The sequence below is a fragment of the Bos javanicus genome, chromosome X (assembly GCF_032452875.1).
Source record: "Bos javanicus breed banteng chromosome X, ARS-OSU_banteng_1.0, whole genome shotgun sequence".
Taxonomy (NCBI): domain Eukaryota; kingdom Metazoa; phylum Chordata; class Mammalia; order Artiodactyla; family Bovidae; genus Bos; species Bos javanicus.
The window spans coordinates 106,091,372-106,163,460 of NC_083897.1; the positions used below are offsets into that span (position 1 = coordinate 106,091,372).

The 72,089-nt window shown below is 46.7% G+C and overlaps 1 long non-coding RNA gene across 1 annotated transcript; it reads left to right on the plus strand.

Annotated features, from left to right (window-relative positions):
• Positions 1–40,430: 40,430 nt before the first annotated feature.
• Positions 40,431–45,986, plus strand: LOC133243480 (uncharacterized). The gene is made up of 2 exons (XR_009735093.1): positions 40,431–42,248; positions 43,151–45,986. It is a non-coding gene; the product is annotated as an uncharacterized LOC133243480 (long non-coding RNA).
• The last annotated feature ends 26,103 nt before the right edge of the window (positions 45,987–72,089 follow it).

The window sequence follows — 72,089 nt, forward strand, 5'->3', positions numbered from 1 at the left end:
ATTCCTGCCTACAGTAGTAGATATAATGGTCATCTGAGTTAAATTCACCCATTCCAGTCCATTTTAGCTTGCTGATTCCTAGAATGTCGACATTCACTCTTGCCATCTCTTGTTTGACCACTTCCAATTTGCCTTGATTCATGGACCTGACATTCCAGGTTCCTATGCAATATTGCTCTTTACAGCATCGGACCTTGCTTCTATCACCAGTCACATCCACAGCTGGGTATTCTTTTTGCTTTGGCTCCATCCCTTCATTCTTTCTGGAGTTATTTCTCCACTGATCTCCAGTAGCGTATTGGGCACCTACTGACCTGGGGAGTTTCTCTTTCAGTATCCTATCATTTTGCCTTTTCATACTGTTCATGGGGTTCTCAAGGCAAGAATACTGAAGTGGTTTGCCATTCCCTTCTCCAGTGGACCGCATTCTGTCAGATCTCTCCACCATGACCCGCCCGTCTTGGGTTGCCCGACGGGCATGGCTTAGTTTCATTAAGTTAGACAAGGCTGTGGTCCTAGTGTGATTAGATTGACTAGTTTTCTGTGAGTATGGTTTCAGTGTGTTTGCCTTCTGATGCCCTCTTGCCACACCTACCGTCTTACTTGGGTTTCTCTTACCTTTGGCATGGGGTATCTCTTCACGGCTACTCCAGCAAAGCGCAGCCTTTGCTCCTTACCTTGGACGAGGGGTATCTCCTCACCACCACCCTTCCTGACCTTCAACATGGGCTAGCTCCTCTATGCCCTCCTGCGCCTGCGCAGCCTCATCTGTATAATGAAGATAATAAAGGTCCCAACCTCCTAAGGTTGTTGTGAGGATTAAATAAGGTAATGCATATATGTATATATATATATTTCACAAGATAATCACTCAGTGTCAGTTACCCCTCCCTCCCTCCCTTTTCAAAACTCTCATTGCACTTATGAGCTCAATGCAATACATTGGGCTGTGGGAGAAATCATAGATAATTTGAGTTAAATTAGGTGGCAGATTAAAAAATTTTTTTAAATTAGGTGAGAAAATGGCTTCCCCAATAGCTCAGCGGGTGAAGAATCTGCAAAGGAGAGGCGGGTTCAATCTCTGGGTTGGGAAGGTCCCCTGGAGGAGGAATTGGCAGCCCACTCCAGTATTCTTGCTGGAAAAGTCCCATGGACGTAGAAGCCTGGTGGGCTACAGTTCATGGGGTCTCAAAGAATCAGACACGACTGAGCGACTAAGCACAGGCACGAGGTGGCAGAAGAGAGAGAGTAGATGGCTAGTGCAAAAAGCTACTAGGCCTTTCAGCTGCGAGAATCTAATATAGGGCACTGGTTACACAGGTGATAGGATTGTTGAGAGGCCCTTGGGTGGAAGGCTAAACGGAAGACATGCTATTATTGGAACCCAGAAATGAGGTTGGTATGGCATGTGGGGTTGTGAAGGCAGGGACCTTGGAGCCACAGAAAAGAACCAAGGCTGCTGCTGGGGAGGCCACAGGAAGCAGAGTGAGAGGGGAAGAAACGCCCTGGCTTCTCCCTTCCTCCTGCCCTCTTATGTTCTGCCAGGGCAAGGGAGCCCATGAACTGTGATTCCCTGCAGTACAGGGCAGGTCAGAACAGGGGCAGGAAGCAAACTGGCATTTGATCAGTGCAAGGGCCAGGCCTTCTCCAGCCCTGCTGCCATGGTGACACTGGGTGACAGAGGTCTTTCCAAATCTCATCAAACTGAGTTCAGCCCCAGCAAAGGGTTACAGGTTTCTGTTGATCTCGGACTCCCCAAGAGTGGCTTCCAGCCTGTAGGAATGCTGGATGGCCATCTCCACTCCCCTAGAAATGCCACCTTTGTCACCAATGTGTCTGCAGTTGTGGCCCCAGGCCACAGTGTATGGTGGCTCCACTAATTGTCCCTTTAAATCCCTGATTCTTGGGAACCTGGAGGAAAAGTGGAGTCTGCACAAGGGGGAAGGAGGAGGGGGAAGGCAGACTTAAGCCTTTCTGAGGATCCACCTTGAAACATTTCAGGTGAGAGGAGTTGATTCTAAACACATGTCCAGATGGGGCTCTGCACGGTTCTTCTATACTGTCTTACGTATCTTGAGAACATAAATCAAATTATACTTCTGTGGGGCTTGTGGGAAAATTCTAGACGGACAACAGGCCTGTTTCAGATCAGGCCTTACTTACTGGAAATCTTGCTTATCAGAAAAGTCCTTGGAAAGCTGGGTTAATTTGGAAATTGGGGTTAATTTGTTTGGAGCCAAAACCAAAAGTCGAGTGGTGGTTCTTTCTGCGCTTTGAGCACAGGCATTTTCTTTAGCACACATCTGGTTTTGGCACTGTAGGTTTTCCTGGTTTATTGCTTTAGCTTGGTGGAAAGGTCCAGGAGTTTCTGAAAGAAGGTTTTTTTCAATTTTTAAGTTGTTTTAAATTTTATTTATTTATGGCTGCGCTGGGTCTTCATTGCTGCTCCAGCTTTCTCCGGGGAAAGTGGGGACTACTCTCTAATTGCAGCTCATGGGCTTCTCCTTGCTGTGGCTGCTCCCACTGAGAAGCACAGGCTCAATAGTTGTGGTGCATGAGCCCAGGTGCCCCGTAGCATGTGGGGTCTTCCCAGCCCAGGGATCGAACCTGTGTCCCCTGCCTTGGCAGACGGATTCTCAACCTCTGGGCTGAAAGGGAAGTCCAGCATTGTAATTTGATGGTCCTCTTGGGAACCCGTAGGACGCCTGGCCAGAGCAAACTTCTCTTTCTCCTCCAAGGCGGGGACACAACAGGGCCAAGTTAGTGCACTGATGCATTCTCTTTTGTCCCTGGTAGTCACCAATGCTTTCATCTTACCCAGACTTCATGTAGGATAGATGCTAATTGACAGAAGGGACCGGAGGCATTTGGAACCAAGAACAGGTGATTTAAATTTCAGAACCACTGTGGCAGGTCCCAGGCCCCACCCTGCAGGACATTCCTTTGCTCCCAGGACCTCCAGAGGAAGAGGAAGGGCCACTGGAAGTGTTCAGTTGTGGGTTGAAGGAACCCGCTAGGAGAGAGAAGTTCGCCAAGGAAATGACTACATAAACAACTTTCCAGGGGGCCTATTTAAAATGCTCAGGGGAATAAATTGTTTTAAAGCGTTTAAAAAACACCATTTACATACAATTAATATGTTGATTGCACAGCATTCTTATTAATTCATTATAGCAAGGATTTCCACATAGCAAAACAGCTTTCCAGTACTCAGTTCGTGATATAGCATGGGCTGGGAAATTATATATATAATCGCTATATATAACAGCTATATATAATTACACACATGCACACATATAAATGTCTAAATATGTAGAGTCTATAGTAACTCAAATCTCGTTTCTCAGCATCCATACCCTACCTTACCCAAACATACCTTCTGCCACACAGGGTGGAACGAAGGAGATTTTCTTGTACATCCTTACAAGCCCAGAGCTCTTGTTTGTTATCATAGTAAAGGGCCATGTGAAGCATCTGAAAGATTCACTGTGTGAGAAATGTAGATGCTATGGTTTAACAGAAACCCCACTTTTACTGAGCAGGAGAGATGAGTCTACCACAAAGAGAAGGTGGCAGTTAGTGGGGACCTGGAGTAGATCATTGGATACTAATGACAGATATCTGGGAACCTTTCATTATAGGGGTCACCAGGAAATGTGATCTTGACCTTGAAGCCTCTAGAGAATAAAGGAATGTTTTGGTTTTTCATTGCAGGTGTAACTCATGACCCCAGAGCTTGTTGGCTGGGAACAAAAATAATTTGATTATTTTTCACGATTCTTTGGGTTGACTAAGGCTCAGCTGGGTGGATCTTCTGCTGGTCTTGCTTGTGGTTAAAGTCAGTTGGTGGGTGAGGCTGAAATGTGATGGCTTCATGCCCACATCTTGTTCTCTCAGACGGGGTGATCAAGAGGTTGAGGCCTTTCTCTCTATGTAACTAACTTGGAATTCTTTGTGTGGTGGCTGGATTCCAAGATTGAGTGATCCAAGAGAACCTGCTTATCCTCTCTGCCTGCATCATTCTTGCTAAGGTCCCATTGGCCAAAGCAAGTCTCACAGAGTGAGAGGGGACTAGACCAGAGGGTGAAAGTACAGTTTACTGGGAGCTACCACTGCCTCTCTATCACAAGGGGACTGCTCTTTCTGTCCTCTTGTTGTCATGTAGTCACTAAGCTGTGTCTGACTCTTCACGACCCCATGGACTGTAGCCTGCCAGGCTCCTGTGTCCATGGGATTTCCTAGGCAAGAATACTGGAGTGGGTTGCAATTTCCTCTTCCAGGGAATCTTGCTGACCCAGGGATCAAACCCGAGTCTCCTGCTTGGCAGGCGGATTCTTTACCACTGTGCCACTTGGGAACCCTTTCTGTGCTCTTAGAGGTTGTTATTTTGTATTCCCTATTCTTTCTTCCCTTCTTGCCTCCAGCTGCCCGCTCTTCCCATCATAGGCACATGTAGGGTGGGCAGAGGCAGCACAGTAGTCAGTGGTGATGGCAGTGGTGTGGCGATCCCTCACCCTCCACCACCCCAGTCAGCATCTCAGTATCTTGGACAAGCAGTCCTTATTTCTGAACTTATCCTGCCCCCACCCCGAATATGAAGGTTTATATAATATACAGATTGAGCAGGCAGGATGTTGATTTTTTTTTTAAGATTCTGAGTTGTTTTAATATTTCACTGAACCACTGCAGAAAGTCCTTCATTATGGGATGGAAATGCTTGGAAAATGGCCTTCTAATTAATGTGAAATGAGAGAGTGCCCCTCAGAGCAAGGGAGACTTGGCAGCTGTGAGGGTGATGTCAGCAGGCCAGCACTTCCTGGGTGGGGTGATTAGATGGGGCCCCATCCCAGCATATATTTGCCTCATGGAGCCCATTCAGCATAAATCCTGCCATGGGGCCAGGCTGGAGACAGCAAATTGAGAACCTTCCACAGCTCACTGAGTTACCGCTTCCCAGAAATTGCTGAAGCCATTGATCTCGATCTTTTTAAATCATTAAATGATTTTAGCATTCAGGCACGCAGCAGGTCTGTGCTTGGTGACCTGCAGGAAGTGGGAGTGGCTTCAACAGCAGATCCTGGCGTGCAGCTTTGGCTGGGCACAGGCTCAGTCACGTGGTGGCATGACAGTGACCTTTACACCAGTGTGCAAGACTGCTTCTAAATAAGACACAAAATCACTCACTCAGCCAGCCCTCCCTCTGTCCTCTGAGAGTCTCAGTAGAGCAGTGTGTTTATGAGAAACCTTAAAAGCCACTTGCATCCTGCCCTGGGAGCATCCCCTCCTCCCCTGTTACCCCCTGCCCCCAGAGACAGTTACTGGGATGCGTACATCTCTCTTCTGGGGTGTCTGCCTCATTGGACGAAGCCTTGGCAGAGCCATCATGGAGTAAAGGGGATTAAGAACCTTGCTTCAAGCTTGAACCATTGGGTGGAAGTAATAACAACAGTAATATTATCTCATACTTATTGAGCCCTTACTGTGTGCCAGCCCTATGCCCCACCCCACCACATTTGAACCTGACAGTAAACCTATGAAGTAGGTACTACTCTGGTTTCCCTTGTATAGACAAACAACAATAAGGAACATGGCCCAGAGCTCCCTATTTTAAAGAGAGTTGCTGCCCCCCTGGCTTCGTGGTTTACTTCTGGGCATCTTATGATATTCGATGTAATCAGTAATGACTGAGTGCCTAAATAAAGCCAGTGCTGGAGGAAGACAGGCCCTAAAGCACAGAGAAAGATTGTAAAGCTTGAGGGCTTTACAGTCCAGGTGGGGCAGGAAAGCCAAGCTGTTTTCAGGGCAGTTCCGAACAGTTAGCCACACTGAAGGCAGCATTTTCCACATGTGACTACTGGAGGTGGTAGGGTCCAGTGGAAGATCGTGGGTGCTGCTGTCCCATCAGACTGGGGTTCAAATCTCAACTCTGCTATGTGGTTTGGGGGAACTTAACCCTTTGAGCCTCAGTTTCCTCTTCTGTAAAATAGGCATGGCAGCACCAACTTAGAAGTAGCAGAAAGAGTGAAGAGTCTGCTGTAAAGTAGTCTCCCAGCTATTTTCTTAGCAAATGTGGTCATTAGGCGAAGAGCATGAGAGGTGGTGGGTATAAAGTAGAAAAGGATCTGGAGGGGAACAAGGAGGCAGATGAGGTCAAATGGATTGTATGCATCACAGGTGAGTTTGTGCCTGGTTGTGTAACACACACACACACACAAACACACACACACATTGGACCAGAAGATGGTTACCTCAGTCTTCGACAAGGGCCCTGTGTTCCATGCCTGAGGGTTCGGGACTTGGGTTCACTTATCCCAAGCCACTGGTTTTCTGCTTAACTGGAGAGGAGAGAATATTTAAGCACCAGGGTGGTTGAATTCTCTGGTGGCTCAGTCGGTAAAGAATGTACCTGCAATGCAGGAGACCCGGATTCAATCCCAGGGGTTGGGAAGATCCCCTGGAGAAGGAAATGACAACCTACTCCAGTATTCTTGCCTGGGAAATCCCATGGATAGAGGAGCCTGGTGGGCTATATAGTCCCATGGGGTTGCGAAAGAGTCAGACACGACTTAATGACAAAACCACTACCACAAAGCCTGGGTGCTGCTAGTGGTAAAGAACCCACCTGCCAATGCAGGAGACATAAGAGACTCGGGTTTGATCTCTGGGTCAGGAAGATCCCCTGGAAGGGGAAGTGGCCACCCACTCCAGTATTCTTGCCTGGAGAGTCGCATGGACAGAGGAGCCTGGCAGACTACAGTCCATAAGGTTGCAAAGAGTCAGACATGACTAAAGCGACTTAGCACGTATCCTGTACAAAGCCTGGGCACGCATTCATCACAAGGTGCCTCTTTACACTGAAGCAGGGCTGTGGCAGGGTTTTGGAGTTAACGCTTAAGGTGGTGGATTGAAGGAAGGTTAGAAAGCTGGGGGCAGGGGTGACCCTCAAGGGTTTGGGTCAGTGGTGATTGCCCTTTATGTAGTACTTCAATATTTTAACACTTGATTTGACTTTACCATTGTGTTTAAAAATCAATTCTGAGCTTAAAGGTTACTTTCTGTTTCAGCAGCATTGTCACAGTGCTTGTGTGCAAGACGCGGGAGTTGGGTAGGATGGGGCAGGGTGGGGTGCTGGTGTAGAAAGAGCTATCACTGTAACCACAGTCTCCTGCTTCAGAGTTGGGGAAGCAAATTCCAGCCGCATTAGTGGAATAAAAAATTCAACACTCAAGCCCATGGGCTTCCCTGGTGGCTCAGACAGTAAAGAATCTGCCCTCAATGCGGGAAACTTGGGTTCGCTCCCTGCGTTGGGAAGATCCCCTGGAGAAGGAATTGGCAACCCACTCCAGTATTCTTGCCTGGGAAATCCCATGGGCAGAGGCGCCTGGAAGGCTACAGTCCATGGGGTTGCAAAAGAGTTGGGCACAACTGATCAACTAAAACAACAGCAAGCCCGTCTGCCTAGATAATCAGAATCCACCTCTCCTAGACCCTGTCTCGTGGTCCTATATGCCTGCCTTGTTTCCCAGCCCGGAGTCTCTTTTGTGCTGGACGGCTGATAACTTGCCCCTGAAGGTGGTGCCTCCCAGGTGCCTCTGGGAGCAGCTGGGGTCTGGGCAGTCTCAGGACATCGCGGAGTGTTGCCGCCTTCATTGGGGACACTGGAGAATGCAGCTTTGGGTGAGAGCTTCATGTCTGGCATTGGTGGCTGACCGCCACCAGCAGCACAGTCTGGCCCAGCCCACAGGGCAAGGCATGAGGGTGATGGGTTCCTCCCAGGGCTTCTTTGGGCCACACCTGGTCAGAAACCATGGACCTAAAGATCTTCACATTTTTCTCCCAGAGCCACTTGGTCAGGAGCATGCCTGCACCCAGTGAGCCCTCCTGGAGCAGGAGGGTGAGGTTGGCCTAGCTGCACCCCCAGGGACCCAAGACGACTATGCTGTGGCTTTGTCACAGGGGGTCTCCAATGCTGGCCTGAAGACTTGATATTTATGTGAGAAGGAATTAGGAATCAATCTCTTTGGGATGGAAATGACAGAAACCCAAATCAAACCAACTGGAGCAAAACATAGAATGGACTGGTGCAGGGAAGGGAAATTTCCAGCCCATAACTTCAGACATAGGGACTCAAACAATAATTTTAAGTCTCTGGCATTCCATTTCTTAGTCAGCTTTAAGCCACATGGTGGGCAAGATGGCTGCTCCCTTAGTGGAAACAGAGTCCTTATTTCTGGGAGTAACGCCCAACAAAGGCTCTGATTGGCCAAGCTAGTGTCAAATGCCCAGTGACTGTGCCTGGGTATGGGGGTACACTGATTGGATGACCTGGACTGGGTCCTAGTCTGGTGGGTGGGGGGTGAAGCTGGAGAGAGTGGAGGCGGGCTCAGACCTTTTATTGGAACTGGTTGCCCACAAGAAAGGATTCCCAGGTGGCTCAGTGGTAAAGAATCCACCTGTCAATGCAAGAGACACAAGAGACAAGGGTTTGATTCCCTGGGTTGGGAAGAGCCCCTGGAGAAGGAAATGGCAACCCACTCCAGCATTCTTGCCTGGAAAATTCCATGAGCAGAGGAGCCTGGTGGGCTACAACCATGAGGTTGCAAAGAGTCGGACACACTGAGCACGCATGCATGCCCACAAGAAAGATTCTGTTTCTAGAAGATGAGGGTACTGGGCAGACAAAGCCACAGTTTCCCATTGAGCTTTCTTAACTATTGGCGGAAATGGTGTTATGAAGGCAGCTCCAGGAGCTTCTTCCAAAAGCAAACTTGCCTGTTTGCCTTCCAGGCTGCCCCATGGAGGTGCCTGGGGCAGCTGCCAAGAGGGCCTGACTCCCCCCTCCCCACTGCCGCCCCCACTGTGTCCAGCTGCATGCATTTAGCGAGGCTATTTGGACCAGGAACAAGGGCTCTCCTTTCACTGTCTGTGGCATTCAGGATGGCCTCGTGCTCAGCCAAAGGGCTGCTCCTTGTCCAGATGTCCGGAGGGGCTGGTTTCATGTGTCTGACAAGGCCGCCTTTCTGGACAGGAGGATCTGAAGCAGGGACATGTCTGCAGCCTGGGCATGGGGTGATAAATGCCCCCTCTGGAATGCAGAGATGAATTCTTGGGGGAAAAAAAGGCTTTCATGGTTATTGCAAAGACCCCATACAAGGGGGTTTCTCATCTCTAACTTCAGGATGCGGGGCAGAGGAGAGGTGTTGGGGAAATAGGGAGTGGGGGTGGAGACAGACACTTGACTGTGAACCTCTGGGGACAGCCCACCAGCAACAGCTTCTTTTCCTCTTGAGCAGCCCCTGGGGCCACGGGTTCCAGCCTGAGCCCTGCCTCCTGCCTGAGTGTAGTTGCTGTCTGTTAACCAGCCTGGGAGAATGGGGTTGTGTTTGCCTTGCCTCCTGCCCAACCCCCAACCCCCTGCCCCCCGGGCAGTGGGGGAAGCTGCCCCACACAAATGGCTTTGTACAGCAAGGGACAAAACGGCTGTTCATTCCTCATCCTTGCCTGGGGACAAAAAGCTGAGTGTGGCCCGGTTTGCTCTGGTCTAGGAAAGATGGAGCTGGTGGGGACAGAGAGAAAAGGCTGGCAGCCCAGGGACGAGGCAAGGATGTACATTGGTGGTGACCACGTGGAGGGACCACGTGACCCACATCCATATAGGAAGGGAGGCGTTCCTTTAGTGCCCCTTTGACCTGCTGGCACAAGAATGGGTCACCCATGGTGGTGACTGATACCTACATCTGTGGCAGTTTCCTTGTTAGGTCTGATCGCCTGGCTCCCCAGGGCCTCTGGCCTTTACACATCTCAGGAAGCTTTCCTTTCTTCACAGTCTTTATAGAGTCAGTGCACTGTGGTAGTTAGGCACGGGCTTGAGGATTAGACAGACCTGGTTTCAAAATCGTGTCACAGTCCTAGCTGTGACCTTTGGCTTGTCACTTGGCTTCTCTAAGCCTCAGTTTTCCCATATGTAAAATGGAAATAGCTATAGCATGTATAGGATTGTTTGTAGGATTGAATGACATGATCCATGTAGAGTGCTGAGCTTAGAGCCTAGTACATAGGAGGTGCTCAATAAACATTGGTAATTAATAAATAACATGGGTAGCTATGTCCATAGTGTTAATGTTGGGTGTGGGGGATGAGAACTCAGGAAGTCCCACTTTATCAATAAATTGTGTCCCAAAGTTAACTTGTAAGTCTGTAATTTGGACCTCAAAACATGGTTCCCATAGAAACAGTGCTAAGAAGAGTCGTGAGGCTCCTGGGTAACCCACAAAAGCCAATTCAACTGTTAGTGCACCAAAAATAGCTGAGTGGTGGCTATAAAACAGGGCAGAAAATTCTTTCATACTCTTCCCATTGAGAGATGGGGTCTGTGTCCTCTCCCCTTGAGTTGCATGGGCTTGTGATTGCCTTAGTCAAGAGTATGGCAGAAGTAACATCTCATGGCTCAGAGACTGGGTTGCAAAAGGCCATGCAGCTTCTGCCTTGTTTGCTGGAAGACTCGCTGTTGGAAGCCTGAGCCACCATGTAAGGTGGCTGGCTGCTCTGAGGCCACCATGTCGAGGGGCAGAGAGAGAGAGATGAGAGATGCCTGATGAACCCCCAGTCATTTGAATCATTCTTAACCATTCAAGTCTCACCAGCTGATACCTGGTTATCGTGGAGAAGAGACAAGCCACCCCAAGGTGCCCTGTCTGAATTCTTGATGGATGATATCTGTGAGCTTAATACAATGGCTGTTGTGGGGGTTTTTGCCACTATATTTTGGGGTAATTTGTTATACAGCAATAGCTGCTCAAAGCACTATGGGCCACTACTAACTGGCTCACAGTTGTTTAGGGCTTACTGTATGCCAGGTACCATGGATTAACTCATTCATTCTTCTGCTGTAAACTAATAGAAAGTAATCTTAGTCACTAAATACAAATACGACCATCAGTAACTTGAAATGGAGAAAGTTTCTTCTAGCTCAGTGCTGTGGCTTGAAGCCAAACAGGCATGAATTAGCTGGGTCTGAGGAGGCTCACGGAGACATCAGTGATGATGCATGGCACTTCCAGAAATGTCAAAGGTTGGTAGAGATTGATGACATTGATTGTTTTTTTTGTCTAATTTCACTTCAAAATGAATAGCCTTTCTTTTCCTCCATTTGATTGTGTCTGTTGCAGAATTTGGCCATCACATGGCTTTTTAGCTCAGATATGGAATGAAGGAAAAGCAAAAGAGATTTTTTTCCCTAGACAAGATTTGGAAGAGGGGAGTGGAAGAATAGGAGGAAGAGGGAGACAGAAGTAGCCTGCGACTCATTGACTGAGCAAAGCTGATGAAAGAGAGGTTTCAGGAGACATGAACTCTCCTTGGGTTGATGACGGAGATGGTGGGGGAGATATGACCAGATGTAGGGAGTTGTCCCCTTGTGATGGGTTGAGTCATTGGCTCCAGTTCATCCCCCCTGCCTGCATCCATGTCCTTGCCATGGCTTCATCGTGGGTAGATGTACATTTCCTCCCTTGACTTTGAGCTTTGCCATGTGACATGCTAGCCGAGGGGGTGGCATGGAAGGCACAGTGTTCTGGCCAGAGCCTAGGTTCCACGAGGCCTCATGAGTCTCTGCTTGTCCTCTTGGGCTTCTGCCATTGCCATGAAAAAAAGAGAGAAAAGCACACTGTGGCTTGTACCCATCCCAGGAGGAGGGGAGAGACTTGCAGAGATGAGGCCCCCAGCCAACCCATGAACTTGTGAGTAAGAAATCAATGCTCGTTGTTGGATGCTGCTATGATTTGGAGACTGTTATGCAGCAGTAGTTGGCTGATAGACCAATAACCCACCCACCCGATAAACTATCGGGTGCAAATGTGAGCGAGTAGGGGGCACTGAGTAGACCAGGAAGTAATTTTCCAGTTGATGGTTTTGCAGTCACCTAATGAGACTGACTCATTTCTGCTTATTGACTATGCCAAAGCCTTTGACTGTGTGGATCACAATAAACTGTGGAAAATTCTGAAAGAGATGGGAATACCAGACCACCTGACCTGCCTCTTGAAAAACCTATATGCAGGTCAGGAAGCAACAGTTAGAACTGGACATGGAACAACAGACTGGTTCCAAATAGGAAAAGGAGTACGTCAAGGCTGTATACTGTCATCCTGCTTATTTAACTTATATGCAGAATCCATCATGAGAAACGCTGGGCTGGAAGAAGCACAAGCTGGAATCAAGATTGCTGGGAGAAATATCAATAACCTCAGATATGCAGATGACACCACCCTTATGGCAGAAAGTGAAGAGGAACTAAAGAGCCTCTTGATGAAAGTGAAAGTGGAGAGTGAAAAAGTTGGCTTAAAGCTCAACATTCAGAAAACGAAGATCATGGCATCTGGTCCCATCACTTCATGGGAAATAGATGGGAAACAGTGGAAACAGTGGCAGACTTTATTTTGGGGGGCTTCAAAAATAATTGCAGATGGTGATTGCAGCCATGAAATTAAAAGATGCTTACTCCTTGGAAGAAAAGTTATGACCAACCTAGATAGCATATTGAAAAGCAGAGACATTACTTTGCCAACAAAGGTCTGTCTAGTCAAGGCTATGGTTTTTCCAGTGGTCATGTATGGATGTGAGAGTTGGACTGTGAAGAAAGCTGAGCACTGAAGAATTGATGCTTTTGAACTGTGGTGTTGGAGAAGACTCTTGAGAGTCCCTTGGACTGCAAGGAGATCCAACCAGTCCATTCTAAAGGAGATCAGTCCTGGGTGTTCATTGGAAGGACTGATGCTAAAGCTGAAACTCCAATACTTTGGCCACCTCATGTGAAGAGTTGACTCATTGGAAAAGACCCTGATGCTGGGAGGGATTGGGGGCAGGAGGAGAAGGGGACGACAGAGGATGAGATGGCTGGATGGCATCACCGACTCAATGGATGTGAGTTTGAATGAACTCTGGGAGTTGGTGATGGACAGGGAGGCCTGGCATGCTTTGATTCATGGGGTCGCAAAGAGTTGGACATGACTGAGCGACTGAACTGACTGAATGAGACTGAGTGATGTCTTCTAGAATTCACTTTCCTCTATATTTCTGGGTTAGGGTTGGGCACGGGAGAGATGTGCATGAGACTTGGAAGGTGGGAGTGAAGGAACAGCCACTTCCATGGCTGGTGTGGGATGGTGGCCCCTGCAGCGCCCACAGACCTCCTCCCCACCGCTCCTCCAAGCCCTGGGGCAGGCAGGTGCATGTGTGGCTTCCAGCTAGAGGCCACCTGCCTGGCCTGCAGGTCATTCTGTGCCTTTGAGGTTGGAGGTGGTGAGAGAGAGATGCAAGTCCCCGCTTGTCCTGGCAGGTTCAGCCTGCCCTTGGCCTCCCTCGCTTCACATCCATCTTACCTCCCTGACTGCTGGCTTCTGAGCCATCACCAGGCACAGGAGTGGTATCCAGGTAGAGACTGCTTAACCAGCTCCTTCCACTGCATCTAGGGGCTGATCACTATTGCAACTCCCCCTTCTCTAGTTGTTCAGAGGGATTCTGCTTCCCCATCAACTCAGGCTGATACAACCAGCTAGACAACGGTACACCGAAAATAATCGCAAGCCTGGGGTCCCTAACCACAAAGGTGCCACATACCTGCATTTAAGGAACTTCCATTCTTCCTGAGGGGGAAGACAGCTTCACCAGTCAGTCAGAGACTGGTGGGAGGTGTTAAGCTAGGTTGAAAGGTCCCACAGTGGGCTACCTCACCCTACACGCTATGGGCCATTCAGAGAAGGATAAGGCAGGTAAGGAAAATGACTGCTTGGAGCGGGGAGAAATTGGAGATGGATATTTGCCTATAGCATGCTTAGGAGAATTGATCTTTTCTAGATTTCCAGGCAAGGCTGTGTGTTCCAAAGATGTAAGAGGGCTGGGGATGGGAAAGCAGGAAGGAGAAAGAATGGCTGTTGCTGTCCCCTCCTTACCTGTAACCTAGATGGAAAATGTCTTTTTTCTCTTTCTACCCTCCGGTGGTTGGGGAACCTGCCCCACTGCCTGTGCCAGGGCTGGGCTGTGAACCAGGCAGTCAGCAAACACTGCTGATCTTGGCCTTCCCTCTTAGAGGGTTTTGCTTCTATTTTTTATGCTGTCAGTGTTCATGCTGCCTGCCTTTCAAATAGATGCACGTTCAGCTACAGCTAATTTGGAACTTGTTTCTCCAAAAGCATTTAGAATTGTTTTTGCCTAATGCATCAGATTTAAATCCTGGGGCTAATTAATACTGAGGCATGAGAAAGAAATGAGCAAAGTCGGATAAAACGCCTGGTGGAAATGAACTGGCATAACCTTCTCTTCGGCATGGCACTCAGAGCAGCCTCGATCTGCTGACAAGATAGGAGCTGGTGCCATGCCTGTCCCAGACATCACCTCCTGCCCAGGTGGGCAAGGGACTGGGAGAAATGAGGTGGTGGTGGTGTGTAAGTGTGTGCACACCTCTGGTATGTGTGTGTATGTGTTGTATGCATGTGCTGCGTTCGTTATGTGGGTTGTGTACCCCTGTTTGCGTGCATTAAGTAGGTCATATGTACGTGTGTATTATGTTTGTGTGTTGTGTGTTGTATACACTCCATGTTCACACTGTATGTGTGTTGTGGTATGTGTATGTCTGTGTGTGTGCCCATGTGCGAATGAGAGTTTTTATTTTTTATTTTTTTTAGCATTAACTCTCCCAAGCTCAAGGAGTTTGAAATGGGCTTTCAAATGTGATTTGTTATCTTTTACTTAGAAATTGGCATCTTTAGCTTCAAATCCATGGGATATTCTCACCACTTCAGGCGAAATCAAGATGAGTGGGGAGGAGGGCTGGAGTAGGGAGAAGCTTGTACCTTTTCAGTTCAGTTTAGTCGCTCAGTCGTGTCCGACTCTTTGTGACCCCATGAATCACAGCACGCCAGGCCTCCCTGTCCATCACCAACTCGCGGAGTTCACTCAGACTCACATCCATCAAGTCGGTGATGCCATCCAGCCATCTCATCCTCTGTTGTCCCCTTCTCCTCCTGCCCCCAGTCCCTCCCAGCATCAGGGTCTTTTCCAATGAGTCAACTCTTCACATGAGGTGGCCAAAGTATTGGAGTTTCAGCTTTAGCATCAGTCCTTCCAATGAACACCCAGGACTGATCTCCTTTAGAATGGACTGGTTGGATCTCCTTGCAGTCCAAGGGACTCTCAAGAGTCTTCTCCAACACCACAGTTCAAAAGCATCAATTCTTCGGTGCTCAGCTTTCTTCACAGTCCAACTCTCACATCCATACATGACTACTGGGAAAACCATAGCCTTGACTAGACAGACCTTTGTTGGCAAAGTAATGTCTCTGCTTTTCAATATGCTATCTAGGTTGGTCATAACTTTCCTTCCAAGGAATAAGCCTCTTTTAATTTCATGGCTGCAATCACTATCTGCAGTGATTTTGGAGCCCAGAAAAATAAAGTCTGAGACTGTTTCCACTGTTTCTCCATCTATTTACCATGAACTGATGGGACCAGATGCCATGATCTTCATTTTCTGAATGTTGAGCTTTAAGCCAACTTTTTCACTCTCCACTTTCACTTTCTCAAGAGGCTCTTTAGTTCCTCTTCACTTTCTGCCATAAGGGTGGTGTCATCTGCATATCTGAGGTTATTGTATTTCTCCTGGCAATCTTGATTCCAGCTTGTGCTTCTTCCAGCCCAGCATTTCTCATGATGTATTCTGCATATAAGTTAAATAAGCAGGGTGACAATATACAGCCTTGACATACTCCTTTTCCTATTTGGAACCAGTCTGTTGTTCCATGTCCAGTTCTAACTGTTGCTTCCTGACCTGCATATAGGTTTCTCAAGAGGCAAGTCAGGTGGTCTGGTATTCCCATCTCTTTCAGAATTTTCCACAGTTTATTGTGATCCACACAGTCAAAGGCTTTGGCATAGTCAATAAAGCAGAAATAGATGTTTTTCTGGAACTCTCTTGCTTTTTCCATGATCCAGCGGATGTTGGCAATTTGATCTCTGGTTCCTCTGCCTTTTCTAAAACCAGCTTGAACATCTGGAAGTTCACGGTTCATGTATTGCTGAAGCCTGGCTTGGAGAATTTTGAGCATTACTTTACTAGCGTGTGAGATGAGTGCAATTGTGCGGTAGTTTGAGCATTCTTTGGCATTGCCTTTCTTTGTGATTGGAATGAAAACTGACCTTTTTCAGTCCTGTGGCCACTGCTGAGTTTTCCAAATTTGCTGGCATATTGAGTGCAGCACTTTCACACCATCATCTTTTAGGATTTGAAATAGCTCCACTGGAATTCCATCACCTCCACTAGCTTTGTTTGTAGTGATGCTTTCTAAGGCCCACTTGACTTCACATTCCAGGGTGTCTGGCTCTAGGTGAGTGATCACATCATTGTGATTATCTGGGTCGTGAAGATCTTTTTTGTACAGTTCTTCTGTGTATTCTTGCCACCTCTTCTTAATATCTTCTGCTTCTGTTAAGTCCATACCATTTCTGTCCTTTATCGAGCCCATCTTTGCATGAAATGTTCCCTTGGTATCTCTAATTTTCTTGAAGAGGGTTCTCCAAAGACAGTCTCTTCCAGCTGGAATTGTCTGAATTGGGAGATGAGAGTTTGGAACCCCAAAGAAGAGAGGTGAGGAGTGGTTTGGAAGTGAAAGCATGGGCCAGGTGGTAAAGAAGAGAATGGGGCTCTAGTCCTGGCATCTGAAGTGAATCACAGGCTTGGGTCCACCACTCGCTAGAGGTGAGAAGCTCTTTCCTTGATTCACACAGGGAGAGGCTTACACTTCCCAGCCTGGAGCCTGGGTTCTCATAAAAGTTCTGTGTACTGAGTGGTATGGTGAGCTGTGGGCAGGAGGAGCCAGGAAACATACATACATGTAGACTCTGCCTTGACATTTAACAGCAGTGTGACCTTGGCCATGTTCCTTGTCTTCTCTGGACCTCAGTCTCTGTCTTAGCTTGAGTTTCCCCAGAAGAGACCTAGAAACAAAGATTCAAGGGCAAATAGTTTATTTGGAACTACTCACTGGTAGGTAAGTGGGGAGGTAAGGCCTAGAAGAGAAGGAAATCAGTAAAGGGAGAATTTTTAGATCAGTCATTCCTGTGGGCAGCTCAGTCCTGCTGGAACCTCTGGGAGGTGGTTTAGAACATGCTTCACTGATGGCCAGACTGAGGGGGAGGGAGCTGGGGTATTTATCCAGCAAGTGCTGTCAGTCATTGCTTGAGGGCTGCTGGTGGGTGGTGGTAGGCATTCCTTCCTTGTATTCCTGGTCTGCTGCAAGTATGGGCAGAGATGAGATCCCAGGAGTGGCAACACGGGCTGGACTCTGCCTAAATAGGAAAGCCAAAGAGTGCAGGGGGCCTGGCATTGACTACCACTACCTTTCCTTGCTGTGAAATATGGAACTTACACCATAGCATCTTTTTTTTCTTTAATATTTATTTATTTGGTTGTGCCAGGTCTTAGTTGCAGCATGTGGGATCTAGTTTCCTGACCAGGGATCGAACCTGGGCCTGCTGCATTGGGAGCCCAGAGTCATAGCTGCTGGACCACCAGGGAAGTCCCCATGGCATCTGTATAGTTCCTTTCCATCATGACACTCGGCAACCTATAAAAGAACAAGTCTTTATTCCTTTCTTCTTTATCAGTTGAGTGAATATGGGAGCATCTACTGTGGGCCAGATGCTGGTCTTCATGCTCAGGATATGTAGGAGGGCAGGCAGACAGGTAGGGGGACAAACTCAGTTCCAGCAGATGTTAGAAGCCAGGGGAAGGCCATGGCACATGGAACTCTGGCTAGAGGAGTCAAGAGCGAGCCAGGGACCCTTGTGGAAGGAGCAGGGATTTGTCAGGGAGACAAGGGGGAGAAAGACACTTTAGGAGTAAGTTCAGGGACGTGCCAGTATTGGGGAACCAAAAACAGTTTTGGGTGGCTGGAATATCTAAAGCAAGCCAGGAAGTATCAGGGACAAGGCTGGACTCCTAGATAGAACGTGTGGGACCTTGGGGCCAATGTCAAGGCTCCCTGTTAGATCCTGGAGGCGCTGCAGAGCGCTCCAAAATGTTTGCACTGGGGACTGTCAGGGTCAGATTTGCCTTCCGGAAAGGTCACGTGACTCACAAATGGAGCAAATGAGATGGGAGGTGGAGGGTTCCATCGGTAAGTGTCTCAGTCAACTGGGGCTGCCAGAACAAAATATCCCAGGCTGGGTGGCTGAAACAGCACACGTTTATTTTCTCACAGTTCTGGAGGCTGGAATTCCCAGATCAAGGTGCCGGCAGAATTGATTTATCCTGAGGCCTCTCTTCCTAGTTTATGGATGGCCACCTCCTCACTGGGTCCTCACAGGGCCTCTCCTTGCAGGAGAGAGAATGCATGTGCATGTGAGCTCCAGTCATCAGCTCTAGTAGTTCTTTCTTTCTTTTTTTTTTTTTTATAAGGACATCAGTTCTGTGGGATTAGGGCCTCACCCTTAGGACGTCGTTTAACCTTAACTGCCTCCTTGAAGGTCTCATCTCCAGACACATCCTGGAGATGAGACTTAGGGGTTGGGGCTTCAACATAAGAATTTGGGGGAGGGACAATTCAATGAGTAAGTCATTATTTCTAGGTGAGAAATGACGTGGGCCTGAGTTTTGGTATCAGCTGAGAATGGGGGAAAAAAGCAGGGAACTAGCAGTTAGGCATGAGTAGCGGAGAAGGCAATGGCACCCCACTCCAGTACTCTTGCCTGGGAAATCCCATGGACGGAGGAGCCTGGTGGGCTGCAGTCCATGGGGTCGCTAGGAGTCGGACATGACTGAGCGACTTCACTTTCACTTTTCACTTTCATGCATTGGAGAAGGAAATGGCAACCCACTCCAGTGTTCTTGCCTGGAGAATCCCAGGGACGGGGAGCCTGGTGGGCTACAGCTCCACTGTAGCGACTTCAGTCAGACACCACTGAAGCGACTTAGCATGCACATATATGCAATGGGGTAGGAAAAGCCTGGGCGAGGAAGGGGCTGGTGGGAGCTCAAGGCTTTTCTATGGCTACTGTAAATGTTGACCCCACACCCCTCTGCCCATCTCTGAGTTCACCTGCAGCAGCAGTGGGCAGGTCCTGCCTCTGGTACCCACACTGTTCGAGGTCTTTCTCTGGCACTGTGCGAGCTGCTCAGCCTAGGCAGTGGGCAGCCCAGAAGTTCCAGGAATTTAGTCACCCTGAGCAATTCTCAGCCAATGAGGACCGTTGGAAAAAACGTCAGCTTCCCCTTGCTTTGGTTGGAAAATTCCAAAGCGTGCTCTACACACTTCCTCAGAGGGCCTCCAGGGAGGGAGCCCCAGCGTCTACACCCTTTGCTGGCTCTTTCTTCCCTGTCTCTTGTCCCCATCTCCTCACTCCTCACCTACGTCCTTGTCTCAGAGTCTGCTTTGGGAGGAGCAAAACTAATAACAGCCTGTCACCAGATAATAAGAGCACTGGAATGCTGGGGACCACAGAAGGATGGGGTTTAGGAGGGAAGGTGGTGAGTTCAGGTGGGGCCATGTTCAGACTGATGGTGGGTCTGTGGAGCCCTCCAGTTGGCAGCTGGCGTGTGGGGCAAGAACCTGGAGCCAGATCTGGGCTGTCTGCCCCTTGAGGACCAAGAACACGAACCTGGTTTCCTGAAAACCACTCTGCTAGGTGACTCTGAACACAGCTGGCTTTCCTGAGGTTCCAGGATATGCTGGAGGGAGGGCATGGGGGCACCATTGTGGATTCCAGGCCAGTGACCCATCCAGCCATCATTTCCTGTCTCTGCCAGCCATCACCTCTGCTCTCTTCTCCTCCTGACTTCCTGTTCCTTCCTTATATACAGTGTTTTATTTACCTGATTTAGTAGTCTCCCGCTAAAGAGTACTCTTAGTCCCTTCTCTGCCACCATCAAGGTCTTTTCCTAAAACAAGACTCCTTCTTCTCAAAAAAGAACTCTGTTGCCAGGTGCTAAAATAATTATGTCACCCTGACACACCGAAGGGGGAGGGCTGAGGAAAAACAGCATGGGAGGAGAGTCACCCGGGGCTGCTTGGCAGTTGCAAAGCACCGTCACAGACATCATCTCACTTGAGGCCAGAGAGAGAGGAAATGGGCTAACGGGTCGTGTGAGGTGGAGTAACCCAGGAGAAGAATCTGAAACAAAGATTGTGGCGCGTGTGAAAGACAGGCTCCCAGGGGAGACCATGGAGGGCTGGGGGAGGCGGGTAGGGAGGGAAGGAAGCCAGGCAAGGTAGCATCTCGGGCCAAATCTTAGCTCAGCCTGATTCCACAGGGGAACTCTGGAGTATGAGTTATCCACCGAGTTTATTCCAACTAGAGGCAAGGGATCTAGGCTGTATGCTCCCATACCATTCAGTCTTAGACTAAGTATCTCTCTAAGGGAGCAGGAACTCCCAGCATTTCTAGTTCGCACAAGCTGCGGAATGCAACTCCAGAAGCTCTGAGCCAACCAGCTAAAGAAAATTATAGGTGTGAGCAGTTGGAACTGAGAACACAGGTTAGGTGCACAGACACGGTCAAAGGCATCTGAGGGATCTAAGCCAAGCATGGCCCTGATCCCTATCCTGATGGATCCATAGTCCCCCCCATGGATTAGTTTTCTATTACTCAAAAGAACTCTAATGCAGGATCTTGCCCTCCTATAGGTCTGAAATCCTTGCTTGATGTGACCGAATTTTCTCCCCTGAGCTAACCTGCAAGTGCCAGCAAGGGCTGTGGTTCTCCTCTAAGGCTTGAGGTCCTCTTCCACGTTCATGGAAAGTTGACAGAATTTATTTATTTGGGGCTGTAGGGCTGAGGCTCTATCTTCTTGTATGCTTCTGGCTGGAGACCATTCTTAGCTTCCAGAGGCCTCCAGTAGCTTCTGGCCACGTGACCCTTATAGGCAGTTTGAATGGATGTTTGCTTTCTTCTAGGCCATCTGGAGGGTGCCACTCTGCCTTCCTGTTCTGTGACCAGCCAGAGAAAATTCTGTTTCTTAAGGACTCATCAGGCCCAGCCAGGATGATCTCACCTTTGCCATGCAAGGTAGCATAATTACGGGAGTGATATTTCATCACATTCACAGGCTCTGCCCACACTCAAAAGGGAGGGGATCATACAAGGGCAAGAGTCACTGGTGGGTGTGTGCGTGCTAAGTCACTTCAGTTGTGTCTGATTATAAGCTGCCAGACCCAGCCCAATCCTCTGAGTTCCCTTACTACATTGTGTGTTGAAGGACATATTTTCCTTCATAACAGAGGACGGTCCACTTGATTTCAGGATGCAACTAACAAACCAGTGGCCAGACCAAAGAGCCAGTCAGACCTTAAAGGTACATCAGAGTCAGTGACCGCCCCTGCCCACCCAGATCCTCAGGACTGCTGGGTCTCCTGCTTTCCTGCTGCCATATTTGGTGATGGTGATGCTGTTTCCACAGTCTCGGACATTAGCTTTCGCTCACCCTCTGCCTCCCATTCTCAAGACCCTCCTGGCTCTGTCTAGAGCCACTGCATTTCCAACCCAGTGCTGGGAAGATGCAACATTTGAATTCTCTCATGGAGGTAACGTATCTCCACTGATTCTCCCCCTCCTCTTCCTGCCCCAGCCTGGCATCCATCACTCAGCTGGGTGGTCACTACCCAGAGCACAGCCTGGAGATGACCACTTCATGGAAAGGTTGACAGGACCTGTGTCTGAGAGGGATTAACCACCCAGCAATGAAAGAAAGGCCTATTATCAATTTCTATGTGGAGAAAATATTAAAAATACGTAAAAATAGCAATGCCAGGAGAACAATAAGGGCCACTTCGAACATGAATCTGGAATGTAAAAGGGTTCAATTCAGGCTTAGAATTCGCAGCACATAATGTCAGATAATGGCAAGACAGTCCTTCATTATTTCATTGAACACACAGTTATTCAACATCTACTATGAACACTGAGTCATAAGGCTCCCTGGAAAACTACAATTGATAGGTTTATAGGGCCACAGAAACAGAGTAGAAAGGAAATTATTAACAACGGCAATTTGGTTTGCTTCCAGATTACCAACTAAGTATTCCAGAAGGTTAGTTGTAACTTTGTAGTTAGGTCAGTGAGAATGACTCTAGTTAGAGCCTTGTTCCTAGCATCAGAAAACCGGAGTTTTGATCTCAGCTATGGCGCTCACTGCTTGCATAAGCTTGGGTAGGTCCTCTTTCCTTGTTGGCCCTTGGGTTTCTCATCTTGAGGATTTCTATGGTCCCTTCTAGCTCTGACATCTTCTGGATCAGGTATATTCCAAGTAGAAACTTATAAATTACCTCACCTTTCCTACTTACGTCATCCTATCCAAGAACTTGCAGATAAAGCCGTGATTAATTTTATGGCTGAAACAAGGCACATTTATTGGGTACAGAGGTTTAGTAAAGGCAATTAAAGTTAAGGTGACTGCTCCCTAAATGACCAGAAGCATATAAAAAAGGAAATTTTGTTAATGTTAAGAAAAAGAAATAGTTGGTGACTAGTGAGATAAAGGAAGTCATAATTGAAGGAACACCCTTGTAGCCACTGTGGATGATGCCAAGGATGATACTTATGTAGTTAAAAGACCTCAAAGATAGATTAAATAATAATCTAAGAACTGATTTTGTCTTGGATGCTTTATCAACAGTAATTTTAACTTTATCCCTGCAAAGGAGGTATTCATCATCCCCATTTTACAGATGGCAGAAACTGAGACTCATACAGAATTATTTTTCCCCAAGGACATCCAGCTGGAAATAACAAAGTTCATGTGTATTTTTTTCTCATACTCTGCACTGCCTCTCTTGTCAATGACTTAAGTATTATTAAAACATAAAAGCAAGAATACCGGCAGGGCAAATATTCCAGGGGTTTAAACTCACTGTATAGTGAAACTTAGGACAGTGGTGAGCCTGTACAATTTTAGTATTAATATGTGCAAAAGATGTAAACCAGTATATTTATCTGTCAGAGATACATAAGGAAAGAATATCAATATCACAGCCAGGAATCTCAGCAAATAGTGGATTTCATATTTGCTTATATAAATAAATTTCAGCCTCTAGTTCTGGCAGTACTAGGATAAAGATAACCTGAAAACCCATTTTCTACAGCTATCTAGAAAGAAACAAATATTTATTTGAATGAATAGATGTGCACATGGGAAGTTGACAGGGGCTGTGAATGAGAAAACTAGGGCTGAAAACTAGGGCAGCAGCTTGTGAATGATGATGTAACTGACTTAGGGTAGGAGTGAATGGGGAGAGACCGTCTCAGTATTCTAGGGCCATGGACGATTTAATGATCACCTGGGGGAAGGGGAAGGAACGGATGGCTTGGGTCCCGTGAGGCAAGAGTTGGATCTCAGATACGGGAAATTATTGAACCAGAGAATAATGTCAGATAATTACACAGGATGTAGCACAGAGTAATAAAAATATGAAAGGACAATGAAAAGATATGGAGGATAGGATGGAAAAAAGTCCCAAATGCAACTAATAGGAGTTTTAGAAGAAAGAACAGAGAGAAAGTGGAAGAAGCAATATTCAATGACATAATAGCTAGGAACTTTCCAGAATTGATAAAAGATGGATTCAGAATGCACAATAAATCCTCAGCAAAATAAAGTGAAACTGAACCACATTATCATAAAATTCTAAAGAGAAAGAGAGCATCTTAAAAGCAATCAAGAAGAGAGATAGATACCTACTAAGAAAGAATATCAAGACTGGCAGCAGATTTCTCACCAGCAGCAATAAAAACCAGAAGACAATGGAATAATATCTTCAAAATGGTGAGTGAAAGCAGTATCTGGAATTCCATACTCTGTTAAATTATCATTATTATTAATATTTTTTGGCCACCCCATGTGGCAGTAGCAATTTTACTGTCAGACAAACTAGAATTCAAGGCAATAAACATTAAAATACAAAAGGGGATAGTTTATACTAGGAAAAGGAATAGTAGTTCTAGACTATGTAACAATGATGAACATACATTTTTTTATTCATGTAGCAAAATGTATGAAGAAATGCATACAATATTTCAGGCATTGTTCTAGGTTTGAGGGATACAGTAGAGACCAAGACAGATAGAAATACTTATCTTCTTTAGAATTTACATTCCATGCAATTATCAACGTAACCTCAAGCATTTAAAGCAACAGTGAGCAGAACTGAAAAATAAAATAGAGAAACCAGGAAGTGTAGCTGGAGAGTTTAAGTTTTTTCTCTCTGAAAACTAATAAATAATGAAGACAAAAAATAAAGCTATTGAAGATTTGAAGCACACAATTAAAACACTTCAACTAATGCATATGAATAGAATTTAACACTCAACAAACAGATTACACACTCTTTTTGAGCACACACAGCACATTTACAAAATGTAACATACCAAAAAGGCAACCTAAATAAATTCCAAAGCCATGACATCAGCCCAGAGACCTCTATGAGAACTTTCAGCTGGCAAAGCAGGATAAGACTGAGCGACTTTTTGACCCTATTGTCTGCAATAGTCTGCTTTACCTAACCCCCCCACCCCCACCCCCAAATCAAAACAGCAATAACTGTGGCCTATAGCAATGAACTGGGCTGTCCCTATTTTTCCAAATAGGAGTATTTACTGTTGGCAGGCTCTGCCCCAGTCTCTCTTCAGCTCTGTTGTTACGCTTGTTCTGAGTTTCTTTTCAGGAGAAACAAAATGGTGCCTAGCCAACAAAGAGAAGCTTTGCTCCCCTGAGCCCTGAGCAGAACTTGTGCCCCTTCCTGGCTCTCATATTGGCTGCTTGGGGTGACAGGAGCGGTCCTGCCAGCAGTGAGGGCTCTCGTTTGCCTTGAGCTGGACCCTCCCACTTGAGAATAAGACCACTGGGTTTGTGAGTTGCTTCAGAGACCGCCTCTCAACTGCCAGGCCCTAGGAGGAAATTCTGCCATCAGCTACCAGAACTTCCCCAACAGAAATTCAAAGCCGTCAAGTCAGTGCATCTCAACTTTTGTTAGCAGGGATGCTGCCTTCAGAAAGCCTTCCTGGGTTTGGCAACTTCTTCAAGTGTCCACATCAAAATTCATCCTTGTTGATAAATATTTTTCCAACTAGGCAGAATTTTAGATCTAAAATATATCCCCCCCCCCCCATTTTCTTTCTTTTTTTTTTTTAAAGTGCTTTATTGAGGTATGCTTGACACACTGCTGCTGCTAAGTTGCTTCAGTCGTGTCCGACTCTGTGCAACCCCATAGAGGGCAGCCCACCAGGCTCCCCCGTCCCTGGGATTCTCCAGGCAAGAAGACTGGAGTGGGTTGCCATGTCCTTCTCCAATGCATGAAAGTGAAAAGTGAAATTGAAGTCGCCCAGTCGTGTCCAACTCTTAGCGACCCCATGGACTGCAGCCTACCAGGCTCCTCCATCCATGGGATTTTCCAGGCAAGAGTACTGGAGTGGGGTGCCATTGCCTTCTCCGTGCTTGACACACAGAAAGCTGTAAATATTTAATGTATACAACTTGATGTGTTTGGAGGTAAATAGACATGTGTGAGAATATCACCACCACCAATGTCATAAAAATATCCATCACCTCTAAGTTTCCTTCCACCTGCTTTTTTTTTCCTTTTGTGGTAAGAGCACTTAAGATCTACAGTCAGCATATTTTTAAGTATACAACACAATATCGCTAATCATAGGCCCTAGGTTCTCTGCTTTTCTTTATTTAAAAAAAATTTATTATAGTTGATTTACAATGTTGTGTTAGTTTCAGGTGTATAGCACAGTGATTCAGTTATGTTATATATTTATGTATATATCCTTTTTCAGACTCTTCCTTTATAGGTTATTACAAAATATTGAATATAGTTCCCTGTGCTATACAGTTGGTCCTTGTTGATTATCTGTTTTATATATAGCAGAGTGTACATGTCAATTTCAAACTCCTGATTTATCCCCCCTCCTCAGACATTTCTCCTTTGGTAACCTTAATTTTTTTTTTTCGATATCTGTGAGTCTGTTTCTGTCTTGTAAATAAGTTTGTCTCATTTTTAAAAAATTAGATTCACATATGAGTGATATCATGATATTTGTCTTCCTCTGTCTGACTTACTTCATCTCAGCTTTTCTTTAATTACAATGATTCTCTCCATCCCCACTCCCCAGACCTCCCTGGGACAGATATTTTCAGAACCAGGTCTGAGCAGTTCTTTTTCATTCACTCAATTTTAATTTAAAAAATTTCACAAATATATACTCATTTAAAAAAAATTCACATCAGTTAAAAAAAAAAGAAAAAAAAGTCCAAACTAAAGCCAAGGCAGACACACAGAACTTGTGAAATCTACAGGATGATCTCTGTACTTATTCCTGGATAGCAACCTTTCAGAAATAATTCTCAACTCTCACCCACATATTTAAAAAATAAATGAGTCTTTTGATTGGCATTTGGAGTATTGGAACCTGAACCCCGGCTTTATTTTTAAAGCCCGTTCCCATTTGTATTCACAGGCGAGCTTTGCTCTCTGGCTCTGTCCGTGCCTTTTGACATTTAGGTGTTACCCGAGGTAATAAGTGGCCCAGATTTTAGTCTCTGAAGTGGAGATGGGATACCTCCAATCTGCTCCCACCTTGTCCTGGGTTACCACTCAAGGGTTTTCACACGTACAGCTCTGTATTTAATGGTATGTAGTAGTTAATTTGGCTTCACGTTTGAAAACGCCTGTAAAAATGGTTGGTTGCTACAGAAGCTCTGTGTGAGCTTTCTTGTAAGAATGTACTTCGGTAAATGCGTCCATTCCCGCGGCTGCTGTGTTATTACCTGTGGCCAAAGCAACTGCATTTGTGACTCCCATCCTCCGTTGCAGACCCTCCGGGTGGACATAGGCAAAAATTTTCAAGGCCAATTTCTATGTAATTTTCTCCCCTTCTAATTTTTATTTTGAAAAATGTCAAACCTTCAGAAAAATAGAAGGAATAATACAATGAGCACCTGTATACCGTACTACCCTCTATCTTGACTCCTTATTATTTTGCTGTATTTGTTTTCCTATTGATCTACATACCTATCTTTTACCCCCTATCATCTGAAAGTAATTTAAAGGCATGGTACCACTTCATCTCTAAATATTTCAGCCCCTCTTTCCTAAGAACAAGGACATTCTCCTACATAACCACAAGACAATTTTTAACACCCAAGGAATGAATACTGATACAAACATATTATCTAATATATAGTACATATGCACATTTTGTCAATAGTCCCTCTACTATACTTTGTATCATGTTCTTTTCCTGATCCAGAATCCAATCTAGGATCAATATTGCATTTAGTCGTCATGTCTCTTTAGCTTCCTTTCATCTATTTCTCCAAGGAAGCTGGTTGCTTTTGATGGGGAAAATGGTATTTAGAAACCAAGGGCTAGGTGGGCTCAGTCTGAGTGATGCCTTTTAAACTGGGATGTGAATTGGCTGTGGAGGAGACAGTGGCAACTTCCACTCAATCAGAGCTGGCTCATGCCTTGCTGTCCCACCATCTGCCAGCTCAGGAGGGCATCCTGGGAGTCCTTGATGACGGCTGTGACAGTTGAGTTGGGAGTCTGACCCACAGGGATTGGAACCCCCCCACTTCCACCCCAGAAGTGTATGTAAAATCATTCTGCCCGTTTTCTGATCATTAGAATGAAAAATCACTGGACTAATTTCACTGAGTTGGGGAAGAGATTAAACAAGGCAACATGGCAAAATCCTCTGCGTGTTCTCACTCAGCATGGATTTCCAGAGCGTGTGTTCCACTGGGCTACGCACCGGAGATAAAATGGTGAATACAACTCGTGCACGAACCTGATTCTTACCAGGTTTCCCATTTAGTCCAGGTTACAGTCCTCCAGCTGGAGCCATAGACCCTCTATCTTATTTATTTTGGTATCCTCAAGGCCTAGCACAGTGCCTGGGAACACAGTAGGAGCTTAACATATGCGGGTTGGACTCTTTTGGCACTGACTTTAGAACCAGCCAACTCTGGGGATTTCTTGGACCCTTAATAGCATTCTAAAACTGAGTCCTTGGCAGGTGAAATCTGTAATGGATCTCTTCTGATGAGTGGTGGGGCTTATGGGGATTGAAAAGATATCCACAGGAGATTTTCAAAGAAACCACAAGTATAATCCCAGGTTCTGTTAATCAGTCAACTGGCAAATATTTTCCAAGGGCCTACTATGTTCAAGACACTGTCGAATTAGAAATGTAGAGAAGTGTAAGACTCAATTCCAATCTTCAAATGCTTAGTAAACACATATAGGACCTAGTGGCCCTCCAGAACAGAGAACTTTCCACGGGAGACGTCAGTGTGGGACCAAGGTGACTCTCAACTTGCCAATAGGCGAAAGGAATCCTTGTGATATCGCTGGGCCTTAGATGAGTGGGGATGAAAAGGATGGCAGTGCAGGTCATGGGGACCATCTGAGCACAGGTGTGGAGCTGGAACTATAACTAGGTCCAGTTGGGTTGGAATACAATAATCATTGGGTTGTGCTTCTTGCCCTGTTCAGAAAAGGGTACTTGGTCACTAGGATGAAGCCTGGGCAGCAAACTCTAGAACATCAAATCCTTGACTATCACGAAGTTTACAAAGGGATGCATCATCAAAGACAAAGAAGGCATGCAGTGTGGTGATGAAGACTGAAGATTCATCCTTTACCTGTGCGACCTTAGGCAAGTTATTTAACCTTTGTGAAGCTCAGCTTCCTCTCTTGTTAAGTATGTGTGCTCAGTCGCTTCAGTTGTGTCTGACTTTTTGCAATCCTATGGACTGTAGCCCGCCAGGCTCCTCTGTCCTTGGGATTCTCCAGGCAAGAATACCCGAGTGGGTTACCATGCCCTCCTCCTCCAGGTCTCCTGTGGCTCCTGCACTGCAGGCAGATTCTTTACTGCTGAGCCACTAGAGAAGTCTGTTAGGGGCTAAGTCTACCTGAGAAGCTGCAGGGTGGTTTGAGTGACATACCTGAGACAGTACCCGACTTAGAGAATACGGAATACATGTTGGGCAGCGTTATTCCCCCTCCCAAACTTTCCAAAGGCCTCAGTCCATCTAATTAGAGATGCTGGAGTTGAGGGACCTCACCCAGCCTCTCGTCCACACCCCTCACTTCCCCAGGAGGCTGCCGAGCTCAGCCAGGACTAGACCTCGGGCTTCGTCACCGGCGGCTCCTCTGTGCCTGAGAGCAGATGGTAAGGAGAGCAGACAAAGCCAGGCAGGAGAAGCAGCAACTTGCTCTTGAGCGGGCTGGCAGCCCCCCTCTCCCCTCCCAGCCTCACCCTGGGCTGGGAGCGCGTGCTGGGAAGAGGATTAAATCAATGCCAATTCACATCTCTCCAGAAGCTGGCTCCCTGATCCGAACTAATAAGCAAATCATTAGAGAATTAGGGCTGGGGAGGGCTCAACGCAGTGCTCCTTAACTCCAGGCTGTAAGACAAGCGTAAAAGCCCCAGCCCCCTTCCTTAGCGACCTCAAACTGCTCACATCGAGATCTTCTGTGTGAAAGCACCAATCAAGCTCTCCCTCTGCTCCAACCTGGCCAAACCCGACTCTTTGGGGACCACCGAGGACAGCCAGCACCTTTCTTTTGCTCTGAATGCGGGTTACCAGACCCTGTGCCGCAAAACCTCCCCTCTCCCACCACTGCTGTCTCTGGGTCTCCAGGTCTTCAGGGCCCGGCCTGCTAAGATGTGCTCCCCGCTCCCCCGCCCTGGGCACGAACTTGGCCCCCTTGCTTATTTCCCGGCGAAAGCCCATTATCTCTCATTTACATCTAAACTAGCTTTTCATACTATTTTAAAGACTGCTCCTCCCCTTCTGTAATCTCCCTGCGAATGAATTAAAAGTTGATTCTTGAAACGCACAAATCTTGGGGGCAGTTTCTTTTTCCTTCTTATTTAAATCATATGCTGTTTTGGACTAACCCTTTTATTTCCTCCCAATTATGATTTCTGGTGTGTTTTCCAGAGCTTTACAACATGGCATCTGATTATACACAAAGCTTCAGAATAAAGCCCTGTTTTTCCCTTCATTAACGACACAAAGGATGGCTGTGTGATCCACACAGCACTTTGTGATTTAATGCAGCTTTAGAGTCTAAATCGCACCCGGCTTGGGCAAAGCAGATTTGGGAGTGAATCAACGCATTTTCTTGCTGCCAGGAGCTCCCTTGCAGATTCCAGCAAATTCTTTCACCACACGGAATTAGCATTTGATTAAGCTCTGCAGACACGTTCAAACTTTTACCACGGAGCGCCGGCAGGGCTGCGGTAATCTCCTGAGGTGGGGTGGGGTGGGGGGGGCACCGAGAGCCACCGCCGCTACTTCCCCGCTCCTGCCCCTGCCCCCAACGGCTGCACTCGGCAAAAAGTCGTGGGAGTGGTGGGTGATGGATGGCAGATGAGAGAGGGGGTGCCAGAAAATGTGAAGGCTCCAAGGGAGCAGGGTGGGGGGCTGATAGGAAGGAACATCAGATGCGTACTTGGGTCGCAACTCCCTTTCTGCCCCAAACTGGCACAAGACAGGCTCCCTCAGCCAGCGGGCTCACCATGAAGGCACTTTGCCTTTATTATGATGCAGGGTATTGTGATCTTGCACTCGCCCCCGGTCCGAGGGAGGGAGAAGTTCTTTCTGGGGATCCTCCCCAGCCCTGCGGTCTTGTCCGCGGGGTTTGGTGCCCCCTCCCCCCACCCCCACCTCTCGAGCCACCTCCATCCAGACAACCTCATGATTCACTTCCAGGAGAGCTGCGAGTTATGCCTCCCAACAGTCCAGGTTTAAAATCTCGTCCGTTTCCATTATGCAAATGCAACAAGCGGAAGTTTATCAAACTGGGGCTTTGTACCTAGAAAGGGGGCTTGCCAGCATGGGGGGGTGCCCATAAAGGCTTTATTGCCACAACTTTGGGGTGATTGCTTCACTCACAAATGCCAGGAGCACGATTGAATTATGCAGGTCTTCCCAAACAGGTGGCCATAAAAACTTTACAGCCTCCCACACCATCACATATTTTGTTTATGCCTCTTAGATGTCTTATTTTGTTAGAGTTTTTTTTTTTTTCCTTTTGGGCCCTTCTGTTACTATGGAAACGAGAGTTGGTGGAGGTGGTTCCAGGATACCTGTTAAGGGAAATACAAGGTAAGTCAGTCATCTTTGGGGTGCTTCAATTTAACTTGTTTGAAGAAATAACCATGGTTCTGGGAGGAGGGGAGCCAATTAGCTCTATAACATCACAACCATCGCAGAACCCCACAGCATCTCTGGAGGGAAGGAAAGGAATGTGTGGAAAGAAACCCATTTTACAGATGGTGAAACAGAGGTATCAAAGGCACCTTTCTGCCAGTAGAGTAGCAAGTTGGCCGCATGGGAAGAGAAGAAAAAGAGCCAAAAGAGTGTGTCGTCTGGGTGCCTGTTTGTCCATGGTTCTCCATAAACCAAAGTTAATGGCTTGTTTTTGGTAACCTGAAGTCAGGCTGCAGGGACATCTACTGGCCAAAGTGTCACTGGACAAAGCAGTTTTTTTTTTTTTTTTTCTGTTGCTGGCCACCGCTGGGCCAGGAGATGGAGGTCCTTCTATTTATAGTGAGAGGCTTGTGGATGGTGTGGCTGGGGAAGTGGGTTGCACAGCCCCTTCTGAGTGTGGTGTGGAAGACAGGTCCAGCCAGCAGGGTCCAGAACTAAAGGCTCAGAAAGTCCAGATTCCAGGTACTCTGGATGCCCTTTCAGTTTCAGGAGTGAGAGGAGACCTCTGAGGTGGCTCTCGGGGTTCCTGTTGCCAATGAGACAAGGTTCTCTGATTTGGGCATCTGGTCTGCTCTCTCCTTTGGGAGGGGTTGGGACTCCCACTCCTTATGGAAGAGGGGCTAAAGAAGGCAGGTAAGAGAGTTAGGAAGACTGTGAGAGACTCCCACTAAAACCATTAGCAACAGCAGAAAGGAGGATCCCCTGCAGAGAAAATTTTCCTTGGGGTGCCCTTGCATGAACAATGGTGTTCCCTCATCAGAATGAGAAAGCTAGTCCAAGAGGTTATTGGAAATGGGGAGGAAGACCTGGCCTTCACAAATTCTCGTGAACCTAAATAAGTTCCATACTGAGTCTTGGTTTACCCTCTTAGCAGAAAAAAAAAAAAAAAAGTAATACCTGTCCTGGCTCCTTCCCTCAGGAATATGTCATGAGTGGAAGTGTGATAAGCAGGGCTTCCCTGGTGGCTCAGCAGTAAAGATTCCGCCTGCACTGCAAAAGACTTGAAGGAGATGCTTGTTCAATCCCTGGATTGGGAAGATTCCCTGGAGAAGGAAATGGCAACCAGCTCCAGTATTCTTGCTTGGAAATTCCCGTGGACAGAGGAGACTGGTGGGCTACAGTCCATGGGGTTGCAAAGAGTTAGACACAACAGAGCTACTAAACAACAACACTCAACTAGGTGTTCCTGTCCTGACAAACCCTTTGCCCAGAGATGTCCTCCTCATGGAAGTCTCAACCCCTGGGGGGCTCAGGCCAACTATCCCAGAGTCCTTTGCGTCAGTGCTACTCTAAGAGTAGTCCACAGATCACTGCCAACTGGGGAAAGATTTTTTAACCTAAGTGACAGAAACTGAGAACAAGAATTTTGAAACTTAACACAATGACAAAGTAATTTTACATTGGTTGAATCCAAATACTAAAACTTGGGGCTTTTTAAATTTCATTCCCCCGCCCCCCCCACATACTTCATTTTTGTTGTATTTTAGCAAAGATTTGTCCGTGACTGATTGGGAAAACAAACAAATAAAAAATAACTGGTGCCTCACCACAGATAGTTTGAGAAGCTTGGCTCTGTGGGGTCCACTGGCCACCCTCCTACAGCATCTTCCTGCTGGGAGATCACAAGAGGATGTGTGTAGCTGCTTTCTCAGTAAATTAAATTATGAATTATGGACAGAGAGCCCTGCTCCACGCCAGCGGCTGTGCTGATGATGGCTTGCATAGGACATCCATCCGGCTGTTGGTGTGTATGCTTGGGCCTCCCGGCTGTCTCAGTCTTGCCTGCCACGCCTGCCTCCTGGGCGGACCCCCTGAGACCCGTCTCCCCATCAATCTTCCCACGCTTTGAAAGTATGCAAAACAAGCCCTTCCTTCAGCCCCCCCTTTTCTTTTCGTCCTAAGTGAACCTGAGCGCATCACAGAAGCTATCGAACAGGCAAATGAGATTTCATGATCTAGTTCATTAGGCTGTGAATCCCTGGGCCCCGCCATCCACAGAGACGCTGCTGTTGCTTCTGTCTCCATGGGGACCTACTCTCTTTGTTATACCCATTAGTGCGGTCTGCCTCCCCCAGGTGCCTCACCAGGGTCTGTCTCATTTACACCCCTGGTGCAGCCCTCCCGTTTCTCTGGGTTGAAAAAACAACCTGGGGATAATTTGGTGTTGGAGGGGAGTTGGGGTTTTATATATTTTGGCAAATGACCTCAGCTTCACTTTTCTCATCTGCATGATGCATATAATAATGGCCATGTAATACAAGTGAAATTGTTAGGAATACTTCCTAGGATCATAGTAAGGGCTTAAAAGTATTGGTTATTAATATCTGGCTATATTGTTTTCTAATGTTTGTGGTCTTGGGAAATTCAAGCTATATCTTCTGTTTTCTGGTCTGTAGTATGTGGATTACAAGGATCTCCTTTATACTCTTGTCGTGAGGATTACATGAAATGATGCTAGGGTTAGAATACCCCTGTGAGTTCCCAGCATTTCCCCTCTGCCTCTGCCTCAGGAGGGTGATGTCTTCTGGCTTTTTCTGTCCTGTCTTTCCAGACTTACCCTTCTCTGGGAGGGCACATTCCTCTCTGGTCCCCCGTTCCCATCTTAACCCAGTGACTCACTTTAGTGGGCTGACTTGAGGGCATTTTGTCCAGGCAAGAGGGGTGCATTCTCCCAGGGCAGGATGGAAAGAAAGTGCTCGTCAGGTATTTAACAAACGCAGGCCAGGTCAGGAGACGCCAGCTACTAATTCCAGTGAATACACCATCTCACCACCTACGAAATTCAGCTTTTGCTTTCTTCTATGCTTTTTTAAAAAATTGACCTCACCTCCAAGATTGCCTAGAGCCAGTTTATTTTTAAACAATACGGACAGTTGCTTTTACTTGATGTTACTATTTTTATAAATCGTGTTTCTCTCTCTCTCTCTCTCTTTTTTTTTTCCTGGCAGAACATTCCTTACAATCTTTCACCTTAGCCAGCCTGCCTGGGTGATTCAAACATTTTAAAATAATGAAGTAAATACTATGCTGAAGAAGAGTAGCAATAAATCAAGCCATTATATTAATTATTGTCATGATTGGAGTTCTCTAGAGCTGAAAGGCAATATAGATGACACATATTTTAACACCTATTTAATGTCAAACTTAGCACTTTTAAATCTGCTCTGCATTTTGACTCTTTCCTCTACAAAGTTGCCCATGCCGATGATAATTATAGAAAACCCAAATGAGAACTATCTGCTGCTGCTGCTGCTGCTAAGTCGCTTCAGTCATGTCCAACCCTGTGCAACCCCATGGACGGCACCCCACCAGGCTCCCCCGTCCCTGGGATTCTCCAGGCAAGAACACTGGAGTGGGTTGCCATTTCCTTCTCTAATGCATGAAAGTGAAAAGTGAAAGTGAAGTCGCTCAGTTGTGTCCGACTCTTAGCGACCCCATGGACTGCAGCCTAGAGAACTATCTGCTACTACTGCTAAGTCGCTTCAGTCGTGTCTGACTCTGTGCGACCCCATAGATGGCAGCCCACCAGGCTCCACCATCCCTGGGATTTTCCAGGCAAGAACACTGGAGTGCGTTGCCATTTCCTTCTCCAATGCAGGAAAGTGAAAGTGAAGTCGCTCAGTAAGTGTCCGACTCTTTGCGACCCCATAGACTGCAGCTACCAGCTGCTAAATGCTAAGCTCACAGTGGGATACCAGCTGGTATGTGCTCCATGGTGTGTGAGAGGCTAGTGGTAAGTGGCTACTGCTTAGGCCCCACCTCTATGCCCCAACATTCATTGCAACTGCTGCCTTACTTCTGTGATGTTTGGACACTTTTGACCACATTTGGGGTGTTCTAGGTACCAGGACTGCAAACCAAACTATTTTCAAACGTAGTAGCCTAAAACAAACACTTATTATACTCACAGATTCTTTGAGTCAGGAATTCTGACAGAGCATAGCAGAAATAACTTGTCCTTGCTTCATAATGTCTGGAGCCTGAGCTAGACGACTGAAAGACTGGGGGCCGGAATCTTCTGGAAGCCTGTGCATTCATGTGTCTGGCGGTTGATGCTGGCTGTCAGTTGAGATCTTAGCTGGCTGTGGCCTCTCCGTGTAGCCTGGGCTTCCTTACAACAAGGACCAGTGTCCCCAAAAGAGCCAAGTAGAAGCTGTATCTTTTTAGGACCTAACCACAGAAGTCACATAATGTCACTTCTGCAGGACACAGTTGATAAGAGTAGTCATGGAACACAGACTCCACCTCTGATGGGAAGTGCAAGGTACTGGGAGAATACATGGGACCATAATATGGGCATCTTTTGCAAATATAATCAACCACACTGGGACTGTCCTTGGTGAGGTCCTGTCCTGTCCTCTGGTTGAGAGCTGTTGGTCATCCTCTTCTGGCGGAAAGGAATGGAGACTTGAGTGATTGCTTTGGTAACCAACAGTGGTAGAAATATGGATCTCAACCACACACTACCAGAATGGTATTTATAGACTCGATTTGGATTAGGGCATGTCCCTGCTGGTCCTCCAATAAGATCACATTCCTATCCAGAGAGTTTCGCTGGTAGCTCAGAAGGTAAAGAATCTGTCTGCAGTGCAGACCTGGTTTGATCCCTGGGTGGGGAAGATCCTCTGGAGAAGGGAATGGCAACCCACTCTGGTATTCTTGCCTGGAGAATCCCATGGAGAGAGGAGCCTGGTGGGCTATAGTCCATGGAGTCACAAAGAGTCAGACACAACTGAGCGACTAACACTTTCACTGCTGGATTAGTCAATTTAGGTAGCTGTAACATGAACCGTGTGACTTATAAACAACAGAAATTTCTTTCTCACAGTTCTGAAGGCTGGAAGTCAAAGATCAGAGTGTCAGCATGGTTGGGTTCTGGGGAGGGCCATTTTCTGGGCTGCAGACTGACAGTTTCTCCTTGTATCTTCACATGGTGAGGGAGGGCAAGCTAGTTCTCTGGTCTCTTCTTGTAAGGGCTTTGAATAAAACATCACCTCTACAAGATGGTGCCTCAACTTAGAACACTTTTCCACTAAGCCCTTCCCTCGCTTAGATATTCAGTTCCCAAGCTCTAAAGGATCTAGCTCCTTGAACATCCTAAAGTCAGCCATTATTCCTCAAGAGTATTCTCCGTGTCAGAATACCCAGGCCAGAAGAGGCTGGCAGCCTCAGCCGCAGCCCAAGTCAGAACCAGCCCATCTTCTATGACTTTTTAGAACAGTGCAGTTCAATGGAAATAAAAAAAAATGAACCACAAATGCAAGCCATGTAAGTACTGTAAAATTTTCTAATTGCACCGTTAGAGTAAAAAGAAACAGTGAAATTAATTTTATTAATATATTGAATCTGCTATATCCAAAATATACTCTGTTCTTTTTTCACACTGAGTCTTCTGTGTATTTTACACTTATAACTCATCTCCAGTAGGACTAGCCTCATTTCAGATGCTCAATAGCCACACATGGCTATTGGCCAGGGTATCAGACAGTGCAGATATAGGACATTTCAATCATCATATAAACTTTTACTGGACAGTCCTGGTCTCGAGTACGTTTGCTATATCTGAAAGATGGAAGGAATATAATCCCAGATGTACTTGAGTTTCACATACCAGAGTTGTCCCTAAAAACTTGAGTTTTGCAGAATTTTGCAGAATTAAATGATACTTAAACACACGGAGAAGGCTGATTATATATTTAAAAGGAAATCAAAGGGACTTCACTGGCAGTCCAGTAGTTAAGACTCTGCACTTTCAATGCTGTGGGTGTGGGTTTGATCCCTGGTCTGGGAACTAGGATCCCACATGCTAAAATCCCACGTGACCTGTGGCATGGCCAAATAAAAGAAAAGAAAATCAAAGTCAATTAAACATTTTTTTAAATTGGAAAGAATTTCCAACTTAACAGAGACATTGCAAGAATGATTATAGCGCAAAGAACAACCACACACCATTTATCTCTATTCACCTGTTTTTAACATTTTAAATCTTACCACATATGCTTTATCACTTGTGTACCCTCTCCCTCTGTATCAGTCACTCCACACACACACACATATATAATTTTTTCTGTACACTTTGAGGGTAGGTTGCATCCATCACAGCACTTTGCTCTGAAATATGTCAGTATTTCTTAAGAATAAGAATATTTTCTTATATAACCACAGGAGAGTAAAGTTACCAACTTCAGTAAATTTATCAATATGATCTTTTTACCTAATCTACCATTCATAGTCTCATTTTATCAACTGGCCCAATCATGTTTCTAATAGCATTTGCCTCTCTGGGATAGAGTCTAGTCCAGGATCAGATATTGCATTGAATTACTGCATCTCTCTCTACTCCTATGTGGAACATTTCCAGGCCAATTATTTTCAAGTGAAGAATTCTTTATGAAATGAGGCTCCTTTTCCTCCCACCTCCAACTTATTTATTCTGTAAATTTAGATTTTTAAAGGATTGGGTTTTCTTAAGACAGAACACTGTTGTTTTACCAAGGTGGGTATGAGACAAGAGGCCTGCCCAAAGCCCTAAGCTGTCTTCTCTAGTTTGGGGGTCAGGCCTCAAACTTCAGTTCTGAGAAGGGACCTCATCAATCCAGCCCTTCCTAATCTGGGAGACTGTTCTCAGAGTGGATCACCTGCCTGAGGGATGGGGGCACAACAGTCCCATGTATTTCACCAGCTCCCGAGGCCATGCGGCTGGCTGATCCATCCTCCCCTCTTCCCTTGCCTTTTTGGGGACTTTTCTGTACACGCCAGCGAGCCCACCAGGAAGGCAGGCAATGGCTGGCTGGAACACTGACTTTCCCACTCTGTGATTTAAGACTTGGCTCCTCCACAAGTTCGCATAACCTTTCTTGACTGTCTAGATTGCAAAACCAGGCCAGATTTCCCTACACTCCCGGGAGACCTACACAAGTCCTCTCGTTTGCTCAATTGCAGCAATAGACAGATCACAATGGAAGGAAACACTAAATTAACTATCACAGTCATTAATATGACCTGCGTGGTGGCAGCGACGGCGTTGGGGGAATCACAGGTCCGATGGTTATAACATATTGGTGATGGGGCTGCCCCCATTGGCTCCTCTGCGGGCCTTGAACTTGCTGGAAAAGATCAGGCCTGCACACAGGGCCCCGTAGCTATGGCAACGGGCTCTCGCTCAGCAAAACACATAAAGATGATTCATTTTGTTTTCCTTTCCTTTCTTTCCACCCAAATTTTCATGAGGGTGGGAATCTATTTTTAATTTTTTTCCTTGGGGGAGAGGCTATTTTTAATTTTGTTACCTCCCTCCTGGGGGCCTGCCAGGTTTAGATGTGGATGACCAAGGGAGGTGGGCCACACCAGGCCTGAAGTCCTAGAACTTTTCTGGGTTCTGGGGAGGCAGTGGGGTGGGGGAAATGGGAAGGTGTTGTCTGGGATGGAGTGGCCTTGGTGTTAAAGCTGGGACCTCACGTCTTGGAATAGCACTCAGACTCTTCCCCTCATTGGTCTGTCCAGCTCTCTGCTGGAGGAAGTGCCCTCATGTTATCATTTGCGGTTCTCATAATGAGTTTGCCTCAGAAAATCAAACTCTTTTCTGCTTTGATAGGTGCTTTCACATCCATTTTCTTATTTGAGCTTTGAGGTGGCTACATGGCACAGAGACCCCATGTGCCCACCTTCTCAGGGATCCTCTTTCCTGGCATAGTGCATTTCCTTCAATTATGAATGTAGGTAACAAACCATGGTGGTATTAGTGGTCCCTGAGACCTTGTCTCCAGTAGAAATCATAGACATTTCATATCATATTACCATTGTTACCCATATCACAAAATATCATTTTCATGTATCACTTCTTAGAAATTGCACCAGTTATTAGATCTGCCACTCTATCTTATTAATTACTGTGTTAATGAAGAGGCATATATATCATATATCACAACTGTGGTTTTTTTTTTATTTTGATAACTACATTTCAATGTAATTGGTTTTCTTTATAATTTTATTTTATGCATTTATAAGCCTTTTTCTGAGAAGCACCCCTTAGATTTCACCAGACTGCCAAAGGAGCATCATGACCCTGACACCATGACCCTGACACCATGACCCTGATGTGAATGAGTGACAAATCATTTACTGGGCTGTGCCAGAGACATTTAGGAGGTGTCTGTTCAGGCATCTAGCATTCCCTCCTCTGACTGATCCACCAGGCAGGATGGCATAGTATCTCATTGTATGAATGGAGAACTGAAGCTCACATGTGACACTGAGATTCAAATCTTGTCTTCTTAACCTCAGTCCAGGGCGCTTTCAGACATCCCATATGGTCCTATCTTTTCTGTAGCTCAGCCTCAGAATGCTTCTGTGTAAAGATGGTGTGGTGAACAATCTTCCTCAGCCTAAGTGTTTGTCAGCTTTTCCTGCCCATGAGTAAAGCTTGTTGAACAGAGTTCCAGAACCTTCTATGGGGATAGGCATAGTCTATGTCTGCACTGTCTAAAATGGCAGCCATTAGCCACACGTAGCTACTGAGTGCTTGAAATTGTCTTAGTGGACTGACAATCTGAATTTTTAATTTTATTTTGTTTTAATTAATTAAAATAATTCATGACTAGTATACCAGAGAGGGTAGCCCTAGGGCAGAGTTCTTTAACCTTTAGCGGGCATCAGAATCAAGTGCAAGGCTGCTTAAAGCACAGAGCGCTGGGTACCCCCAGAGTTTCTACTCCCATAGCTCCAAGGTGGGCCCAGCTGATGCTGACGTTGCCAGTCCATTCTCAGCCTCAACACTGTGGCCATGCGGGGCCAGGTACATTTTTTGTTGTGAGAACTGTCTTGTGTATTGTAGATTGTTTAGTAGCATCCTGGTCTCTACCTACTCCATGCCATAGCACCCATACCTCCCCACCATCAGCCGTGATAACCACATGTGTCTCCAGACATGGTCAATGTCCCCTGGGGAGCAAAATCCCCCCCTACTCCTCAGTTGAGAACCACTACTCCAGACATATACAAAAAACTTTTTTTTTAACCAGAGTTTTTTTTTAACATTAAAAAAAACCATCTTGAATTTAAATCTGAACTGAATCTCTCTTTACATTTGCTCTAAAAGTGCCCCCAAAACTTACTATGTTTCAGCAACATACCAGCCTAGGTTGGATTTCTTTTTTTTCCATAAAAAATAATCAGTGGGTCTGTGGCTGGGTATTCACTGGGCGGGAAATGTTTGGGCTGTCCTCACTTTTCCCTTCTTCTTTCCTTCCCCCGTGGTTGCTCAGAGGTTAAAGTGTCAGCCTGCAATACAGGAGACCCGGGTTTGATCCCTGGGTTGGGAAGATCCACTGGAGAAGGAAATGGCAACCCACTCCAGGATTCTTGCCTGGAGAATCCCATGGACAGAGAAGCCTGGTGGGCTACAGTCCATGGGGTCGCAAAGAGTCGGACACGACTGAGCAACTTCACTTCCTTACTCACTTTCTTCCTTCCCCCCACCTATTTTCTCCCTCCTAGTCTTTCTCCTTTCCTTCCCAGTCTTCCTTTCTCTCTTCCAAGCTCTTCCCTAGTACCTCTCTGGGCTTCTGGTCCCCATCTTTATCGCTTCTGTCCATTTCTCTTCACAGCCCAAGCCACTCTGCCTCCCTCCCTGCCTTCCCCTACTCCGCCACATCCCTCCTCACCCCACCGCACAGATTTCCCAGTCCCCTGTGCTGTTCATTTTCTATCGCTGTTGTCTCTGTCGCCTCTGGCTCTGTTTCCCGCTTTTCCCTCTTTTATCTGCAGTCTGTGTTTGTCTTGGCCTGGCTAAGTTTGGCCTCTGGCCCCAGACAGTCTCTGCTCCGTCTCTGCACCCGCTCCCTGCCCCCACCAGCCGCATCAGCTAGCAGCGGGCGGCTCCCGTGGAGCACTAAAGTGTGACAAGGATTGGGACGATAAAGACGTATAGATAAGAAAAGCGAATGGGATAGCTTTCCTCAGCCCAATGCCATAATCCCCGTTATGCCACCCGATCCGGAAAGTGCCAAGGATTTAGTCGGTGCTTCTTTTAAGTTAAGCATTTCAAAAGTGTCATCATTGTGGTTACAGAGAGTAAGGAGCAATTTATGTTGGTGGGACCACCTCATATGGCATTTGTCCTGTGGAGAAGTCAAACATGTCAGAGGCTGACATTCTCATATGGAGGTGACATTAAACAAACAAGGTGGCGGGGAACTCTTTAAGTCACCTGAAATTTTGTGAGCAGTCAATCAATAGTTCTGACAAGCTGGGGCCACACTTGCCCGTGACCACTGGGTTTTGCTTCTCACACCGCACACTTGACAGGAACTGTGCCGCTAATTTGGGACACTAAGCCTGTCTCTCTACCCTGACTTTTCCCCACTGATAGTGCATTTTGAAAAAAAATGACCTTTGAAAAGACCCAGGCTGATGACGATTTCTACCGACCACTAAGTAGGTGGGATTACTTGGAAATATCAGATTGTTGACTAATCCTTTCTGTTTTCAGCAGCCTGTTTGAGCTGGTGGCAGAGGCAGTATCTTACCCAAGCTGAGTCTCACTCTATTTAAATCCTTATTTATGAACGTAAAGACAGGGGCTGGAGGGGCCCAGGTGAGGCTGGTTCCCAAAGGAAAACCACAAGGCTATTGTAAATTCCTTGAACAAGATGCAAGGTCGACTGCGCTTCATTCCACAGCAAGAGATAACACTTCAAATCCAAGTGCTCCCGGAAGGGAGGGAAGACCTGGGCTTCAGTTCATGCTAAGTTGTAAATCACTAATATTGGAAAGTTTTTCTCAACCAGGTTTTGATTGAGGAAGGAAGGCCAGCGTGATGGTTCTGGCTGACCAAGGGTGGGGAGTCATGTTGGGAGAGAGAGCCTCACTTCTTCGGCCATGGGAGAGAGGCTGGCACAAAGCTGGGGTCCTCTCTGGGGTGAATACCGGCTCAGGAAAACCACAGGAGCCATTCCTTCACGTGGACCCAACTATGGTGAGTAGCATTCTGCTTTCATCATTGAAATTGAGAACATAAGCCTCGGATGCAGCAGCCAGGAGGGCCCGATGAAGAAGTGAAACAGCCTAAGCCAGGGCTGGGGAGGGGTGCTAGGGAGCAGACAGGAAGCCAGGGACCGGCAGGGAGAAAGATGGCAGAATGAACCCTTGAGGACAGTAGTAAGACAAAGGTTTTGTGGACCAGGTGGCGGTCTCAAAGTACTAGAAGATTGGAAGGACCCTCAGAGGTCTCTCTATTGTCAAGTGTCCTCCACGATAAACCTGCGAAGAGATTTATTGTTTTCTACTTGAATATTTTAGCAAAGAGAAACTCATGACTTCTGAAAACTGTCCAATCCCAGACAGTTCTGATGGAGGGATTTATCTCTCTAGTTTCTCTCAACCAGTCTTAGGATTCTAAGTGTGATGAAGAGTAAATCCACCCCCTGTTTCATGTGACAGCTTATCACATGTTTGGTGGCTACCTTTACATTCTCCACGCAACTCCTTATTTTCAGCATAAATGATACCAGTGTTATCAATTGCTCTTTATAGCCCATGTCCTTGTGACCCTTCATGGTTCCTGCTGCCTTCTTATAGATTCATTCTAATTTGTCAAAATCCCTCATCAAGTATGACTCTCAGAACTGCATACAGTTCTTATTTCAGTTAGCTAGTGCTGTGTAACAACCAACCCCCAAAATCCCATCTGCGTACAACAATAAGCACTTATTTAGCTCATGAGTCTCTGGAGCAGCTGGAGCCCAGCTTATTGAGGCTGGGCTTGTGGGGACAATCTTGCCAATCTTGACTGGACTCATATTTCTGGGGTCAACTGATTTAAGCTAGGCTTAGCTGGGGCCATTCAGTCCATGTCATATGTTTCTCATCTCCTCCTAGGACCAGAACATTCTTCTCATGGAGATGGCAGATACATAAGAACAAGCCCGGTTGTACAAGTGTGCCCCACTCCTGAGTTACTGCTTTGCTGTGGCCATCTGGTTTCCAAGGTCCTGCTGGATGGGTCAGCACACCAAATTACAAGATGCTAGATTTTGCCTGGAGTATAAGGATACTGTTTGCATGAGTCTTCTTCTGGAATCAACAGTCAAACATGCCCAACATGCTAGTAATCAGAATGAGTTTTATTTCAATTGTTTATAACTGTAATTATACTTAACAAATACCTGTTTATCCCCCAGGAGTTAGCAAATGGGCCCTCACCCAAGTCTAATAGCGGATGGGGGATTAGGGAATGAAGGAATGTTAGTACAAATTTCACAATCACTGAGTTAGGTGTATAACATCTTTTATTTCTATGAGATTCAACTGAAATTGGCCTGGCACTCCATTCTACCAAATTGCAGAAAACTTGACCTATACCTCCACATAAATAGAGTCAGAGATTGTAAAAATCTCACCCAGTTCAGGGTCTTGCCCCCAATTTCCAGTGCTTCTAAGCTCTGGTGGGCTGGTGGTGGTCCAGGCCTGGGAGTGCGGTCTCTTGTATGAGATTGATTTCTGTCCTGCCCTGCTTTTTGGCCCAGATGTGGGCTTGATGCTTATTTGGTCTTTAGCACCCACCATACTGCCTATGCCTGGAAAACACCTGTATCCAGCTCACAAGGTATATGCTATTACCTGGCTGCTGCCTAGTCTGGCTGTGGAACCACTCCACACCTTTGTAGTCTCCTCTCAGCCACTCTGGACCAAGCTAAGCTGTGATCACCTCTCTGAGATCCTTCTCATTTCAAGCCCCAAGACAAGCTACCAATGCCCCTTGGGCATTGTCTTGGCTTGACCAAGAGCTCCTTTGAAAGGTGCTTCTGCTTAGGGATTCACCCAAACTCATCTGCCCTTTCCTCTGGAATTCTTCTTGTCCTGGCCCAGGGACCAGCCAGGCTTAGTTGGGGATGGGCTAGGGGGTTCCTTTGTGTGGTGGACTCACCAGCATCTGAGCATCTAAGCTTGAATCACCTCCTCTCTAATTCTGTCCTCTGCCCAGCTGGCCTATCCTTGATCTACTTTGAGATTCTTTCTTGCTCTGTTATTTGCAGCTGCAGTGTCTGTTCCCGGCCCCTTAGCTTCTTATTCTCTTGACACTCAGAAACCTTTGCTCTCTCAAGAGCTCCGTGCTTGTCACTGAAAGCCCTGTCTTTCAAACTTTGGCCTCTGCTCTGAGTTTTCTAAAAATCTGTGCGGAAACTCAAATGACTTCTTTGTTTTCAGCTGTATTCTCAACCCTCCTTCCTTCCCCAACTCCATGAATGCCACTGACACCATGCACTGAAGGTTTGTACAGGCAAGAGGAAAAATGTAGGAAAGAAAATTCTGTTATTATTTCAAGACATTATACCATGGCAATGGGGTTCTTTTTTAGTTATCAACCAGAAGACCAAATCTCCAAAGAAAGTGGCTTGTGGGCGCTGCTTCTAGGTGGCCTCTGTTTATTGTACCCCTTTCTCTGTGCACATTATCAGGAAGAATCTGCTAGAAGACACCAGTGCTTTGCTGCCTTTCCTGTTTCTAATGTGTACATCACCTATGGTTGCTAGCACACATGAGAGCATAGCTCACGCTGGTGCTGCACTGGACAAGCTCTGAGTAATAGGCTGCATTCTTATTCTTACTTCTCACATGGCATTTGAAGAATTCAAAGTATTTAGGGTGAGGGGAGATTTTGATTAATGTGAATTTCTTTTTTTTTAATTGAAGTATAGTTGATTTACAATGCTGTGTTAGTTTCAGGTGTATAGCAAAGTGATTCAGTTACACACACACACACACACACACATATATACACACACACACATATATATATATACACATATATATACATACATACATATATATATATATATACATACTTTTTCAGATTCTTTTCCATTAAAGGTTATTGAATTGAATATAGTTCTTTGTGCTATACAGTAGGTCCTTGCTGTTTATCTATTTTACATATAGCAGTGTTGAATTTATTTCTAAATGAGGTCCTGCTTCCCCCCTTGACCCCATAATATATAGATTCCAAAAATGGCCACAGATGCTTCCCTCTCCATCAAGATGTAAAGACATTTTCTTCACTTCGTCACTCTGACCTTGGCTGTGTGATTTGCTTTAGCCAATGGGATTGACACAGTGCTTGTGCACTGGGGCTCACCCTCTCGTGGTCTTGAGGGCCCTGCCACCACCAGCATGTGAGTAAGCCCTGGGCTAGTCGGGCTGGATGACGGCAGACCTGTGGTTTAGTCACCTTTGTGACCTCGGCTGACCTGGTAGCTCACCACAGATTCATAAATAAACCGGCCTGAGACAAGCAGAACTGTTCCGTCAAGCCCAGCCCAAATTGCTAGTCCACTGATTCTTGAGCTGTGCTGTGCTTAGTCTCTCAGTTGTGTTCAGCTCTTTGTGACCCCCATGGACTGTAGCCCACTAGGCTCCTCTGTCCATGAAATTCTCCAGGAAAGAAGGCATGAGTGGGTTGCCATGCCCTCCTCCAGGAGATCTTCCCAACCCAGGGATTGAACCCAGGTCTCCCACATTGCAAGCGGATTCTTTACCAGCTGAGCAAACAGAGCAGTCCAAGAATTCTGGAGTAGGTAGCCTATCTCTTCTCCAGGGGAACTTCCCGACCCAGGAATTGAACCTGAGTCTCCTGCATTACAGGTGGATTCTTTACCAGCTGAGCTACCAGTTGAAGTCCCGATTCTTGAGCTAAATAAATGGCTATTGTTTTAAGCTACTGAGTTGTGGGGTAATTTGTTACACAGAAAAAGCTAACTGCTACAGGATACTAAACATAATGGAATGTTTTGTGAATTGGCATTTTGTAATTCTAGGGGTCATAGACTGAACACTGATTCTTTACAACTGTGGGTTTAAAAGACAGAGCCTAGATTTATACCTAGTCCAATATTATACCTTATTTGTTTTTCTAAAAAAAAAGAGCGAATCTACATATTATTAAGTTTAAAATGCAAATATTAGAATAGTATGCTAAGTATGATTCTATTAGATTAAATTTATGCTGTATGTATACACATGGAGATAGTGAAGGACAGGGAAGCCTGGCGTGCTATAGTCAATGGGGTCGCAAAGAGTCGGACATAACTTGGGGACTGAACGGCAACAATATACATGGAAAATTCTAAATGAACAATGAAGAAACTGTTAGTCGAAAATATCTCTGGGCCTAGGATAGGGATTGGAAGAAGGTTTTTTTGTTTATATTTTGAATTTTTTAGTATGATCACCTGCTAACTTTGTAATTTAAGATACTAAAATAAAAAAAATAGAAGTCCATCACCAAATGGTTCAAGAGTACCAGCCTGGCTCAAGAACTGTCTTGTTTCATTTGTACTTTTTTTTAGTTAAAAGCTCAGTGTCCAAAATACATCCCATTATTTCAGGATTTTCATCAGCGTAGGCGTCAGTGAATTGAGTTTTTAATCTGGTTAGCATTTGCCGCATGTCAAAAATACTGGCTTTAAAGAAAGAAAATGCTTATTTATTTAGTTTTGTATTAATTCCTCACCTACTTCCAAGAAATATTTGAAACTCCTAAGGTAACGTGTTAATTAAACGCTGTTAAGGCAGAATTTCTGGCTAAATAAAAGACCTTGTATTACCATAGCGCTACATTTGCAAGTTGGAAAAATAAAGCACCACAAAAATCTGACTTCTTTGAAGGTTCCCAGCTCAGACCCACTGAGTAGAGTTTGAATTAAGACTAGGATCGAATTAACAAAAAGATCCTACTGTATAGTACAGGATGTTCAATATCCTGTGATAAACTATAATGGAAAAGAATATGTAAAAGAACATATATGTGCTGTACTTAGTTGCTCAGTCGTGTCCAACTCTTTACGACCCCATGGACTGTAGCCCACTAGGCTCCTCTGCCCATGGGGATTCTCCAGGCAAGAATACTGGAGTGGGTTGCCATGCCCTCCTCCAGCGGATCTTCCAACGCAGGGGTCGAACCCAGGTCTCCCGCACTGCATGCCGATTCTTTACCGTCTGAGCCACCAGGAAAGCACATATATATATTCTTGGAGGAAGGCATGGCAACTCACTCCAGTATTCTTGCTTGGAGAAGCCCATGGACAGAGGACCTTGGTGGGCTACAGTCCATGGAGTTGCAAGGAGTGTGACATGACTAAAGTGACTTATCACACACACACACATATATATATCTGAATCACTTTGCTGTACAGCAGAAATTAACACAACACTGCAAATCAACTATACTTCAATAAAATTAATAATAATAATAAAGAGTAGAAAAGGAAAAAGACCCCTAAAATCAGGGTGTCTGAACGAGGAGATGAAGACCTTTCACCAGAATGAGTAAGACCCAGGCCTTAGATAGTTGGCATTCAGACACAAGGCTGGTTACTCAGTCCTGGTTGCCCATAGGCTGCAGTGACACCTTTGCTTTTGAGTCCCAGTTCCATCAAACCAATGCAGTAAAGAGCCCGAGGGAAACTCTGACTCTGAGTCCCTAGGGCTCTCCCTGGTTTTCCTGGGGTCCGTCTAACTACAGGACCATAAGGCATCAGTCATCATAAGATCACGCCATCAGCCTGCCTGTAACACACTTGCTGCAAAGACGCAGTGGGAAACTGACCTTCAGTTCAGGCCATGGAAAAATTCCAGGATCAGGGTTCAAGTGGATTTCTCACATACAATACATAGTGTGATGAGTGTCTTTGCTTAAGGTGCTTGGACACTATGATTTATAAGAAATATATATTTCATCGTTTAGATGACCAAAGTACATTTCTCATATCTATTTGGTTTCATCCACAGTTCCTGGCCTACAGCTCCCAAAACTCTTAGAATTTCTTGAGTGATAAGAGCAATGGGAGCATCTTTTGTTAATATTTGGTCTCTTGTCCTCAGTTCCCAAAATCCCTTAAAGCCATAAAGGCAAAGTGGGTGCCTTGTTACTCATAATAAACCCTTCTCCATCACAACTAAGATTATGTTAATGAGGTGACTTTTGGAAAGCACCAAAAGTTGGGGGCTGCCAGGGGAACCAATGATGTGATTGGATGGTTGATCTTGTGAAAAAGAAATCTTTAGAAGGGGAGGTGGAGTGTGAGCACATGATAAAAAGATTTACACCCACATGGAAATCCATAGTCCTGAGGGTGGGGCTGTGTTGGAAACCATGTGGGTGGAGATCAAAGGCTAGGGGAACAGAAGTCATATTGTTGTCGGAGCGTGTTACAGGCTGCCAGACCAGATGGGTGTAACTGATGAAAGGTTTCTGACAGACCACACAACTGGCCTGGAGTCGAGACACCTACTGATGGCGGGGGAGGGTAGTGCGTGAACCAGCTGGACAGCTGCTCAGAGTCACCATCAGCTGGAAGCAGAGTCTGAACAAACTCTTGACTTACCTTACTGACAGTTTCACCTCCTGTTAAGACTGAGCATTGACAAGGAGAATTGCTACTCTTGAGTTAATTCAAACCAAGAAGGAGGAACTGTTTGGTGAGGGAGCAGGACGAGACCTTGGGAGAAGGTGAGTCGGTCTTCTCAGAATAAGTGCGTGCATAGTCGCTCAGTCGTGTCTGACTCTTTGAGAGCCTTATGGACTGTAGCCTGCTAGGCTTCTCTGTCCATTGGATTTTTCCAGGCAAGAATACTGGAGTGGGTTGCCATTTCCTCCTCCAGGGGATCTTCCCTACCCGGGGATCAAACCGGCATCTCCTGCATTAAAGGTGGATTCTTAAGAGCCATGGGGAATGGGCTGCTCAGACTTTAAAAGGCTTGGAGCCGTGATTCTCAGGCTTGAGGGTCATAGACAACATCAAGGGCTGATACAACCCCCACCTCCAACCCACCAGGCTCTGCCTCCAAGATTCTGATTGGGTCTGTTGGGAGAAGGGGTCACGAATCTCTGTTCTCATTGTGAGGGTGGGGGGCAGAGGGCTCTTTGAGGGAAACAGAGGTTTTCCTCAACTCACAGCTTGAGATGCCACAGCAGCCACGCCGAAGGTTGGAAGGATGCAAAAATGAAATTCCACATCAACCACAACAAAGGAGCTTAAGGAAGATAAAATGATGGATTTGACTAAGCTGCTGCTATGCCAGGAGCCCTGGGGACCTCAGTTTTGTTGCTCATGCCGAAGAGATGGTGGATAGCCAACGAGGAGCATAAAAACAATTGCAGGGGACAGTACGAGTGGTGTCAGGAAGGCTAAAGAGCGAACTGAGGCTGAAACCATGCCAGGGCATCCACAAGGACTTTCTAAGTTAAATTCTGGGTAGGAGGGTAAAGAGAAAAAGATGTCTGCTGGTGGCTTCGGGTGTCCCATGAACTGCCATTCACTCACAACAGAGGAAGTGAGTTGCATCCCTTTTTCTCTTTGGTGAATGACAATGACCATTATTAGGCACCTCTCTGTGCAGATATTGCCTCATTTAATCCTCAGAACAACTTTACAAAGTAGGCATTAAAAAAAAAAGGTTTCAGCTGTGCTGCATGGCATGTGGGCTCTTACTTCCACCAACCAGGGATCGAACCTATACCCCCTTCATTGGAAGGCAGATTTTTAACCACTGGACCACCAGGGAATTCCCAAGGTAGGCAGTTTTTGTATCAGTTGGCTTTCTTCTCTTTGGTCCTGGGTGCTGTAGCCTAGATGCTGCTCTGTGCTCTGGCATGGGGCCAGCCAGCTGCTTAGTCCGTTCTCTTTTCCAAGGCTGATTCTCCTCAGGAAGCACCTCAACACCTGGGGGTGAATTCTCCAACCTCCTGAGCTGCTCTGGCACGGGGAGCACTGGGCTGGACCCAACTAAGCTCAGTGAGATTTTCTTTCACCTGCTGTTTCTGGTCTTACCTTGGGTTCCCTGCAAAGCAGACTCGAGATAAGGGTTTCGGTGCGAGTTGTTTATTCAGTGCAAGGTGAGTCCAAGAAGCACAGAAATGAGACAAGGAAGGAGGGAAAGCCAGTGATGGGCATTTCAAAGAGCAGTTTTCCACTGTGGGCAGGGGGGCGCAGTCCCATTGGTGACCTTCTCAGAGACTGTCTGATATGTGGCTCAATATGGTTCCATTCAGAAGTGAGCATGCGTGCATGCTAAGTCTCTCAGTTGTGTCCAACTCTTTGTGACCCCATGGGCTGTAGCCCACCAGACTCCTCTGTCCATGGAATTCCCCAGGCAAGAAGAACAAGAAGAACACCCAGGACTGATCTCCTTTCGAATGGACTGGTTGGATCTCCTTGCAGTCCAAGGGACTCTCAAGAGTCCAGCACTTCCACGTCTGGATATTTATCTAAAGGAAATGCAAAACTGGGTCTCAAAGCGGTACTGATCTCTTTTACCCATGTTCACTGCAGTATTATTCATAATAGCCAAGATAGGGAAGCAACCTAAGTGTCCATCAGTGGAAAGTGAAGTGAAGTCGCTCGGTTGTGTCTGATTCTTTGCGACCCCATGGACTGTAGCCTACCAGGCTCCTACATCCATGGGATTTCCCAGGCAAGAATACTGGAGTGGGTTGCCATTTCCTTCTCCAGGAGATCTTCCCCACCCAGGGATGGAACCAGTGTCTCCCAAATTGTAGACAAACGCTTTACCATCTGAGCCACCAGGAAGTCCATCAATGAATGAATGGATAAAAAAGATGTGGCATATATGCATATAATGGAACATTATCTAGCCAGAAAAAAGAAGGAAATCTTGCCATTGGTGACAACATGCACCTTGAGGGCATTATGCTAAGCAAAATAAGACAGACAGAGAAAGACAAATACCACTGGTATCCTGTATAAGTGGAATCTGAAGGGGAAAAAAAGCCTAACTCTTACAAATAGGGTAGAGAAGTAGTTGCCAGGGGCTAGGAAGAAGGGTGATGGGAAGAGGCTGGTAAAAGGATCCCAACTTTCAGTTATAAGATGAATAAAGTTGGAGGGTCTGATATAAAGCATGGTCACTATGGTTGGTAACACTGACAGTGTGGTTGAGGTTTGGGGGAAGGATGGAACTCAGATGTTTTCACCAATATAAAAAAGAGGAAGAGATAGATATGTGAGATGATGGGTATGTTAATTCAAAGTTTGTCAGTATACTCAATAACCTCAGATATGCAGATGACACCACCCTTATGGCAGAAAGTGAAGAGGAACTAAAGAGCCTCTTGATGAAAGTGAAAGTGGAGAGTGAAAAAGTTGGCTTAAAGCTCAACATTCAGAAAACGAAGATCATGGCATCTGGTCCCATCACTTCATGGGAAATAGATGGGAAACAGTGGAAACAGTGGCAGACTTTATTTTTTTGGGCTCCAAAATCACTGCAGATGGTGACTGCAGCCATGAAATTAAAAGACGCTTACTCCTTGGAAGGAAAGTTATGACCAACCTAGATAGCATATTCAAAAGCAGAGACATTACTTTGCCAACAAAGGTCCGTCTAGTCAAGGCTATGGTTTTTCCTGTGGTCATGTATGGATGTGAGAGTTGGACTGTGAAGAAGGCTGAGCGCTGAAGAATTGATGCTTTTGAACTGTGGTGTTGGAGAAGACTCTTGAGAGTCCCTTGGACTGCAGGGAGATCCAACCAGTCCATTCTGAAGGAAATCAGCCCTGGGTTTTCTTTGGAGGGAATGATGCTGAAGCTGAAACTCCAGTACTTTGGCCACCTCATGCGAAGAGCTGACTCATTGGAAAAGACTCTGATGCTGGGAGGGATTGGGGGCAGGAGGAGAAGGGGACGACAGAGGATGAGATGGCTGGATGGCATCACTGACTCGATGGACGTGAGTTTGAGTGAACTCCGGGAGTTGGTGATGGACAGGGAGGCCTGGCGTGCTGCGATTCATGGGGTCGCAAAGAGTCGGACACGACTGAGCGACTGAACTGAACTGATACTCAATAATGGGCTTCCCAGGTGGCCCTAATGCTAAAGATCCCACCTGCCAATGTAGAAGATGTAGGAGAAACGGGTTTGATCCCTGGGTGGGGAAGATCCCCTGGAGGAGGGCATGGCAATCCACTCCAGTATTCTTGCCTGGACAATTCCATGGACAGAGGAACCTGGGGTGTGCTACAGTCCATGGGGTCACAAAGGGTCAGACACGACTGAGTACACATGCATCTGCACACGCACATAGTTAATAATAAAGCTGAAATTAAAAAATAAAAAGGACACTGCCCTGGGACGGGGTTTGCAGTGACCAATTCACTCTCTGAATACCCCTGGGCAAATTATTCAGCCTCTCCGATCTCCAAATCTCTTACCCTTCAAATGAGCCGAGACCAGGCCCTCATGTCTAAGGCCATTCCAGCTCCACAAGTCTATGATTTTATGTGATGTTCAGAGCGATACCGATACTGAGCAGGACCCTGTGGGGCTCTGGGGCACAAAAGCCTTTCTGTGTCCCCCATTTCTTGATTACAGGAAATAGGCTTCATTCAACCTCCGTGACCTTCCAGGAGTTCCAACAGGCAGGTTCAAACAGATGCTAATTAGGGAAGGGAGGAGATGTGGAGATAAGGGAGGAGCAGCCAGGAAATAATAATGTAGTCTTTGGGGCAGGGTCCCGGTTCCCCCAGAAGGCATACACACAATAGCTTTTTGCAGATTCTGAAGCTCCCACCAGGTGGGAGAAGTTAAAGGTATGCTGCTCCCAGGCACGTACACCCTAGACCAGTTGGAACCAGAGGCTGGTAATGCTGATTCTCAATTACCTCACCACCAACTAATCAGAAGAATGTCCATGAGCAGATCACGCCCTTCTCTTTGAACCATTACTATAAAACTCCTTACTACCCCCTCCAGGTGGGGACACGCAGGTTTTGAGGACATTAACCTGCTGTGGCCTCCCCGCTTCCTCTCAAAGCGATAAGGCTATTCTTTTCTGCTTCACGGTGTCCTTCACAAAGGCTGGAGTGGCTTCAGGATTGCATATAATTCAAACGGCATGTGAGGCTCAGCGGTGCAGAACCCTGACCCGGAATGGGCCTCAGACAACGCCCGTCAGAAGGACAATTACCCTGGTGGCCTGTCTACAGCCTAGTGTGGCTCTCAGCTTTGTAGGCTCAGAAACTCAGTCTCACCATGGTCCATGCTAGTCAGCTCTGGAACCAAGTTAAAGCAAGGCTGCTAGAAGGAGCCAGAAGGTTAAAGCCATCATTTGCAGTCAGAAACTGCTGCCATTCGCTAGCCCGGGCCCTGCAGGTTGGTCATAGGACTGCCTCATTGACTAGGGCTGGCAGGGTGGCCCAGTCTCCAGGAAGGCGAAGGATTGCCAGGATTGTGAGTTTACTGGGAGCAGGCTGGGCTAGCCCGTCCATAAGGCTCCACGGGTCAGAGGTGACACCATGTCCTTCACTGATCGATAGTGCTTGAGTGGGTAACCCAACTCCAGTTTCTGCCTCAGATCCCCTCAGGGTTCAAACAGCAAAGGGTGGGCAACACCCACATTTGGATAATCTGCCTGCTTGCCTGCTCAGTTGCTTAAGTCATGTCCGACTCTTTGGGACCCCATGGACTGGAGCCTGTTGGGCTCCTCTGTCCATGGGGTTCTCCAGGCAGGAATACTGGAGTGGGTTGCCAGTTTCTCCTCCAGGTGGGATCATTTAAGAAAGGCTTATTTCAAAGGTGCTGTTTGCAGAGGAATGGGCTTGAAGCATCCTTCAGCCCAAAGCTACTGAATAGTTAGCAAAACCTAGTTGGAGAAGGAACCTCATGAGGAGCACTGAGGGATCCTTGGTGGCAGTGGGAAAGCAGGGGAAAGAAGTAAGTTGACCCCACTCCCCTACCCCCAACCACCTTCTGGGGCTGCTTATTGGCTCAACTCCATCAAAGCACATTGGAAGCCATATAGATCAGCCTGCTGGGGCCAGCACCAGCAAGGGAGGGAAGAGAATGACTCCAGAGAGAAAAAAGCCAGGCATCCACCCGACCCCACCCCCCACCCCCAGCTTGATGGACACATACTAATTTCCTAACGACTTAAATCAGACTGCTGCCAAGTCTCACTGGCCTGGGCATTCCACTCCTTCAAGGTGACCTCGCTCTGACACATTCAGTGTTGATGGTTTAGATTGCTTCCTAAATACCGGAGTGGGTTGCCATTTCTTTCTCCAGGGGATCTTTCCGACCCAGGGATGGAAACCAGGTCTCCCACATTGCAGGCAGATTCTTTACCATCTGAGCCACCAGGAAGACAGGCTTCCTGTGGGCAAACTTATTTCCCTTATTTTCAATTCTGGTGCAAGGTGTCACTTTCCAGCCCAAGTAACAGAATGGAGAGAGAACGCTTAACAAGGGGGCATTTGAAAAGGTCTGGAGAACATCAGGGGCTGTGGGGCAGTGAGTTAGTGGTGAAACCAAGTGAAGCTGTGAGCCTTCCAAGGCTGCAGTGGCTCTGAATAGCTTTCCCCCCATGTAGGAGTGCACCCTGTGCCACCGGCTTTTTTTTTTTTAACTTTTTGACAATGATGAATTGATGCCAATTTGGTTTCATTTCTATCTATTGGACTGTTCTGAAGCAAATCCCAAACATCCTATTACTTATATGTAACTATCTGTGTGTGTGTGTGTGTGTGTGTGTTAGTTGCTCAGTCGTGTCTGACTCTTTGCGACTCCATGGACTATAGTCCACCAGGCTCCTCTGTCCATGAGATTCTCTAGGCAAGACTTCTGCAGTGGGTTGCCATGCCCTTCTCCAGGGGATCTCTGTACGTATCTCTAAAAGATAAAGGCTCTTTTCCTAATGTAACTATATTGTTTAACAATTACCTGTTAATATTTTCAAGTATCCAGTTAGTGTTCCAAGTTTAATTGCTTCATACATCTCAAAGTTTTTTTTTTTTTTTAAGTTTAGATTGGTGAGAGAAGGCTTAACAACTTCCCTTGACTACATTACATGCTGGCTATGATCCTGGGTCCTCCTGCCTCTCAGAGTCAAGAGTCTTGAATGTGTAGTCCACAGCAGCTGACTCAATTTCCTTTTCTTTTATTTACTTCTCATCTCACTGACATCTAGTCCCATGCACTGCCACATCTCTGAAACTGCTTGGTCCAAGCTCAAAGTTGACCCTCTTTGCCAAAGCCAAGCTTCCCTTTTCTCTCCTTCTCGTGTGTATTTTGACCCTAGTTTAGAGTCTGGTCTTAGTTCAAGGATGGGAGAAAATGACGACTTGATCTGGTCCAAGGTTGTTTTTAGTTTGGTTTCCTTCCAAAGCAGCAACCAAACTATACAAAGGATCAAAGCAAGATGCTGATACCAGTGGGTGGGTGGTTCCCTGCACCTCCGTGGGGGCTCCCAAGTCATGGGGACCCTTGGATGCGTAGGGAGAGTGAATGGAGAAGGGAAGAGAACCAGTAAAGTGACTCACTGCAGTGGGCAATTGGAGTTCAGTCCCCTCTGGGCCCTCGAAGAACCTGTGTGAGATCCAGCTCAGAACTGAGAAGGCTGAGGGATTTACCTGATGGTTGCTGCTCCCTACAACCACCTCCCCAAATTTGGGGGTTTCAGCTTCTACCTTCCAACCTGTGCCTGTACTTGGCTAAACATTCTCCTATGGGTCCAGAGAAAGTCCCAGGACACGGGGAGACAGGCACTTAAGGCAGAGGCTGGCCACGTGCCCAGAGGCTCCCAGCCACAGGTGTGCTCAGAGAAGGTATAAAGAGAGGGGCATCGACAGTGTGGGCAGCACCTGTCTCTCTTCCCCTCCTTCAAAATCTCTCTTCCCACCGCCTCTGTGAACCACTCTCTTCTGGTTTCCCATCTAGCTGACTGTTTCTTCCAAGCACACTTTTCAGATTTCTCTCTTCCCCCCAACTTCTAAATGTGAAACTGGTACCCAGCTGAGCCTGGTTAGACCCTCACTCCACACTTCCTCCCTGAGGGAACTCAAACCCTAACCTTATATCTAGGGCTGCAATCCTCACTTCTTTGCTGCTGACTCCCAAATCCATGTCCGAAGTACAGAACTCTTTCAGTTACAGTCCAGCCCTTCACAACGAATTTCTCCACTTAGCATCTCTGTTTTGGGATACTTCACAGGCTTTTCGACTTATATGCCAGACTGAACTGATTAACTGCCACCCTCGCTTCCAGCAAACCTGTTCCTCCTCTGTATTTCTGGTCTCTGTGAATGGCACCATCATCCCTTCAGTCTCCCAAGCCTGAAATTCAAAACCCATTTGTGGAGTCCACGTGGATCGCAGCTGGAGGGCAAGGGGCTGAAAGCCAGCGGTGGTCAGGAGCACCCTTTTCCAGGTGTGGGGGTCTTGGGCTACTTGACTTCCTCCTGTGGATGTGGACTTGCACGTGGCGAGATGGACACACCCCCTCCCACGCCCCACTCTGAGTTTCGGACTCCGATTCTGATGACTCTCTTGTCACAGATAGAGAGTTGCAGGAGGTGTTTTCCTGAGGGCTTCTGAAGCCAGGCCTCAACATGGTGCTAGATGGGCTGAAGAAGGCCTTGAACACTGTGAATGGCCTGAAGCAGTGTTTGGCTGAAATTAAAAAAAAAAAAAACAAAAAAAAACCATTAAAGAACCAAATTAAAAAAACAAACCAAAAACCCATTCGTGTCAGACACTGTTGGTTGCCTGACCCAAACTGCATTCCTGATAATGAATCACATCATGGGAACAGGGGCCATAGTTCTGGCTGATGAGCTGTAAGCAGGCATCTCTGCTGTGGATTCCTGGGAAGGTTTTTGTCTTCCTGATACACGCGTTGCCCTTTCCCCTTCTTCCTGCTGGAATGTAGATGAAAAGGCAAGAGCAGTTGCAGTCATGTTGTAACCATGAGGGAAGGGCCAAGAGAGTTACAGAGTCTAAGATGCTCACGTTCTTAGACTGATATTTGCTTACCTCCTCTCTTCTTGTGGTGTGAGCAAAATCCATTTTATTTGTTGAAGCCTCTGTAGTCAGGGTTTTTTTTGATACATGTAGCACTGCACAGATGTACCACTTGGATTCTCCCTTTAACACGGAGGCGCTCATTTCTGCAGCTGTTGAGAGTATTGAGTGCCGGACGTCACCCAGTCCAAATATTTCATAATTTCCATAATTTCTTCCAAGATTCCACTGTCTGATTTAGCCTTCTTTCTTTCTGTAGTTTACTTATCTGAGTTTCTCACTGGGCTGTAAGTTTCTGAAGGACAAGACCATGTCTTCCGGGACTTTGTCCCTTTGGAATCTCACACAGGGGCCGGCACATAGCCCACTTCTGTGTTTCATGATCTTTCACATTCCAGATTATTTTCTTCAGTGTGTGTCCAGTTTGCCAAATGACTTTTTCAAAGTGTGACTTTCAGAAGTGAGCTGAATGTTTCAGGAGTGGTCTTGATAAGAGTAGGGTGGTGTGGGACCATCCCTTCCCTTTTTAGAGACATTTCCATCTGTAACTATACCGTAGGGGCCTAGTTCTTTTTAATTTTTCCAGTCACTGTATCCTACTCTTTACTCAGACTGAGCTCATTGTTCATTATGGTCTTTTTTTTTTTTTTAATCTGAGATGTTGCTAAACCACATTGCTCACACCCTGTACCCCGACTTTTGCTTTCTGGAACAAGGATAGAGCTTTAGATTTTTTCCTATTTAATGTCACCATTCGCACCAGTCCTGATGTCCAATGCTACTTTACACCAGAACTGAACCTGACTTTTATATTGTTACTTTAATATTTTGATTAATTTACTACAATTTCTGAAAATCACCTCAATACCTTTATGGAAGAGGAGGAGAAGGCATATATTAATAAATTAATAAATAAGTGAATACCATCTTGATAGACTCGCTTTATTGTTACAGTCTGTTGAAACATAATTGAAGTCCAAGTAAATTATCTGCTTGGTAGATTAACTACTCTACCAGCTTGCGGGCAACCAGGAATTTGATGGGTGTGTGTTTTCCACCGGTCCACCTGCTCCATGCATAAAATTGTTGAACAGGACTGAAGAAAGAGGCCTGGAGGGGAATCTGAAAGTGTATCAGCTACTTTGGATTTTATGAGATTTAACTGAAGCTTCCGTCCCTCCTGCCCCTGGGCCCCACCACCTTGTTCCAGCCGGGCTGCCTATAAGTGAGGGCAAGAGATGGTCAGAGGGGGACCCAGAGAGGCTTGTGTGTATCACTTCTTGTCCTCATACCAAATCCAAATCATTTCTTTTTGGATGACCTCCTCTTGAATACACTCAGTACCTTCTGGAAAGCAGGCTGGTTCTTGGGCCCAGACACGAGTTACTGCTAGGCTGCGAGGATGGGGTGGCCCTCATCACTTCCGCTCCACAGGCGCTCCCTGGCTGGCCTGTTCTCTTGGTTACAATGCAGCGATGCTGGGCATACTTTTTATGACTGTGTGTTTTCTCTTTCTTCCAGCATTAAAATTTTATTCACCACATGTCAACTTGCTTATTAAGAAGTTCCCAGGTGCTCTTACCTCAGCTGCGTGCCTGCCATCAGCTCTGGCCGCTATTGTTTTCTCATCTATTACGCATTGTACGTGCTGAACCGCCTCACTTGGGTCTCAGAAAATGCGCAGCAGGCAGAGGAAAAGGTCTCAGCATGCAACATACCCAACTTTTCTGGGAGTGTGGGGTGGTACCCACTTACCCCATCTCTTTTCTTTCCACCCCTCCCCCAGACGAATTGGGCTGCCCCCCCCCCCCAACTCATGTTCACCCCCAGCTTCGGCCCCTTTTCCAGTAACTCACTCCCTACGTTAATTTGTCTTCCACTCCAGTGGGCAAACCTCAGGGTTAACCCCCCTACTCCTTTTCACATCGGGGGCTGACCTTTACCTCCCTCCCCTGCCCTTCCTCCTCTGAAAGAAGGAGCGCTTAAGCTTTTTCGTGCTACGCACCCCTGTGTCCTGCTTAACCGGAATTGGGAATTACTGCAGGCTCTCCTTAAAACGCAGATTCAGATTCAGTAGGTCTGGGTGGGGCCGAGATTTGCATTTCTAACGAACTCCCGGGCGCTGCTGCTGCTCCCTGGACCACATTTTGAGTTGCCAGGTCTCGGGGGATTTCAAGATTGTAGGTGGTGGGGGATAGGGTGGATGGAATGACGCTGCACTTGAAGCCTGCTCCCTCTTCGCCCCACCACCCCAAGCGCCAGGGAAAACCTGCGCCCACATTTGATGCATAAACAGAACCCGGCAGGCGCAGAGCATCACAGGTGCGCATCCGGGCCGGCTCAGGCCCCGCCGCAATTCATCAGCTCCCAACAAATGCTTCTTTATAATCAGGAAATAGAAACCCTCTCTGGCCGAGCGGAGAAGGCTGAGCGCGCTCCTCCCACCTTTCCGGGCCGCTGCGCAAGGGGCGGACTCCAGGCGGGGCGGCTTCATAAACCAGAGGAAAAGAGACGAAACAATTAAACCTAGCGAGTCAGGATTGCTCCAAGGAACAGGCTTTCAAAGGCAGGGGAGTCTGGCTTTTTTCCAGGTTGTGGGATCAGCCAAAGGGCGCGGGCCTCCTTCCCTCAGCGTGACAGGTGCGCCGGAGGCAGGCTCTGGGATCCAGGCTTGCCCATGGCCCAGCGTCCCGTGAGAGTGAAAAAGGACCCGCGTCTGGTAGGGTAACCCACCGTGCGATCCCCACGTAATAGGAAAACACAGAGAAAAGCCATATTCCTTTCGGTCCAACCATGGAGCTGTGCCTGCTCCCTGACTCTTCAGAGTATAGTTGTAGAATCACACCTTCTGGAGATGTCCTGCCCTGTTCAACCATCTTCCTTCCTTCCGTACTTTCTTCCTCCCTCCATTCTGTCCTTTCTATTTTGAGGCCCTTCCCTTTAACCTAAATAGTTATTTTGCTCATTGAATCCAGAGCTAGATACCTGACATGCTAAGTTGCTCAGTCGTGTCTGACTCTTTGCAACCCCATGGACTGTAGACCACCAAGCTCCTCTGTCCATGGGATTCTCCAGGCAAGAATACTGGAGTGGGTTGCCATTCCCTTCTTCAGGGAGTCTTTCCGACCCAGGGATTGAACTCATGGTTCTTGCATCTCTTACATCTCCTGCATTGGCAGGCAGGTTCTTATATTTTTAAAGTCAGATAGATGCCATGGGGTCCCAATTTCCTACCTAATTACAGGCACTAGTCACAGATTTGAGTGGTTAAAAAATTTTTTTTTAAAGAAAGACAGAAATTGTCTTAAAGCAGTGTTCTCCAAGTGTGGCCCCAGGAGCAGCAGCATCAACATGGCCTGGGAACTTGTTAGAGACACAGGTAGGTTCTCTGATCCTTACCCCAGGCCTGCTGAATCTAGCCGCCTTGTGGTGGGGCTGGGCCCTCTCTGTTTTAAGGAGTCCTCCAGGTGGGAGTTTGAGAAGCACTCCTCTAAAGAAAGAAATAGGGAGCCCAGACCCAAGGTCTCCATAATGGATGGGGAAGAGAGCTGGAGAGCAGAGGGGAATCAACATGCTGCCTTCTGGGATGGTTGGGCAGGGGGACTTGGGTCTCCAAGATGTCCTGTGCAGACTAGCCTGCTACTGCTGCTGCTAAGCCACTTCAGTCGTGTCCGACTCTGTGTGACCCCATAGACGGCAGCCCACCAGGCTCCCCCGTCCCTGGGATTCTCCAGGCAAGAACACTGGAGTGGGTTGCCATTTCCTTTTCCAATGCATGAAAGTGAAAACTGAAAGTGAAGTCGCTCAGTCGTGTCCGACTCCTAGCGACCCCATGGACTGCACCTCCTGGGATGGTGGGGCAGGGGGACTTGGGTCTCGAAGATGCCCTGTGCAGACTAGCCTGCTACTGCTGCTGCTAAGCCACTTCAGTCATGTCCGACTCTGTGTGACCCCATAGACAGCAGCCCACCAGGCTCCTCTGTCCATGGGATTTTCCAGGCAAGAGTACTGGAGTGGGGTGCCATCGCCTTCTCCAGCAGACTAGCCTGGGTTGTAGCAAATGGGCAGAAGCTGCAGAAAGGCCACTGCTTCAAAGGAGCCATTCCTTATGTTCAATTTTGTCACCCATGCTCCCACACTAACTGCCAGGAAACTCGACTGTCTACTTTGTGCTAATAAGCTGCCTTGGTTCTTCTAACATGCCGAACATAATAAGAGCATGGAGGGATGAAATATCTGGAGTAGTTAAGTAATCAAGGCAGGAGTAATTAGGTAGACTAAACCCCAACAGAAATAATCCATCTTTTAGAAAGAAATGACATTTTGAAAAATTTAGAAATCTTCATCAAGCTATTATGCAGCTGAAATATATAAGCACTTTGCATTCTGTTTTCTTTCTCTGCAACACACAACACATGTGAGAGTAATTAAGGGATTTCACTCTGTCCTGAGCACTTCATCTCAATGATGGTGGCTCTGGACACTGGAGACTAATATAAATAACTCATCAATTTCCTAAGTGTCTATAGGTTTAAAGAGAATATGATTTTGTATCCAGGTATGGCAAAGAGTTTTGCTAAATGTTACAGGCTTTTAGGAGGTTTGCATTGTGGTATGAGGAGGAGAAGCAAAACATGTCCTATTTCAGAAGTTTCCACAAACCGTGAGGGCTCCTTTTCTTCTCTTGTTCCTCCTGCTTCATCACTTGATGTTTGTGATTATCCTGCTCGGTGAAATATGGGCACTCTTGCCCTGGAATGTGGGAGAAGATTTTAGCAGATTATATCCTCCTGTGAAAAATGGCCTTTGTCATCAGTGACCGCGAGAGGACACCGCGGTGTGCGCAGATGTATGGATTAGCAAGGGGCACCCGTGGTGCCGTAAAAGATAAGAGAGTGCTGGGCTCAGTTCTGAGAGTCCATCTGCGTGTCCTTGAACTCAGTGCTTGAGAATAGGGGAGCCTCGGTTTCCTCATCTGTACAATAAGCAAGGGAGGGGGTCCACTCAAAGTCCTTTGGGTGCTTTTCAGTCTTGATTTTACAAAGATGAATTGCAGGCATTCAAGAAATCTCTCCAAAACTGCCCGAAAAGGAAAAAATCACAGGAACGTAGTCTCTTGCTTCTCATGGGAGTCTGGGTGTGGGGTTGTCGGGATGGCGCACCCTCCCACCTCTTTCAGAAGCTTCCCCATGCATTTTCTTGGCTGGGCTTTCACTGTTCCTCCCACAAGTTTGACATCGCTGCACAAAGATCCACCTGGCCTTAGGAAGCTGATGTGGTGCGGAGCACACATTCCCAGGCATGGCTTGGAGCAGCTGAAGCGTAACTTCCCCTGATGTTCTACAGGAATTTGGAGCGGAACAAGCCAGGGGCTGTGGACCTGGATTCGCCACTTTGGGGTGCCATGTCCGCCCCTCCCCCCAGCTCTGGGGGTCACCGGAGGTCAGAGATCCTTCTCCCAAGGTGCCTCTTCGCAGCTGGACTCTCCCTGGTGACAGGGGCAGAGGCATCTCTCTGAATCCCACACCAACCGTCGACATGTCTGGTAATGTTCACAAGAGACCTAGTGGTCTCAGCCCACTTTTCAGCAAGATTTAATAGCACAAGACGACTGTGAGGCCTCAAGCTACCGGGAAGAGAAGTGTTTGCAAACCTGTGGTTTGGAGAAAGCTGCGCTCAAAACAACTATTCAGATTTTAATTTACAGCCTGCGGATTTGCAGGGAAGAAGATTTCTGGTAAAATGGCAATTAATGGGATTTTATCCCCAAGCCTAATTCGTTTCTTGCCTTTTAACTCCTTTGCCGCTGTCTCTTCGGGCCACTACCTTGGCTGGCAGGATCATTTCACCCATGAATGAGGTCATGCATTCATTCATTCATTCAACAAACATCTACGAAGCAGAGACCATGTACAGGCATTGAACTAGGTTCTGGGAGTGATGGATGAATAAGACTTCCATCTCTGCCCTTGAGGAATGGGGTGCCTAGTGGGGAGAGATGAGCATTATAAGCACAAGGTTCATACTAGAAGCATGGTGGGTGCCACAGGTGGAGAGAGGAGTCTTGGTTGCAAATCTGTAGTTCAATGACCAAATCCCAGCCCCCAGATTGGTTTTCCTTGGACTGTGGAGCCTTAACAAAAATGTAGCCAGCATTTGGATATACTGAACGATTTCCCAAAATAGATCATGACTTTGGCTTCTCTTGAATCATCTGAAGATCGGGCAATTGGGGGCTTGTGTTTGGAGACAACAAGAGCGTAAGTGGCGCTGAGTACTGGCTGCCCCCTTTTGATGGGATTTGCACTTGTCCAGCTAGTTAGAGTGACCAGGATGCCCGCACCGTGCATCTGTGCCCTTTATCAGGCCATCTCCCCCCGGCAGCTGGCAGTGTTCGAATGGAGAGGCAGAGAGGGATGAATCCCTTCACTAGGTAGGGCAGTATCTATGTGTCATCGTCCCAGGTGCTTGACTCAGGTCCACAAGCTCCTCCGTGACCTGGCCTCTTTTTATCCGGCTGTTTCTAGTAGTCGCTCCCAAGCACCCGAATCTTCTGTCTCCTATGCCCACTGGCACTTCTGGGAATGGACCCTCCTGTTTTGTATCCCAGAAGCTGTGCTGTCTACTTGGCTAGCCTGCAGCCACATGTGCATATTTAAGTTACAGTGAATCGAAACAAAATAAAGTAAAATTTCATTCCTCAGCCTCACTAGCCACATTTCGAGTGTTCATTTGTGACTGCCTACCATTTGGGATGGCACAGATACAGAATATTTTCATCATTGAAGAAAATTCTAATGGACAGCATGGTTCTGGAGCTTTGCTTCAGTTGATATGCTCTCTCCTTTGAATGAAATCCAATGCCTTGTGGGCTAGAGGACACCCTTCTTTGAAGAGACCATCTAAGTGTCCTCTCTTCTTGGAAGTCTCCCCAGGTATCTCCTTCTAGGTGGACTTGCCCAAAGCCACCTCTCTGTTTCTGATATTTCCCCCTTCCATATTTATCACAGTGCAAAAAATACCTGATTCTGACACCTGCAAACTTCCTGTGGGTAGAGGCTATGTTATTCATGGCTTGTTTGATCTGGAACTTAGCCCAGAGGTAGTTCCACGGGGCCATGCTAGATGTCCCATGAATGTTTCAGGAGTGACTGAGTGGGTGTCTGGCATTCCACGCAGTGGGCAGTGCTGCAACCTATGGCAGAAGCAAGAGCCAGGGGACAGAGGGAGTGAGACGGCACAGGGTCTTCGCTGATCGGTCTGGTGGTCAAGAGCTTGGGGGCAGGGTTGCTGGGGCTCAGACTCAGCCACCTCCAAAGGAACACCTGACGTCCCAGACCTGTCAGCCAGGTGAGGATGCCTGAGAACTTTTTTTTACAGGCTCAGCCTCGGGTGGAACTCACATTCACAGCAATTTCCAAGTCGAGTGAGCTCTTTCTGCAAACCTCTCAGAAGTCAGTGTCTTGCAACATTGAGCAATGACCAGTCAGCCTTGTGGGGATGAACTCAGAGTCCTTATTTATCAACTCATCTTTTTTTTTTTTTTTCCTTCCCTTCTCTGTTTCCTAGTCTGTCTCATGGGCTCCTTCCTGCCAACCCGTTGACCCTCACTAGCCACCAAACACAGGCAATTTATACCACCACTGTTTACACCTCAGGGTAGCTGGGCTTTTAAGGCCAAAGAATTATGACAAATAGCACAAAAACAGAAACAGCTATTAAAAATAGGATTTTACAATTATAAATAATTAGGAACAGTAGGATGGGCCACTGTGGCTCTGCTTCGTGTGGGCAGGGGTTGAGTTATTTTCTTCATGGGAAGGGATTCCAATGTTGCATTCTAGACCTCAGGTCAGGAAAGGTGATGATGGTGGCTGATATGTCAAGGCAGAAAGCTTGAAAGATGAGTGTGTGTGTGTGTGTGTGTGTGTGTGTGTACTTGGGCATACTTTGGGGCTTTTTCATCTTGAAACGACCAATTTTCTCAAATTTGGCCAGAGATACAAAGAAATAGGCATTTCTATTAAAATGCAATATATGTGGACCTCCCTGGTGGTTCAGTGGTTAAGGATCCACCTGCCATTGGAGGGGACACAGTTCGATACCTGGACCAGGAAGATTCTACATGCTGTGGCGCAATTAAGCCCCTTTGCTACAACTACTGAGCCCGAGCTCTAGAGACTGCAAGCTGCAGCTACTGAAGCCTGTAGGCTCTCGGATCTGAGTGCCACAAATACTGGAGCCCATGCACCTAGAGCCTGTGCTCGGCAACAAGAGAGGCCGCCACAATGGGAAGCCCTGTGCATTTCAGCTAGAGCGTAGCCCCCACTCTCTGCAACTAGAGAAAGCCCACGCATAGCAACAAAGACCCAGTGCAGCCAAAATAAATAAATAAAATGCACTGTCTGTTGTTTTCAACTGGGTTCCCTAGAAATGGAGTTTGAGCTAAAGATAGGTAGGCTGAAGGTTTTGTTTTTTTTAATCAAGATGGCTTTATCGAACCATGGTTTATATACTGTAAAATTCACCTGTTTGAAGCATATGTTTCAAAGATATTTTTGGTAAATTTAACCAGTTGTGCAACCATCACCACGATCTAACTTTAAAACATTTCTAATCACCCCAAGAAGACCCCTTATGTCCCCTAGTGGTCATTGTCCATTTTCACCCCCAGCCCCAGGCAATCATTAATCTACTTTCTGTCTCTATACATTGGCCTTTTCTGGATATTTCACATGAAAAGGATTACACAGTATGTGGTTTTCACATCTGGTTTCTTTTATTACGTATAATGTTTTCAAGCATCATCCATGTTGTAACATGTATCCATGCTTTGTTCCTTTTCATAGCTGAATAATATTCCATTGTGTGGATATACCACATTTTATTTATCTGTTCCTCTGTTTATAGACATTTGGGCTGTTTCCACTTTTTGGCTATTATGAATAATGCTTCTGTGAACACTTGTGCACAAGTCTTTGTGTGGATAGACATAAGTTTTCATTTTCTCTTGGGTATTTACCAAGGAGTGGAATCGCTGGCTTATGTGGTAAATTTACGTTTAACTCTTTAAGAAACTGCCAAATTGTTTTTTGAAGTGGCTGCACCATTTCCATTTCTACCAGCAGACTGTGAGAGTCCCAGTTGCTTTATAGCCTCACCAACACTTGCTAGTGTCTGTCTTTTTGATTCCAGCCGTCCTAGTGGGTGTGAAGTGGTGTCTCATTGTCGGTTTGATTTGCACTTCCCTAGTGACTAATGCTGTTGAACACCTTTTCATATGGCTTATTAGACATTTGTATATCTTCTTCAGGCTTCCCTTGTGACTCAGCTGGTAAAGAATCCACCCACAATGCGGGAGACCTGGGTTCAATCCCTGGGTTGGGAAGAGTCCCTGGAGAAGGGAACGGCTACCTACTCCAGTATTCTGGACTAGAGAATTCCATGGAGTGTATAGTCCATGGGGTCGCAAAGAATTGGACATGACTGAGTCACTTTCACTTTCGCTTTTTTGATGAAACTGCTATTCAAATGTGTTGGATCATTAAAAAAAAAAGTGGGCTCTTTGTTTTCCTATTACTGAGTTTTAAGAGTTGAAAATAATATATTTTGTATGCAAGATATATGATTTGCAAATATTTTCTCCCAGTCTGTGGCTTGTCTTTTTATTTACTTAATGGTGTCTTTAGAATTGCAGATGTTTTAAAATCTGATGTAGTCCAATTTACAATTTTTAAAATTTTATGCCTCTCGTGTCATATTTAAAAAAAGACTAATTGAAGTTTACAAAGATTTTGTCGTATGTTTTCTTCTAAAAAAGTTTTATAATTTTAGGTCTAACATTTAGATCTACGATCTATTTTGAGTTAATTTTTGTGTATGGATGGTAAGATATAAGGATCTAAATTCATCTTTTTGCATGGGTATCCAGTAGTCCCAGCATCATTTATTGAAAAGATTGTCCTTTCCCACTGAATAATCTTGGTAACTATGTTGAAAGTTAATTGACCATAAATATAAGGATTTTTTTCTGGACTTTCACTTCTGCTCCATTGGTTCAGTTCTGCTCCATGTATCCATGTATACTGGCATATCCTGACGCCAGTAATCCACTATTTTGATTACTATAGCTTTGTAAAAGTGAAAGTGTTAGTTGCTCAGTTGTGTCTGACTCTTTGCAGCACTATGGACTGTAGCCTTCCAGGCTCCTCTGTCCATGAAATTCTCCAGGCAAGAATACTGGAGTGGGTAACCATTCCCTTCTCCAGGGGATCTTCCTGACCTAGGGATTGAACCTGGGTCTCCTGCATTGCAGGCAGATTTTTATGGTCTGAGCCACCGTAGCTTTGTAGTGTATTTTAAATCAAAAAGTGTAAGTCCTCCCACTTCATTCTTTTCAAAATTGTTTTGGCTGTTCTGATTCCTTTACATCTTCATATACATACTAGGACTGACTTGTTAGTTGCTGCACGCAATAGATTTATTGATAGTGTCTTGGGAGAGGCACCTGCAAGGAAGTGAGGGATGCAGGATGGTGAAGCAGTTGCAACTGAGGCCTCAGCCGATATGGGGGCATTGGAGCTGGGGTGGCCCTTCAGAATTGTCCCAAATTGAGGTGAGGGGGCCAGGCCTTTGTACCCCTGTATCAGGTGTGCCACTAGTCTGACACTGGCTACTGCAAGAAATCCAAGATCTTGGTGGCTTTGATCTGCCCGCTCTTACCTAGAGTTTCATTTCTGCTCTTACAGAAATGGTAACAAGCCCGCAGCAATAGCTTGATTTAACCTTTGTCTATTCAGTGCCTGAGTGAGGAGGAGTTTGGAGGCTTCTCTGATAGCTCAGTTGGTAAAGAATCCACCAGCAATGCTGGAGACTCCGGTTCGATTTCTGGGTCAGGAAGATCCCCTGGAGTAACAGTTACATCAGTAAAGGGTTACTTCCTGTTCACGTCATAGTCTAGTGCAGGTTGGGGCTCTGCCCCAGGCAGTCATTCAGGGAACTCACTGTAGTAGATGCTAATAGGTATTTTCTCAATTTCCCCTTTATCAGTCTGGTATGCCCATCTTGCACCTGTTGTAAAAGTTGGATGCTGATAGCTATTTGCCCTGAGTCGACAGGCAGATACTCCCCCCAAGAAATTCCCGAGAGGGCAGGCAACCCCCGGAGGTAGCCCGTAGCCAATGACTGACTCTGACCCAGAGGACAGATGCCTGGCTCCATGGCCTCAAGTGGACACAGCTCCATGGAGACAGTCATCTTCCTGAGTTCCCTGGGGGATCAGAGCTAACCCTCAACCCAAACTACCTGTTTGCTGAGATTCTTCCTTTAACTTATCCTGCTTCTCTCTTTATAGGTTTCACCTGGGAGCATTCTGTCACATAGTCCCTTGCATCAGAATCCCCATGTCAAGCTCTGCCTTTAGGGAACCTGACCTAGCTTCTAACATGCTTTAGCACTGCCATCTTCAAAATGTGCCTTCAAGGTCATTCTGGCATCATCCAGCAAGCAGATAGGAGCGAGGGAGAGAGAGAGAAGGCACTCTCCTTCTTCAGTACCTCATCCCTTTTGCTCACAGTTGATTGTTGGAAGCTAGTCTCTCATCAAGATAAAAAGGGGTTTCAAAATTAGTTTAACTGCATGCCCAGAAGAGGAAACAGTTTTGGTGAGCATCTGGCCCATCTCTGCCCCAAGGCGTGTGTCTGAAGCCATTCCAGAGTGAAATCTCAGATCCAGACGATACTGTGAGAGCAGGTCACAAGGCAGAACACGGTGACTTTCTCTGTGAGTGGAACAGCCACGGGGGCTCTCACATCCTTGAGTAATCTTCTCTTGTTGGCCTTCCCAGCTCTTCTTTAGGGGCGGCAAGCATGATGGAATCACCTCCCCCGCACCTAGCCCAATGCGTGGCACATAGAAGGAAGTTAATAGACGTTTGGTGAATAAAACTGCTGTTCATCAAGGCAGTAAGCAACCACAAAGGTTTGGCTCCCACGAAAGTTTCTCTCTTGGCTTTGTCTCTCTCCTGAGGTTGTCTCGGTGACCTCTCTCCCCAGTGCTGGGCTACACATTCCTAGTCTGTTTTGGTCTCTCTGCCAGCTCATTAGTTTCTGAGTCTGGATGTTTCTTGGCTTGATAATCAACAGCCCCCTTGGCTGGGGGCCTGCCTGGCTCTCATTAGCAGCTGTAGTCCTTGTGGAGATCACAGGGAACCCCCCTAGAAGTCATATTTGTAAATATCTGCTGGAATGATAACAAGGCCATGCAGACGTCAATGGGAACACAGTAATTAAAAACATCGCCTGGTCACCAGTGGTGGCTTGTCCTTAATGAATTGCATTAAGACAAATACAGAGGACATGGAGGTTTGCTTTGAGAGCTAGCATGGGGAGGAGTCCATTCTTCTTGCAAGCCAGGGGCTTTGGGGTTAAATCTGGCGTTATCTTCTCAGGATCTTGTACTTCATTTTATTAAAACCTCTGCGAATATTGTCTTATTCATCAGAGACAACTTGCCCTACGTTCCTGATGGCGGGTACCATGATTTGCATCTTGGAAATCAGCTCCCAGATGCCTAACCATTGGCCAAATGCTTGGAATGCCATTTTTGAAATTCCTGATAGAAGAGTTCCTACTGCCCTGGAGATGTCTCTTCTGCATATTCTTAGAAGCAGAACAAAAAAACAAGAACACTTGAAAAAAAAAAAAAAAGAGGGGAGCAGCTTTCCCCGATTGCCAAGTGAAATACAGCTTTGTTATTGAAGTCTCTTGCTCCGCCTTTGGAAAAGCTGGGATTACATGTTCTTTTCTCCAGTGTCTTAAAAGAAAAGTAAGATGTTGGCTTCAAATTAATCCACCAAACTTTGAACTCAAATGAGGTTCCTTTCTAGAATACCACACTAGAGAATAACAGAGAAGGCTGCTGGAAGCTGGAGTGGGGAGGAATGTGCTGTCCTGTTTCTCAAACTGGGGTTCCCCAGATGGCCTCCACTGGCCCCACCAGCGGTGACTCACTCTCCAGGATGCCTTCTTGGACCACATTGGGTGTCTCACAGCCAACACACCACTTGGAGTTCCCGAGGAGAATTCAGATTTGTTGTTCCCACTTGGCCGCCTTCACGGGATGGCTTCTGACTCAGGGGGCATTCGATAAAGACTTGTCCATGGGGTCGCAAAGAGTTGGACACGACTGGCAACTAAGCACACAGCATAGACCACTCTGGCTGTAATTTTGAACAAACACATCTGCCTGAAGGGGGTTTGGAGCAGAGAAAGAGGAGAAAGAAGATTCTGTAAAGGTGCATGGTCGTGGTTCTTGTCTGAAGGCTATTTGATTCATGATTATCTTATTTGGTGGCTTACAGGTACCTCCTGCTTGCTCTAAAGAAAGCTCACCCATGGACCACCCCCCAAAAGGAAAAACTGGGTGGACAAACCTCTCTTTTGTTTGTTGAAGCAGCGGGGTGTGGGACTCGGGCCCGGGGCATGTGGATAGGGAATGCCGGTTGGAATCCCCGTCTGGCCTCATTTAACATCCTGTGAATGTCCTGCCAGCCTTTTTGTCCCCAGCAATGCCTGTGCCCATCATCCTCCAACAATAGAGTGGCTGTGGAAAGGGACAGGGCTCCACGAGGCTTCAGGAAGGCTGGGAGGAGGAGGAGAGTGCAGACCAGCACGTAGGGAAGGATGCTGCATATCACCCACTCTCAGTTCCAGCCCCTCTCCTCCTACCCAGTGGCAGGGTGGCAAGGTTCTTAATGATAATTTTTAAAAGTGTCAGGCCTCTGCTCATTTGCAAATCTCTGTGTCTCATTTGCATACCAGATCCAGGAGGCCCCGACTCTGCATATGGAAAATGGAACACAGTATAAATAAGATAAATGGATTAGGTCAGCTGACTGCAACTGTAGCTGCGGCCAACCCACAGGCACAGTGTGCATGAACTACAGGGGAGGTTTGTCAATCAGGCAATTTATTCCCACCCTAGAAGTGGAAAAGCAGGATGTGCACGCACGCTCGTAGACTCACTGAGAATTCCCGCTGGGAAATAGGTCATCAGACAGTCCCTGCACGTTGCTGGCAGGGCCTGCCAGTCCCCCGTGGAGGCGAAGGGAAGCTTGGGGAGACCACCTAAGGACCGCCACCACTGTCTAGGACTACCGTCAGGAAGAAGGTTTGTGTCTGCAGATTGCAGGCAGTCCATTGAAAGCCAGCCTCCCTGAACTTGCTGACTTAGCCAGAGAGCAGAGTTGCTGGAAAGAGGGGGTTGGGGACCTTTCAGGTCTTCTCCATGTGCTTGTCCTTGGAGAAGATAAGAAGACAAGAAGATTGTTGGAGGCCCGACCATCCTAGGACAGTGGTCTAGGCCAGCCAGCCTGGGGACACAGGAAGTCTCAGCTCCTTTTCAGCTGGCGGAAAAAAAAAAAAAAAATTCACCCTGGCAGCCGGCCACTGGCTCCGGCCTGCCTACCTCTCAGCCCCTTCTCAGCCTGACACGTGAGTCCCCGAGGCTGACCTCCACCCTTTCCGGACACGGGCCATCCATCATGGCAATGCCATCCAGGACAGTAGCAGGCGACTCGTCCTTTTGATCAGCACAACTCCGGAAGGGAGGTTCAGGCGACGGACTGCTGTAGGGGGATTAATATGATGGGATGTGCGCACCTTTTGCAATTAGTTAATGGCTTGGCTGTGTGGAGTAGGCTTCTTTGGCCTTCTGTCTTGGGATTAAAGACCTCACATGACAGCTGGAAACTTAAAATCACTCAGGAAAAGAAAACAAGCCAGGGGTGGGGGGGGGAGGAGTGGGTAAAACGGTCCCGCTTGAGAGGAGGGGGTGGATTGGGGCAGCAACGGGGAGGAGAAATGACCTGGGGTCAGCGAGGAGGGAAGGAGTTTGATCATGCAAGTGTCCTCGATAGGGTTCTGTGAGCTGGGATTTCACAATAGACAGGTGTGTTTGTGAGCACAAGCATATTTGGGTGTGTATGTCTATGCATATGCGATTGT